This window comes from Salvelinus alpinus, chromosome 26 (genome assembly GCF_045679555.1).
Source record: "Salvelinus alpinus chromosome 26, SLU_Salpinus.1, whole genome shotgun sequence".
In the NCBI taxonomy this organism is placed as follows: domain Eukaryota; kingdom Metazoa; phylum Chordata; class Actinopteri; order Salmoniformes; family Salmonidae; genus Salvelinus; species Salvelinus alpinus.
In genome coordinates, this window is record NC_092111.1 from 16,370,404 (window position 1) to 16,431,351 (window position 60,948).

The window sequence follows — 60,948 nt, forward strand, 5'->3', positions numbered from 1 at the left end:
GTTCAGAGAACAAATACAACAATTAGCCATGCACTTCTGTCCTTTCTTTTTGATGGAGTGAAAGGTAGGTTGACACACATGAAACATCCTCTGAATGAATATGAGTGTTAATCGCGCAACTTTTCACAAAAAATACCGTATATAGTACCTTTTGGACTTTTTGATTCATTTGATTGTATACAGTATTGTGTGTGTCAGATTAATGAGCTACTGTGACTGCCAGACACTATCATTTGAATGAGGCTATTATAGAATATCATATAATTACTCGATTTCGTCACCATTTCAGAAGAGCTTGACTGCTTCTCTTCATGAATAGCTGCTCATGAGTTGTGACTATAATATATAATAGGCTACCAAACAACTCAGAATAACATTTTGTACTTATCTTACTCTCTGAATGGTAGGCAACAGATAAGTCACAGTGGCTGTCACACTAAAATCTTAATTTGGACCTAAATCATGAGGCATTACCTCTGCATATAGTGTTCATCTCACTTTGGATTGGCTTCTAGTAGTTGAAACGTGTGCGCAAAGTTAGAATTTCCTAATTCTCACACAACGGACTTCAAAACACGGAGGAAGGTGATACACACTGAAACGTCTGTACAAATTTTTCTTCCCCTGCCTGCTGTAAAAAATATGACCATTATTTTAACCTTTTCGGGCTAAGAGCAGTATTTTCACGTCCGGATGAAAAGCGTGCCCAAAGTAAACTGCCTGCTACTCAGGCCCAGAAGCTAGGATAGGCATATAATTGGTAGATTTAGATAGAAAACATTCTACCGTTTCTAAAACTGTTTGAATAATGTCTGTGAGTATAACAGAACTGATATGACAGGCGAAAACCTGAGAAGAATCCATCCAGGGAAAAAATAATTGAGGTCACTCTCTTTTCAATGAGTTTTCTATGGGGATCTAGATTACTGTGGTACTTGCTTGCAGTTCCTATCGCTTTGACTGGATGTCAACAGTCTTTAGAAATTGGTTGATGTTTTTCCTTTGAGAAATGAAGAAGTAGGGCTGTTCAGAACGAGGGTCGAGTCTAGTGTACTGTTAGGGGCGCGCACGACCTGAAAGCTCGCTCCACTTTGTTTTTATCCGCTATTGAACGCAGTTTATCCCGTCTTAAATTTTATCGATTATTTACGTTCAAAAATACCTAAAGTTGTATTAGGAAAGTTGTTTGAAATGTTTGGAACAAGTTTACAGGTAACTTATTAGATATTTTGTGTTCATGTTGAGCGAGTTGGAACAGGTGTTTTTCTGGATCAAACGCGCCAAATAAATGGACATTTTGGAGATATAACGACGGAATTAATCGAACAAAAGGACCATTTGTGATGTTTATGGGACATATTGGAGTGCTAACAAAAGAAGATCTTCAAAGGTAAGGCATGAATTATATCTTTATTTCTGCGTTTTGTGTCGCGCTTGGCGGGTTGAAATATGAATGTCATGTGTTTGTTTGGTGGGGTGCTATCCTCAGATAATCGCATGTTTTGCTTTCGCCGTAAAGCCTTTTTGAAATCTGACATGTTGGCTGGATTAACAACAAGTGCAGCTTTAATTTAAGGTATTGCATGTGTGATTTCATGAAAGTTAAATATTTATAGTAATTAAATTTTAATTTGGCGCTCTGCCATTTCACCGGATGTTGTCGAGGGGTTCCGCTAGCGGAACGTCTAGCCGTAACAACATAAAAATGTACTTTTGTTTGCTAACCACTCATAACTTGTAGGTTTACCAAAAGCCTTGTAGTTTACGTTTGTCATCTCTCTCGACTATCCAGACCTACTCCACTATCCATTGGTTATTCATGGGTTGTTGAAAGAAATAAAGCGCCACTTTTGCTATGAGGCTATTGGGAAACTCACCTCAGTTCATTTTTGCAGTTCTCCTCCCATGAAATAAGTAGGACTTATTGTAAAGAAGTTCCAGGTTGATGACGGTGGCATGCTTTACATGAGGTGGCATAAAAATTTTACATATAGAAAGCTTTTGCTTAGTTCTCTCCCCTAATATTGTAGTCTGTGATTAAACACCCCAATCTAAATATTTGTGTGACTTTAATATCCCTGATAAGGACAAGCTTAATACATAAACACCCATTGCACTGTCGCTGATGTTCTCTACATCTGGTGCTGTGACAATTTTTTTCAAATCCTTTTGCAAAACCTTTTTTGCCACATCAAGATATTTGCTAATGAAAAGTTCTGAATAATTTATATAGGATTTTAAGGGGCTTTGTGAAGGCTTCCGCTATAGCAAAGTGAAAAATATGTTTATATTGTCATCTTGGAGGGCTTCATGCCTTAAACATAATGTCTCGTTAAGAGTGGTATGCAGTGCTTTGGCTAAAGGAAAGATGAGGCAGGAGAGTGCTGTACTAGCAAATAAAAAAAACGTGGAGAGATGAGGCGCTAATGTTGCTTCCATACCTCCGGCTGCCACAGCCAATAGATGTGCTGCTGCGTCTGCTCCCTACTGCAGCACTGCGGCAGCAGACACACCTCTCCCCTCTCCTCTTTTTGTTTCCTTGAGCAGAGGATGGATAGAGCGGTTAGGCGAGGGACTGAGAGATTCAGAAGATAAAAGACCTATGGAAATGTGAAAACATTTCAAATGTACGATGCCTTCAGAAAGTATTCACACACCTTGACTTTTCCAAATGTTGTTGTGTTACAAAGTGGGATAAAAATGTATTTAATTGTTTGTTTTTTGTCAACGATGTATACAAAATACTCTGTAATGTCAAAGTGGAAGGAAAATTATAACATAAAACATATATATACAGTGACCTTGGAAAGTATTCAGACCGCTTGACTTTTTCCATATTTTGATAGGTTAAAGTCTTATTCTAAAATTCATTGAATAGTTTTTCCCCCTTATCAATCTACACATAATACCCCATAATGACAAAGTAAAAACAGGATTTTAGAATTGTTGCAAATTTTTTTTTTTTTTAAATACTGAAATATCACATTTACATAAGTATTTAGAGTTCCTATAACAGCTGGTTGCGATGTCTAATATTAAAGAAGTCTCGAGGTAATGCTCGCCTGAGGTAGAGTTCCTTTTTGATAAGCTGTAGACCACACTATCTACCAGGCCCTTTACTCAGTACTTTGTTGAAGCACATTTGTCAGCGATTACAGCTTAGAGTTTTCTTGGGAATGACGCTTGGCACACCTGTATTTGGGGAGTTTCTCCTATTCTTCCCTGCAGATCCTCTCAAGCTCTGTCTCTCCGGAAAGATGGCGCCGAAGAACATGGCTGACGTTTTACATTCTCCCAACCAATTGTGCTATTACGTTAGTTTTTTTGCATTTTGTGTAACTTATTTTTTTACTTATTGTGTACATAATGTTGCTGCTACCGTCTCTTATGACCGAAAATAATCAGAACAGCGATTACTCACCTCATACTGGAATAAATGTACGTACAGTAGGTAGGGGTAAAGTGACTATGCATATATAATAAACAGCGAGTAGCAGCAGTAAAATCAAGAGGGGGGGGGGGTCAATATAAATAGTCCAGGTGGCCATTTGATTAATTGTTCAGTGGTCTTATGGCTTGGGGGTAGAAGCTGTTAAGGAGTGTTTTGGACCTAGTCTTGGCACTCCGGTACCACTTGCTGTGCAGTAGCAGAGAGAACAGTCTATGACTTGGGTTACTGGACTCTGACAATTTTTGGGGCCTTCCTCTGACACCGCCTAGTATATAGGTCCTGGATGGTAGAAACCTTGGCCCTGGTGATGTACTGGGCTGTACGCACTATCAATCAATCAAAGGTATTCATAAAGCCCTTCTTACATCAGCTGATGTCACAAAGTGAAGTACAGAAACCCAGCCTAAAACCCCAAACAGCAAGCAATGCAGGTGTAGAAGCACCCTCTGTAGCGCCTTATTGTCGGATGCCGAGCAGTTGCCATACCAGGCAGTGATGCAACCGGTCAGCATGCTCTCGCTGGTGCAGTTGTAGAACGTTTTGGGGACCCATGACAAATCCTTTCAGTCTCCTGAGGGGGGAAATGTGTTCTCGTGCCCTTTTCAGGACTGTCTTGGTGTGTTTGGACCATTCTAGTTTGCTGGTGATGTGGACACCAAGGAACTTGAAACTTTCGATCCATTCCACTACAGCCCCGTCGATGTTAATTGGTGCCTGTTCGGCCCTCCTCTTCCTATAGTCCACGATCAGCTCCTTTGTCTTCCTCACATAAAGGGGGAGGTTGTTGTCCTGGCACCACACTGCCAGGTCTCTGACCTCCTCCGTGTAGGCTGTCTCGTCATTGCCGGTGACACTATTGTGTCATCAGCAAACTTAATGATGGTGTTGGAGTCATGTCTGGCCACGCAGTCTTGGGTGAACAGGGAGTACAGACGTTGACTGAGCATGCACCCCTGAGTGTCCCCAGTGTTGAGGATCAGCGTGGCAGTGTGGAGTGCGATTGAGATGGCGTCATCTGTGGATCTGTTGGGGCGGTTTGCGAATTGGAGTGGGTCTAGGTTTTCCAGAATGATGGTGTTGATGTGAGTCATGACCAGCCTTTCAAAGCACTTCATGGCTACCGATGTGAGTGCTATTGGGCGGTGGTCATTTAGGCAGGTTACCTTCACTTTCTTGGTTACAGAGACTATGGAGGTCTGCTTGAAACATGTAGGTATTACAGACTCGGTCAGGGAGAGGTTGAAAATGTCAGTGAAGACACTTGCCAGTTGGTCCGCGAATGCTCTGAGTACACGTCTTGGTAATCCGTCTGGCCCCGCGACCTTGTGAATGTTGACCTGTTTAAGGTCTTGCTCACATCGGCTATGGAGAGCTTGATCACACAGTGATCCAGAACAGCTGGTGCTCTCAGGCATGCTTCAGTGTTGCTTGCCTCGAAGAGAGCATTAAAGGCATTTAGCTCGTAATGTGTTGTATTGGATTTTCCCAAAACATTCAGTATTACTTTAATGCCTGGTTGCAAACAGGATGCATGTTTTGGAATACTTTCATTCTGTACAGGCTTCATTCTTATCACTCTGTTAATTATGTTAGGTTTGTTGAATAACTACATTCTTGTTGATCCATCTTCAGTTCTCCTATCACAGCCATTAAACTCCGTAAATGTAAAGTCACTTTAAAATCACCATTGATCTCATGGTGAAGTTTCGGAGCGGTTTCCTTCCTCTCTGGCAACTGAGTTAGGAAGTATGCATGTATCTTTGTATTGACGGCGTGTATTGATACACCATCCAAAGTGTAATTAATAAGTTCACTATGCTCAAAGGGATATTCAATGTCTGCTTTTTAATAATTATCCATCGACCAATAGGCGCCCTTCTTTGCGAGGCATTGGAAAACTTCCCCAGTCTTTGTGGTTGAATCTGTGTTCGAAATTCACTGCTTGACTGAGGGACCTTACAGATAATTGTATGTGTGAGGTACAGAGATGAAGTAGTCATTCAAAAATCATGTTAAAAACTCTAAGAAGAGTCTTATTACTTATTATGTGACATGTTAAGCAATTTTTTACTCCTGAACTTATTTAGGCTTGCCATAACAAAGAGGTTGAAAACGTATTGACTCAAGACATTTTAGCTTTGTGAGAAAAAAAAGAAGAAAAAAAACATAATTCCACTTTGACATTATGTGGTATTGTGTGTAGGCCAGTGACAAAAATCTAAATGTAATCAATTTTAAATTCAGACCGTAACACAACAAAATGTGGAAAAAGACAAGGAGGGTGAATACTTTCTGAAGGCACTGTACCATGAATGAACTGGCATCAGATTGATGCTATTCTCAAGGGCAGGAGACATGAAATGGACATCAATGTGCACAGATAAACTACTTTCACTCACAATGATGTCATTCATGACCCGTTTCTCCTTGAACTCTTGGACAGACAAACTCCTGAGTGCTGTAAGAGGGAACTGTCAACACTAACAAATCTGCAGGGATTCTCAGAAATTGTTTCGCAGAAATTGTAGTCAGCATTTTGTTGGTTTTATGACACTGTAGGCACTCAAAGCGCTATGACGCAAAGTGCAGAGAGCTAGAGTAATAGCTTGGACTTGGTAGTTTGTAGATGGCCCGTTTTCTCCTGTCCTTGCTGGAGACTTCATGTTATCCCACTCCTCTGTGCTTGAGACTTCTTCCACATAGTCCAGTGGATTCCACCTCCGGTCACAGTGGGAGACACAGTGGGAGACAACTACTCTTTCAAAAACATTTCTCCATGCTGCAGACAGCTGTATCCGTCTGCTAATACAGGAGTAATAAAGGCCCAGTGCACTACTTTTGTCATACATACAATACAAGTCAATCGTTTGGACACACCCACTCATTCAAGGGTTTTTCTTTATTTTTTTATATATTTTTCTACATTTTAGAATAATAATAAAGACATCAAAACTATGAAATAACACATATGGAATCATGTTTTAACCAAAAAAGTGTTAAACAAAACCAAATATAATTTAGATTTTAGATTCTTCAAACATTCTCTCATCCAGCTTCACTTGGAATACTTTTCCAACAGTCTTGAAGGAGTTCCCACATATGCTGAGCACTTGTTGGCTGCTTTTCCTTCACTCTACGGTCCAACTCATCCCAAACCATCTCAATTGGGTTGAGGTCGGGTGATTGTTGAGGCCAGGTCATCTGATGCAGCACTCCATCACCCTCATTCTTGGTCAAATAGCCCTTACACAGCCTGGAGGTGTGTTGAGTCATTGTCCTGTAGAAAAACAAATGTATAGTCACACTAAGCGCGAACCAGATGGGATGGCATATCGCTGCATAATGCTGTGATAGACATGCTGGTTAAGTGTGCCTTGAATTCCAAATAAATCATTGACAGTGTCACCAGCAAAGCACCCCCACACCATCACACCTCCTCATCCATGCTTCACGGTGGGGACCACACATGCGGAGATCATCCGTTCACCTACTCTGCTTCTCACAAATAAACAGCAGTTGGAACCAAAAATCTCACATTTTTGGTTCCAAAAAGGACAGATTTCCACCGGTCTAATGTCCATTGCTCGTGTTTCTTTGCCCAAGCAAGTCTCTTCTTATTATTGGTGTCCTTTAGTAGTGGTTTCTTTTTAGCAATTGAACCATTAAGTCCTGATTCACGCAGTCTTCTCTGAACAGTTGATGTTGAGATGTGTCTGTTACTTTAACTCTGTGAAGAATTTATTTGGGCTGCAATTTCTGATGCTGGTAACTCTCATGAACTTATCCTCTGCAGCAGAGGTAACTCAGGGTCTTCCTTTCCTGTGGTGGTCCTCATGAGAGCCAGGTTCATCATAGCTCTTGATAGTTTTGCGACTGCACTTGAAGAAACTTTCAAAGCTCTTGAAATTTTTTGCATTGACTAACCTTCATGTCTTAACCTCTCTGGGATATGTGGGATGCTAGCTTCCCAACTGGCCAACTTCCAGTGAAAATGCAGAGCGCCAAATTCAAATAAATTACTAGAAAAATTCACCTTTGATGAAATCACACATTCAAAATACCAAATTAAAGCTACACTTGTTGTGAATCCAGCCAACGTGTCAGATTTAAAAAATGCTTTACGGCGAAAGAAAAACGATGCTATTATCTGAGGATAGCACCCAAGCAAACAAACACAGACCATCATATTTCAACCCTCCAGGCGCGACACAAAACGCAGAAATACAGATATAATTCATGCCTTACCTTTGACGAGCTTCTTCTGTTGGCACTCCAATATGTCCCATAAACATCACAAATGGTCCTTTTGTTCGATTAATTCCTTCGATATATATCCAAAATGTCAATTTATTTGGCACGTTTGATCCAGAAAAACACTGGTTCCAACTCGCGCAACGTGACTACAAAATATCTCAAAAGTTACCTGTAAGCTTTGTCCAAACATTTCAAACTACTTTTGTAATACAACTTTAGGTATTTTTGAACGTAAATAATCGATAAAATTGAAGACGGGATGATCTGTGTTCAATACCGGAGGAAAACAAAGTGTAATTAGCTTTCAGGTCATGCGCCTCTAACAAAGAGTACACTTCCCTCTACCCTCATTCTGAACAGTGTTACCTCTTCATTTCTCAAAGGAAAAACCTCAACCAATTTCTAAAGACTGTTGACATCCAGTGGAAGTGATAGGAACTGCAAGAAGGTCCCTTAGAAATCTGGATTCCCAATGAAATTGAATTGAAAAGAGAGTGACCTCAATTTATTTTTATCTTAATGGTTTGTCCTCGGGGTTTCACCTGCCAAATAAGTTCTGTTATACTCACAGACATGATTCAAACAGTTTTAGAAACGTCAGAGTGTTTTCTATCCAAATCTACTAATACTATGCATATATTAGCTTCTGGGCCTTTGTAGCAGGCAGTTTACTTTGGACACGCTTTTCATCAGAACGTGAAAATACTGCCACCTATCCCAGAGTAGTTAAAGTAATGATAGACTGTCGTTTCTCTTTGAGCTGTTCTTGCCATAATATGAACTTAGTATTTTACCAAATAGGGCTATCTTCTGTATACCTTGTCACAACACAACTGATTGACTCAAATGCATTAAGAAGGAAAGATATTCCACAAATTAACTTTTAACAAGGCACACCTGTTAATGCATTCCAGGTGGATAGGTCATGAATCTGGTTGAGAGAATGCCAAGAGTATGCAAAGCTCTCATCAAGGCAAATGGTAGCTACTTTAAAGTATCTCAAATATAAAATATATTTAGATTTGTTTAACACTTTTTTGGTTACTACATGATTCCGTATGTGTTATTTTATAGTTTTAATGTCTTCACTATTATTCCACAATGTAGAAAATAGTTTTAAAATATATAAAAGAAACTGGAATGAGTAGGTGTGTCCAAACTTTTGACTGGTACCGTATTTGTTTTGCAGGCGGTGCGGCAGAATAGCACCCCTACTTCCCGTGGCTATGCCTACTGATCTGCAGTGAATGAGGAACCAGGGTGAGAGGCACGGAGCTTCATATAGTAATCACTATGAGCCCTTTGTCCTGAGCAGTCCCTCAGCGCCGATTAAGTGGCCCGTATTAATAACGAACGGTAAGGAGGCGCGCAAACCACCCACCGCTTCCCGGTATATTACTCGCTAAAGTTCAGTCTCTGGATAATAAAGTTGACGAGCTGAGGTCGAAGATTTCCTTCCAGAGAGACATCAGGGATTGTAACATACTCTGTTTCACAGAAACATGGCTCTCTCAGGATATACTGTCTGAGCCAGTTGGGTTCTCAGTTCATCCCGCAGACAGGAATAGATATCTCTCCGGAAAGAAGAAGAGCGGGTGTGATTGTTGTAACATACAGGAACTCAAGTACTCTTGTTCACCCAACCTAAAATACCTCATAATCAAATGCAGACCGTATTACCTTATAGTCACAGCTGTGTATATTCCCCCTCAAGCCGATACCACGACGGCCCTCAAAGAACTTCACCTTACAAGCATTTCGCTACACCCGCAATAACATCTGCTAAACACTTGTATGTGACTAATAAAATTTGATTTGATATGATTTGAACTATCAGCTGTGAACTGAACGTAAATCAGGGGCCAACCATTCCAACCGGTGGAGAGTGGCTGTATAGGTGTCACTGGCAGAAAGTAAACTTACCTTTCTTGTCTCACACAGATTTTTACCAGGAAAGGAAATGAAACTTCTACTGCTTATAGACATGAATAAAGATGTCTAAATCAAACAGGTGTCACTTTGCATTTAACACATAATTGACCAACTTTCATGGCAAGTTCATGGTTTGCAAATCACAATATTGGCGTGGATGTGTGCGTATGCTAAATGTACAATTTACGATCAAGTCTAAAAACGTTTAGAAATGATGTCCCTGGAGCCACAGCCCATGGGCCATGCACTTAGAGGGATGCAGGGAATGGATGGAAATAAACCAAGCATGACTGGTGGCCCAATGAAACTACATCCTCAGCTCACCGCAGCACCAATCCATCAAACGTACTGCTCTCGCACTGCTCGCTGTCTGTGATCATTCACAATGTTAATTTGCACTTTATACAGTCTAAATTTTAATAATCTCAAAGGAATGCATAGAATACAGAAGGTAGATGTTTTCAAGTGTAATGAAAATAAATTGTCATGAGAATTTTCAATCCCAATGATGATAACAATCACTTTAGCTTTGACCAATTCCACCTAGGTTGTAAAGCTAAGATAAGAATTAGGCAAAGTCCCAGATTTCTGCAAAAGGTTGGTTCTTTATTCAGAGAACGTTCTGAAGTCAAAAATGCCAACTCAGTCATTTTATAACCCCCACCCCCACCCCCACCTACTCACACACACACACACACACACACACACACACACACACACACACACACACACACACACACACACACACACACACACACACACACACACACACACACACACACACACACACACACACACACACACACACACACACACACACACACACACTTTTATCACTTTTCTACCAGCCTTGGCAGTTTCTCGCCGTTCCTCTCCTCCCTAGATTAGAGAGGTCTTGGAAGGGCCCTCTGTCCTGTTGTCAGTTTTCAGAGCCATAACCAGGTCATCTGTAGTCTACCAGCATTTTTTTTCTTCTCAACCATACATATCTCCCTCTAACTTGTCCCACACACACATTATTGCATTATAGTCTTATAATTCTAATACATTTCACATAGTCTTATAATTCTAATACATTTTACATAATCTTATAATTCTAATACATTTCACACCGTTAAATACGTTTCAGGGTGGAATTCTTTAGTCATTACTTTAAACATATAAATTCCCTTATCATAAATGTACACAGCCCCAGAAGATTAAATATGACTGAGAGATAAGAAGTGTTGGGTATTAGTCATTGACAGCAAATGCAGCCTTTTACTGACATGATGTTTAATAACATTTAGGGCTAGGCGTCCCGCTTGCCGGACAACTTCCGGTGAAACTGGAGGGCGCGCAATTCAAATAAATAATCATAAAAATTATGGATATTAAACATTTAGGTACATATAAGTATTTTATATCGGTTGAAAGCTTAAATTCTTGTTACTCTAACTGCACTGTCCGATTTACAGTAGCTTTTACAGCGACAACATACCATGCAATTGTTTGAGGATGGCGCCCCACATCAAAATATTTTTTCACCGGCACAGGTTTCATAAATTCACAAATAGTGATTAAACATTCACTTACTTTTTGAAAATCTTCCTCTGATTTGTCATCCAAAGGGTCCCAGCTATAACATGTAGTGTCGTTTTGTTAGATAAAATCCTTCTTTATATCCCAAAAAGTCTGTTTAGTTGGCGCCATCAATTTGAGTAATCCACTCGTTCAACATGCAAAGAAAGGAATCCAAAAATCTACCCCTAAACTTTGTTTCAACAAGTCAAAATACATTTCTATTTACTCCTCAGATACCCTAAAATGTAATCAAACTATAATATTTATTTCGGAAAGAAGTATGTTCAATAGGAAACCAATTTAAGCAGGTGCATCCTGTCTTCATGGTGCGCGCAAACACGAATTTCCAAGACTGTGTCCCTGTACTAAAACTGATATTTCTTATTCGTTTTTGAAGTTACCAGCTTGAAACCTTGAACATAGACTGCTGACACGCTGTGTAAGCCATAGGACATGCATCCAGAGAGCTAATTTTCAGTATTACCTTATAGTTGCCATTCTAAGAGGATGGTCTCTCAAAAATAAAAAAATTCTGATAGTTTTTTCTTTGAATTTTCTCCGACCATATTTATTGTGTTATAGTCTCCTACATTATTTTAACATTTCTACAAACTTCAAAATGTTTTAATTACAATTATATGCATATCCTGGCTTCAGTGCCTGAGCAACAGGCAGTTTACTTTGGGCACGTCATTCAGGCGGAAATTAAGAAAAAAGGGGCCTAGCCCTAAGAAGTTTTTTTTAAATGCATCATCATTTGATAACATCTTAACCTCCTTGCAAACATGCCCCTACTCAAATAAGCTTGATAGTGACTCACTATCTATCTACGCCTGTCTAGCTTTGTCTGGTGATATGCACTATATGACTATATTACCATGTCAGACGCTATAACACAAAGGCAGGATTCTGATCTATAAGGACAAATATGATCAAGTGAGCCGAGGAAATTAAATATTTTATCATTCCCAATAAATGAGAGGCAGTGGAATGTGCTAGGCAATGAGTTCTCCGCAATGTTTCTCTTGGGCACATAACACAATTCCTCATGCAATTAGGAGCTACGCTACTAATGTGTCAGTAAAATGTTTCACATGAATCATAGGCTACCACTTTATTTTACACTTTATTATTGAGATGTCTTAGGCTATTTATAAAATACCACTGTAAAATGTGTGGCTTGATGTTTCAACAAATTTGTATTTAAAAGCACTCAGCAAATAGGCATAATTGAAATGATATAATAATTAAAAAGCTGATACAATGGGCCTACGGGATACATAGGAGATTGTGTTGGTTTTGTCGTCGTCTCTCCAGTGTGCTGATGGTGCATTCATGTTAATCCTTTTTGATTTGGCAGTGGGCCTGCGTGGTCTCAGTTTCCGACCGAGAATAACAACGTCCAACCTTCTGCCAGGTATGAGTAGGCCTACGTCATCCACATCCAGGGCTTAGCTCATGCAAGTGATTTATTTGGGTGCTATAAATGTGTCAGGTGCATTAAGCAAACTTTATTTCCGATTGGCTGATCAAAGAGATCAACAGCAACACTTTTACTTCGGGATTGAAAAAGGATAGACATTTCAAATTTGGAAAAGCATTTGCACATCTGAGTCGGGCTGTTTCAGGTGCGTGGGAATAATGGATATCAAAATGAAAACTAGAACACTGCTCTTAGTAGGTATCACTTGCGTTTATTCAGTTTACTTATTGGCCTACTGGCCTTTGTCATTTTTAAGTAAAAATAGATGAGCAAATTAAGTTCTAAGTTTGTGCAGTACTGTTGTTACTTATTATGTAGCTTAATTAGTAGCAAAGTATGATTCGGCTAACTTGAAAGTAATTTCAAAGCTTTAACAGTTTGACGAGACACAACATTCATGCTCTCCATCTGTCACTCTTGAGAAAAAAAGGCAATGAACTTATAAACAAATGAAAACAGCTTTGGTGTTGTTTTTCCTAAGGTGTGAGCACTATGTTTTTTTGAGTACATTTAATGAATATTAACAATCAAATGCACCATGACCAGCAGGCCATCTGGGTGGTTTCTCCCATTTAAATAGGCTACTAATCAAATCAATCATATGGAAAAGCTTGGCTGTAAGTCTGTAAGTACCAAATGCTTGAAACTTGAAAATTGGAACATAATTGTGTTGATATGGTGGGGTTAAAATGGTACATTTCTTGTATTAGCCCAGGGATGGGTAACTGGTGGACCATGCGCCGCGCCACCCTTTTGAAGGCCCTCAGTCGGGGTCTCAACTTACTGTTGCAAGTTAGAATAGTAGAATACACAAGGTGCAATTTCTAAATTTGGTTGTGCATCAGCCGTTTGTCTCTTGTTATGTCAGTCATTGATAGCCAGTCAATTAGCCCATGTTAGCTAACATTTTTTAGATCGCTAAGTTAGTTTAGCAGCCAGCTATCTAAACTTGTTATCATGGTCAAATTACCAGCTGTGGGGCCCCCCCATTGATTTTGTTAGTCAGTCTCACTCAGATATATTAAAAACAAACATTTCTCTCCACCCTACGGCAAAATGTGTGGAATTGCTGGATTTTTTTTTTTACAAATATCACATTTTCCTCTCTTCCCCATTGCAAAATAAGTAGCATTGCATGAAATGAGTTGTAAAATTGCTAAATCTTCTCTCCGGCCCATGGCAAAATGTGTAGAATTGCAGCCACACGAAAAAGACAAAGAAAATGACTGAACAAGTTAGTCTCTAATTAAATGTCTTTGTTTAATTTGGTTTAGGCGCATTGGAATCTGAGCATGGAAGAAGAGAGCAGAAAGTGAAGTTAGACATTTTAAAAGCCTTTAAAACAAATACATCAACATATGTAGAGACCAAGCTGTATTATCCCCTGTGATAATTCTAAAGGTTGGTATATAAATGTATGAGTTTAATGTTGAGAAAAGAGGATCTCATAAGTAGCAACGGGTAGCAAGATTTCAGTTCAGTTGTAACCTACCAGGGGGAAGAGGAAAAATAGCTGCGTTCAGCAGTCTTAGCATGAATGAGCAATGAAGACTATGTCTCTTAAAATTGATCAGGCCTGTGGCAATGGAGCTCCTGGAACACTGTCTTTTGTTTATCCACTATGGATGACCAGAATGCCAATGAGGGTAAAGCAGGCACTGTCAGATCTCTCTCTGAGTGAGTAGTCTGTGAAACTTGTGTATGGGTTTTCTCTAGAGTGTTATGTGTTAAATAGTCTCAAGAAAACATTGTGTCACCAAGATGTCCGACTTGTTCTATGTTACAAGGTAACAAGATAATGGGCCAGACAGCTCAATCAATTCAACTTCTGTGTGAATAGGGTGACAGAAGCACGGCATACTTCAGTTCATATATGTAATTCTGTGTCTTGAAATAATTAAATAAATACATCTGTAATATAGTAACATTTTTGTAACACGCTGCCTGCCTGTGAAATGATCAATACAAACACAAAGAAAATCAGACAGCTTGGTCTCCATCTATAGCTACAGCAACACATTATGTCAGTCTCATTTACTTCATTTCTTTATTTCTTTCTTTTATGGCCCTGAGACAAGAACACATCCTCGTCTCTAAACAGTTTAAAGCTTTAGGGTTTTCAGTTTCATATTATATACTCACCAGGGTTTCAGAAAGCAAAAAAAAACAAAGATTAAAGCATTTTTTTCTCATTGGTTCTAGCAATCAGTTTCTAGTTCTCTACATTTGTTTTCAAATTTTACTATCTGATGGGCCTTGTGGGGAGATGGGTATCACTTTGTAAGGCTTTGATGCCAGGAAAAGCTTGAATATTATTTAATGCTCTGTTTGGGTACAATTTATCATTAAAGTGTCTTCTCAACAAAATCCCACCTTCTTGCCCAAGACCCAACACGTGTCCATGTTTTTCTCTAATTTCTAATAAACATTTGCACATCCTTATATTTCTACAAACAAACACATTTGGAAATAAGGGGTAAGGGTAAAATAAAACAGCAATAATATTAATATTATTAATAACAATAACATTTTGAAAAATTCACATAAAGTCTCAGTTTTGGCAACTTTTTCTGTCCACAGCTGTAAGAATAAAATGTTGAGACCAAAAAAAGGAAGAGTAGAAATTAAGTTCTAAAAAAAGAACCAGCAGTTTGTATTTAAAAAATGATACATCTAGCTTTACCACTACACGACTTCACACAAAAAAATCTCCCATATCACAACACTTTTTTTCTTTTGGTATCACATTCGTTTCACCCCTTTCATTTATAAAATAAGAAACGAGGACGGGAGTAAAAGTCTTTGTCAGACTTTTTACTGCAGTGTTTCTGCGTAAACATTTAACACTCATTAGGGGTTTGACATGAACCTTGAGGACTGTAGAGCTTAAGAAACCACCTATTTTGGTCCTTTTTCCTTGGAATATGGGAGCCACTGTGGGCCTATTCAACTGTTTTTATTTTGTACAAAGATACCCTGGTAAAGACTTTAATAACATTTCAGTTACATGTTTAATACAACCAAGTGTGAGCCCTAAAATAGTTATGTTCTTTGGTTAATCCGACCATCTTCTGTTAACAATTTAAAGCTGTTTTAGATGGTTTGTGTTGGCATCTTTTGCCCTCAAGGTTCACAAACTGTCACAGAGAACACACATATACATACATGGATGATCCTGTGCTTTGGTCATGAGTAAGTGTCATAAAAAGTCAAAGGTATTTGATCACAATAGTATTTTCCATAAGACAGCTAATTATTTGGCCATTTCAACGCTACTATTAGAAAGAGAAAACAAATACTCCTTTTTGCATCAACATAGAACATCTCCTCGAAAATATATCCCATTTTCATTTGGTTACTCTTTAAAAGTTTAAAGTTATATTCGACAAAATGTGACAGTTCCATGTCAAAAGGGGCAAGCCAAGAAAGCCATACAAAAGGACTTAAACAATGCTAATTCACATATCCTATAATGGCAATTAAATCAAAAAGAATGTTTTTGGCTTAGGTTCAGTTAAAGCTCTTCATACTGGCTACCCCTTAAAACAGGAACAACGAAAATCTGAAAACAATGGCGTAGTTTATCTCTTAAAAGAAGGTTATGAAGGAAAAAACGATAACCATTACAAATTGTACATCTTTGGATATCATTCAGCTTGGTTTTCATGTAAAAACTTTTTGGGATAGGCTGACAAGGTGTTTTACAGTGGAAACTAGTGCCGTGTCCGTGCGTTCCAGGTCAGTATCTCCATTAATCTCTCTGGAAACAATATTTTCAGCCATCAACTCACAGCACCCGCAAGTTCCCATGGCAACTGATTTGGCATCTGGAGAGCCAACCAATCAGCATGCCCTAGAACAATCACCTGTTTGGCTTTGGGGAATTCCATCTCGTTTGTGTGGACAAAACAAGCAAGTGACTTTAATCTTTTCTAAGGATGACCAGTTCTTGTTTTTTTTTTGAGGACTCTATGAAAAAGGCCTGAGCATATCTCATTTCCTTTCTAAACGGGGCAAAGGATCATAGATACATTCTTTCAGGTCCATGTTTTCCATAAGGTACCATCCAATCACAAATACATCATTGGAGATGGACATTTGTGCAACATAGGAGGAGTTGTCGCATGTATGATCACCAAACACTTAAAAAGTCATCCCTGCATCTTGAAGGAAAATCACCAAACCTGCTGGACCACTTCAGGCTTCGAACCAGAGAGTTCTGTCTCAGGAGGTCCCTGGTAAGGACAAAGGCTTGTGCTTGTGACAAAGAACGAAGGAGATTTGGCTAAGGCAAGTGCAGGGTGGACAGGAGATGGGGGACGGTGACGCTCAGATACTACCACGGTTTGGCTTCCCATGGCAGTCATCCAGGTGGGTACCCTGACGTGGGGCAGTGGCAGTGGCTGGCACGGGACACTGGCATTGGCACAAAGAGTGAGGGGGTGAGGGGGTATTAAGGGTACAGGATTTATTATTGGGTTCTGAGGTAGGCTTGCTCAAGCAGCATCCAGCAGGCTAACGTTAACCTCAACTATGACTCGGACAATCACATCAGACTGAGGTAGCTATCTTTGGAGGCAGAATTTGGTTTGAGTGGTTTGTTAAAGAGGGGGGGTTGCCTTTTATGGTTCCTCTGGACCTCAACCTGTCTCAAGGCTAGTACGGTGATAAAGACAATCAACTCAATGAGACTCATACCTCCATAAGGCTATTAACAAGGCCGCTTTGTAATTTGTGTCTGTTATGTATTGCAGAGCTAAGGCTAATCAAAGGCAAACAAAAATGTACTGTTCCCTCTAACAGGAAGTTTTCAGGACTTCTCAGTGGGGTTTAGTACACTTAGTTCAAACATTTCCTAATTGGACTGGAACGTATATAGAGATCCTAGAGATAAGCACAGTGCAAGTGCATGTACTGTTACCAAGGGGACGCCATTGAAAGAGAACATTTTGGTTATAGATGCTCCCCTCGGTAACATAAGAAAGCCCGACATAATAGGATGGAATCTGTCGGTGGGGGCATTTCTCAAGGCTAGCATTCTGCATTCACATGTACACCGAACATAAAGGCGTTAGACTTTGGTTTAAGAGAAGGGAGGGAAGGCGAGAGAGTTCAGTGGAAACATGGAGCATTATGTCACTCAGCTACTTTGAGATTTTGTTCGTTAGCAGCAGAAAGGTTTTCGGGGACTGATAGAACAATGGCGGACTCCTGGCATCGCAGGACACTAGGGTGGCAGGGGGGGGGGGGGGGGCTTTGGTCGGGCAGGCGGGGTGGAGGAACCATCAAGAGGCAAACTGTTGGGGTGGAGGGTGGGTAAGGGTTGGTAAAGAGGGGTTTAGGGGGTTATTGGCCAGTGTTAGCCAGTGCCCGTCCCAGGCAGACCAGACAAGTGCTGCTCGATGAGGACCTGGCATTGGGCTGGACGCACCAGAGCCCCTCCCTGAGTTGTGGAGTCACGACTCTGGAAAAGAAAGAGAGACAAAAGACGGAGTGTCAGAGTCTATAATTTAGCAACTTCGATCTTATCTCTCCTTTTGTCCACTGATGATTACTTCTGCGTTGTTGTTGACCAATCATCTTGTTCATCATTTCTACCCCTGGACATAGTAACATCGATGTTGTTCTACACAGCTCTGACAATCCAATTCAATAAAATAAAAAAAAATAAAGTGCCACATTAGCCCTTTAGAAAAACACACCCTAGTCTCTCGAACACTTTGAAGTAAAATCCTTTTTGCTTGACGTGGTAAAAATGTTTCGTTCAGTGGTAACAAATCCAGGTTTGATTGACTAGAGTCCTGAGGCTTGTAACCTACAGTATCATGGGGTCAGAAATCACAGACGGATGAGATATAGATCTCAGATCGAATAGTTGGATGAGCTTGTGACAATAGAGAGATGGGATTGTGAGCATGATAGATCACTTCATCCTGAGATATTGGCGACTCGAGATGTCCTGAAGGTGTCAACTTTGTTTTTAGAAACTAAGTTATCCCTGGAGGGCAAACTACTGTGACGTCAATGCGTGTGTCCTGGCAACCCATATCATGCAGCTCTAATGTCATCTATGATTCAATTATAAGACCGGGACATCTATTCAGTCACCTCCTGTCTGTTACAGGGATGAAAATAGCCGATGGAGCCATGGATGAACAAAACTAATGGCCACATTATGTGAGAGGTTAGCTTAGTGTTTTCAGTTTAGTGAATGAGTCAGGTTGCACCGGTCCTCCTACCTGAGGCACTAACTTGAGGGCGACTTCTGCCGGACGAGTGACCCCCTCTTTGGGGATCCCATTTTGTTCCAGGTGTCCCCGGTCCTCCCCCCTTGGCACAGACCAGCTGTCCTGAGTACCTTTACTGCAGAACAGACTGGGGACATTAATACATGTTTCAATATTACACGCACACAAGTCCACTCTAAAAACAACAGACAACTTTATGAATACAACTAACATGTAATATACCAAAGTTAACATTAATAATCTCACTCTGCCAAGATAAATCCTGGGTGATCAGGATATATCTAAAGTTTACCTGACCTTAAAAATCCAATCTGAAAGTACAGTACTAGAAGCAAAGCAACACCTAGTGAGTCCCATCAGGTAGGGCCCCTACTTACCTGCGACGGTATCCAAACATGAGGAAGAGCACACAGAAGATGATGCAGGCCATGCTAATATGAATGCCAACCACGATACCGCCCATCGAGCCCTCGCCATCCTGTATACAGTTACACTGGTTCTCCCCACCTGTAACCAAGAAACACATGATGTGCACATCCATACACTCATTAGCCAGTACAAATACACAGTTAGTAACATACAGAAAGACATATTAGATCATAAGGCAATGCCAAAAAAAGCGAACTAATAGATTCACTGAAAAATGCACTTGAAGGAAAAAGGATAGAAGATCACCAAATAACTAATACTTGTCTAGAAAATATTGTTTATTATTCAATACTGACTTGACTCTAATATTTATTGGACACTCACCACTGGTTTTGGCGCTGGTGCCCTCTTCTGTCAGTGACACCAGCCTCTTGGAGCAACCGCTCTCGCCGTTCCCGTTATAGGCCACTAGATTGACTTCATACACCGCGCCGGTTTCTGCAAGAACAAGTCATAAGGTGACAGTATCACATTATAAATTCCCTTTGACAACTTTGAAGGTCATATTTAGATGGAGAGATATTGACCGAGTTTTGCTCGGTAAAAGCAAAGCAATTGATTGGGCGATTGAAAGAGATTGAAATTGGGGAGCATGTCATTTTTCACTTATCTTGCCTGGACTGTTCCTTTCCCCTACTCCCTCCCTCCCTCCCTAACCCACTTACAACTGTCTTTCCTCTCAACTCTCTCACTCTGTCATCTCTAACTCGATACCTCCAACATCCTCCCATGTCTCCCTCTTTTAATCTCTCAATATAGATTTAGTTATTGCTACAGTATGAGAAAACTTAAGCTCTAAAAGCAATGACACCAACCCATCCAGTAATTATCCACTAGGTGGCTTTACATTTAACTTTATTTCTTTTTTACAAATACAGCAAAACATGTAAGGAAAAAAAACTTTTAAGAGCTCCCTTTCACATGTCTGTGCTACAGAGGGATATTACGTTTCTCTTCCATGTTCATGGTGATTAACTTGATGTCACATAATCATTCAAATATGGGGTAATTGTTATTCTCTGCACCACTGCAACCTTTTCAAGCCAGCGCTGGCCTAAAGCTAGCCTTATTGGAAAATCAATGTCACATTTCGTACATCACATCTTTTTCAGAATTTTCTGCAATTCAGTTATAAGACAACAACATATATATTATTTTTTTCACCTTTATTTAACCAGGTAGGCCAGTTGAGAACAAGTTCTCATTTACAACTGCGACCTGGCCAAGATAAAGCAAAGCAGTGCGACAAAAACAACAACACAGAGTTACACACGGGACAAACAAACATACAGTCAATAACACAATAGAGAAAAAGTCTATATACAGTGTGTGCAAATGTAGTAAGATTAGGGCGGTAAGGCAATAAATAGGCCATAGTGGCAAAATAATTACAATTTAGCATTAACACTGCAGTGATAGATGTGCAGATGATGATGTGCAAGTAGAAATACTGGTGTGCAAAGGAGCAGAGAAACAAATATGGGGACGAGGTATGTAGTTGGATGGGCTATTTACAGATGGCCTGTGTACAGCTGCAGCGATCGGTAAGCTGCTCTGACAGCTGATGCTTAAAGTTAGTGAGGGAGATATAAGTCTCCAACTTCAGTGATTTTTGCAATTCGTTCCAGTCATTGGCAGCAGAGAACTGGAAGGAAAAGCGGCCAAAGGGTGTGTTGGCTTTGGGGATAACCAGCGAGATATACCTGCTGGAGCGCGTGCTACGGTTGGGTGTTGCTATGGTGACCAGTGAGCTGAGATAAGGCGGAGCTTTACCTTGCAAAGACTTATAGATGACCTGGAGCCAGTGGGTTTAGCGACGAATATGTAGCAAGGACCAGCCAACAAGAGCATACAGGTCGCAGTGGTGGGTAGTATATGGGGCTTTGGTGACAAAACTAATGGCACTGTGATAACCTGCATCCAATTTGCTGAGTAGAGTGTTGGAGGCTATTTTGTAAATGACATCGCCGAAGTCAATTATTGGTAGGATAGTCAGTTTTACGAGGGTATGTTTGGCAGCATGAGTGAAGGAGGCTTTTGTCATGACGTGGCCCTTTCTAGGTATAGATCGTGGCATCCTCTCTCTCTCTCTCTCTCTCCTACACCCAGGTTCTGTTATCTCAGGTAGTAAATTCCTGGAGGAGACTCTCTCCCCCTGGCCATGCAGAAAGAGACACATAGAGAGAACAAAGTATTTCACATGGTGAACTCCTAAATCCCCAAAATGGGGATTTGATACAAAATGTCCACTTGTGAGAAGGTGGAAATGGTCCGTGGACACTTAAGGGACAGGTATGACAAGTGTGTTTAATTTGGTGACCTCAGAGAGGACAGGAAACACACATAATTTTATCTCTGAATATGTACATTTCTCAATTATAGGATTTGCATCTAATTCTTGTATAAAATGAATGAGTAAAGATGAAATTATTTGTGAAATGATGTAAGGTGATGTTAAACCTTTAATGAAAGAGAATTGTATTCCCTTTAAAGTTTAACTAAGTCATTGGCCCGCCCCCGTGAGCACAGACATGATCTGGCGTCTATTGTTAAGAATAAAACCCCCTCCTGAGGAAATCCTCTTCAGACCATGCATACCTCGGTCAGCTGAGGGGGCAAAGGTTTGAGTAGAGACTAAGCAAACCCACAGTGTGAGCTGTGATTGCCAATAGTTATTGAATTCCTAACCATACCATGTGGAGCATTGGCTACATGACTGGAAATGGTTAAACTCTGAGACTATCGATCCCTACAGAATAAGAGCAAATCTTAGATAATAATTACTAGTCTGCAGCTAGAAATTATGTCAACCTGGGATGCGAAGACCGACAACCGCCGAAACATCTATTCTATGAGAACATTTCTGAATGGTACTCTGAAGTATCCATTCTAACCACGAAATACTTTGATCTTCAGGGAAGCAGAAAGAGAGACTCGGATGAACTCTCCAACAGAAGGACTGACGATTCCAACAGAGATCACGATGACACACTGGGCGTAAATATATATTGAATGCAATTATCCCCGAATGAGTGAGCATTCATGTGCAAAGGATTAGCATTTAAATTAATAGAATTATCAACTGTGTAAGGACTCCTTTTGTCTTTCCCGCCCTTTTCAGTCCACACCCACTTCCCTTTGTCCAACAAGCCGTCATATCGGCTTAGCCCACTAGGGAACCTCCCCTATCATTTCCTTGTAACCATAACTGTTTGTTTATGCATTTCTGTGATTATTTAGTTAGTAAATAAATTATTAAGACAATTGGTGTATTGATGATTCATAGTAAAGACTGGGTTCGTGCAGATAACCAGCAATTTACGACATTTGGAATGAGACTAACGTGAGGTAAAGAATAATTAATTAATAAGAATTGATCAGATATTAAAATATCTGAAGAGTTATATTAGGAAAATTTGAACTTTGTAATCTGAAGATTTTCCTTGGTGCCCAGACTTCCTAGATAAATACATTTACATGATTAGTTTAATCACCTAATAATAACTACAGAGAATTGATTTGATAAAATAAGTCTTCACTTTATTGATGCCAAAGACACGACACTTTGCTGCGAAATAGGAAGCTGATTCTAGATTTAATTTTGGATTGGAGATGCTAATATGAGTCTGGAAAGAGAGTTTACAGTCTAGCCAGACACATAAGTATTTATAGTTGTCCACATATTCTAAGTCAGAACCGTCCAGAGTAGTGATGCTAGTCGGGCGGGCGGGTGCGGGCAGCGATCGGTTGAAGAGCATGCATTTAGTTTTACTAGCATTTAAGAGCAGTTGGAGGCCACGGAAGGAGAGTTGTATGGCATTGAAACTTGTTTGGAAGTTTGTTTACATAGTGTCCAAATGCTGTGGGGGGGTGAGGAGCTGTTGGCCGAGGCTGGGGTAGCCAGTTGGAAAGCATGGCCAGCCGTAGAGAAATGCTTATTGAAATTCTCGATTTATCTGAGATTTATCGGTGGTGATAGTGTTTCCTAGCCTCAGTGCAGTGGGCAGCTAGGAGGAGGTGCTCTTGTTCTCCATGGACTTCAGTGTCCCAAAACTTTTTGGAATTAGTGTTGCAAGATGCAAATTTCTGTTTGAAAAAGCTAGCCTTTGCTTTCCTAACTGACTGTGTATATTGGTTCCTGACTTCCCTGAAAAGTTGCATATCGCGGGGACTATTCAATGCTAGTGCAGTACGCCACAGGATGTTTTTGTGCTGGTCAAGGGCAGTCAGGTCTGGAGTGAACTAAGGGCTATATTTGTTCTTAGTTCAATTTTTTTTGAAAGGGGCATGCTTATTTAAGATGGTGAGGAAAGCACAACCAGGCATTCTCGACTGACAGAATGAGGTTAATATCCTTCCAGGATACCCGGGCCAGGTTGATTAGAAAGACCTGCTTGCAGAAGTGTTTTAGGGAGCGTTTGACAGTGATGAGAGATGGTCGTTTGACCATAACAGACGCAGGTAATGAGGCAGTGATCGCTGAGATCCTGGTTGAAAACAGCAAAGGTGTATTTAGAGGGCAGGTTGGTCAGGATGATATCTATGAGGGTGCCCATGTTTACGGATTTAGGGTTGTACCTGGTAGGTTCCTTGATAATTTGTGTGAGATTGAGGACATCTAGTTTAGATTGTAGGACGGCCTGGGTGTTAAGCATATCCCAGTTTAGGTCACCTAACAGTACGAACTCTGAAAATAGATGGGGGGCAATCAATTCACATGTGGTAGCAGTGCAGGAGTATAGGACTGATTCATGGTCCACACATAAAAGCTTGGACCCCAAGTGGGTGGATAAAAGACAGCTATCAGGGGGAAGCAATTACAATATCTGTATTATTTGAATTATAACTGGCAAAGTCTTTAAAAATCATTTCAAATTATATATTTTTTTATCATGTATTATATTATTTTATAACATAAAATATAATAAATGTAATCTTAATATGAATATAATATTATAATAACTTTATATCAACAACAAAAAATTGGAACACCAATATCAAGTGGATTTTAAAGCCCTTGTCATGCTCATGTAATAAAGACTTTCAAACCCTCTAATTATTTGCATGTTTTTTTCTACGTTATTGCTTTTTCTAATGGCATAGGAGAGAGTACATATTTACCCCAGGTGTGTTTATGTAACGATTTGGGGATTTGACCAAAACGCAGCGTTGTGAAATGACATAATATTTATTCAAACAAGACGAAACACGAACTATACTTGATAATAAACAAAATAACAAAACGATGTAGACAGACCTGGACGTAAGAACTTACATACAACGAAGAACGCACGAACAGGAAAAATGACTACACAAAAACCGAACGAACGAACAAACAAACAAACCGAAACAGTCCCGTGTGGCGCAACATACACAGACACAGGAGACAATCACCCACAAACTAACAGTGTAAAACAGCCTACCTATATATGATTCTCAATCAGAGGAAATGAATAACACCTGTCCCTGATTGAGAACCATATAAGGCTAATTAACAATCACACTCCCACATAGAACAAACAACACAGACTGCCCATCCCAACTCACGCCCTGACCAACTAAACACAAACAAAAACAAGAGAAAACAGGTCAGGAACGTGACAGTTTATTTGTTTTTCATTCCAGGATAAGACATTCTGCTAAATGACTCAAATGTAAATGGTTTCCTGTATTTCTTTCCTCACTCTCTTATTATTTCAGCCTTACATCATTATTATTACATTGACTAATGTGGTAGGAACAGTGCACAAAATATTATAAAGGTAATTACATTACTATGTTAACTGATTCCTTCCCTTGTCTAAGAGACAAATAAAAACAAACTAATAATTCATAGTCTCTGTTGCTGGAGGTGATATGATTCTGTTCTTGCATAATTCATGCATACACATTCTTACTCTCTCTCTCTCTCTCTCTCTCTCTCTCTCTCTCTCTCTCTCTCTCTCTCTCACTCACTCACCAAGACGGGAGATGGTGTAGGCATTGACGTGGCAGGGGAACTGAACTGGCCCTTGGAAGTCGGTGTGCGGGACCCTGCGGTAGGTGAGCCTGAAGCCCTCTGCCTTGCCAGGCTTGCTGGGGAGCTCCCATAGCACCTGGACCGCAGTGGAGTTCACCACCTTGGTGAAGAAGGTAGGGGGAGTGGGCACTACAGGAGTAGAGATGGAAATTAGGACATTGGATGTAAAGAAAAACCTATAAATTAATCAATGATTGGAAAGGACAGCAGAAAGATAGAAATAGTGTAGAGATGGTTAGAGAGGCAGTATAAAAGAGAGGGTGTATGAATTGAATACAATTGGAGAGAGAGTAAAAGAGGGGCGAGGATGAAATTATGATAAAGCTCAAAGAGGTAGTAAAACCGGGAGGATTAAACAAGGGAGTGTTTATCAGTGACGGAAGAAGAGTGAAATAGTATATGAGGATTGACATAAGTGCCCAGACATGGAGAGAACAGATGAGAAAAGGGGGATGCGAGATGTAAAAATGATGAAATTATATCAAAAGAGGGAAGAGGAGATAAACACCTTCATTCGATCACAGGTTGTAAATAACCAGGCAGGCTATCAGGCCGTAGAATCATAAAAAAAGCTACATCTTACACAGGACATATTCCCAATCTTACACTAGTCTAGCTACATAACTCTGCTGTCCTCTTTGTGCAGTATACTGTACATGGAGCTACTGTATGTGGGGTAGAGTGAAGTAGCCACTAGACACTGATCCTAGGTCAGCTTTACATTTTCCCCCATAATATAATATAATCATTTTATTTGGTTATATTTAATTATAACTCTTATAAATAAGACGTTATTTATGCTTATAAATGTTTAGGAATGCTTATAAATGTGAGTAAATGTTTATAAATGTTAAATTCAAAAACACAAATGTATTAATAGCATATGTACACTATAAGTATAATAGTACACTATTCATACAGTTTATAAATGGCTTTTGTTGAAAGTAATTATAAAGTGTAAACCTTTATGTTGCACACAGGGAAATAGTTATAGTTAGGCTTTGGGGAAGGTAACATGCTGACCAGACCTCTCGCGCACATGCATGTTGATTTTGTCCACCCACACCAGACGCGATCAGAACACGCAGGTTGAAATATCAAAACAAACTCTGAACCAACTATATTAATTTGGGGACAGGTTGAAAAGCATTAAACATCTATGGCATTTTAGCTAGCTAGCTTGCTGTTGCTAGCTAATTTGTCCTGGGATGTAAACATGGATTGTTATTTTACCTGAATATCACGTTTTAGGTATGACCCAGGTGCAGACATTGTTGAAGAAACTAAAGTGTATTGTTTAAACGGGCAGGCAAACGACAGGTCAAGGCAGGCAGGGGTCAATGATCCAGAGAGGGTGTAAGGCAACGGAACAGCAGGCGGGCTCAGGGTCAGGTCAGGCAGAGGTCGATAATCCAGAGTAGAGGCAAAGGTACAGGACGGCAGGCAGGCTCAGGGCAGGCAGTAAAGGTCAAAACTGGGAACTAGAAAACAGGGACTATAGCAAAGACAGGAGCAAAGAAAAAACGCTGGTAGGGATGAACGAACAAAATGAACTGGCACAGACAGACGGGTGGGCGACACCTGGAGATGGGCAGATGGGCGACACCTGGAGAGGTGTGGAGACAAGCACAATGACAGGTGAAACAGATCAGGGCGTGACACCTAAAATGCACAAGGTCCTCTACTCCGACAATTAATCCACAGATAAAAGGGTAAACCGAGTTCGTTTTTTGTAATCTCTCCTCCTTCAGGCTTCTTCTTCTTTGGAATTGATATGGCGGAAGGCAACCAACTTTAAGGTGCATTACCACTACCAACTGGAGTGGAGTGTGGACCTCAGTTCATCTTTCAATCACCCACGTGGGTATATGCTCCTAAAAACCAATGAGGAGATGGGTAAGGCAGGACTTGCAGCGCGTCGAGCTTCATAAATAGAACCAAGTTCTATTTTAGCGCCTGGCTACGCAAACGCATTTTGACGCGCGCGAGCAGTGTGGGTGCAATGATTGGATAACATGTACATTTATTTTGCAACGCAAGCAGCGGGGTCAGCATGTAAGCTGATCATAGCATTAACATGTTCCTGGTGACATACCGCCCCCTAGTGTTGTGGCCACCACAGTGCTGGACTGCTGGCTGGCGCCCAGTGGGGAGTAGGCCTTGAGGTATATGGAGTAGGTGGTGGCTGGCTCCAGGTTGATAAAGTTGTGCTGGAAGGTGGTTTTACTGACTGCCTCCTGCAGCTCTCTGCTGTCCGGCTCTGGGGGGAACAACAAGCAGTATTATCATTAGTTGTGGTGGCAGAAGAAATATAAATTAGGGTTAAGTTCCATTACAGCAGGCACACTCAGTCAAGTGCAACTAAAGTATTTGAAAGAAAACAAAATGCTATCTCAATTGCTTAAAAATCAGTCCTTAGTAAACTCATCATTAGGCTGGCTTTCACCTGGCCAGTTCTTTTAGATCAGCACAATGAAGGACAGGAGGCTAGGAGAGGACAGATTTTTTTAGGCAATTAAGAAAGAGCTTTCTCCTAGCTCTGCTTTGAACGCTGATAGGTTATCACACAGACTCTCACTCACCTCCGATCTTGCGGCTGTGGAGCACATAGCCGATGATGCCGTTGGTGATCTCGGCTGGCGATTGGATCCAGGCGAGCTGCAGGGCGCTGGGGGAGAGGGCTGTGGCCGTGAGGCCCTGGGGGGAGTCGGGCAGATCCTTGGCCAAGGACACAGCCAGGCGGGCGCTAGCCTGGTTGGTGCCTGCCATGTTCTCAGCGATGCACTGGTAGATGGCCTCATCCTCCGTGGTGATGCGCGTCATGGCCAGGGTACTGGATAATGGAGATAAAAGATTAGATCTGTTTGATTGTTTATTTGAGTTAGGACAGATTAAAACATTGATATATTGGGTAAACAACATAAAATGGGTTGGTTGTATGTATTCAAACAAATATTCAGATAAACAATGGAATTCTTTGTGATTAAAAACATAATCATTGATTCCCATCCTCTCTTGTTCAGTGTAAATACAGAGCTTCAGCCTACTCAACAGAGGGAGATTTCAGCCACTATCCAAAAATGCCACCTTGTGGTGAAATATATGAACTGCTCTTCTGTATGTCCACTTGGAAAATAATCTAGGGGAAGTGCTGATTTAGCAGATTTAGCGTATATTTCGACGAACATTTTACCTGCATTTTGGTATGTTTGTTTTACCTACTTAAGTTGAATGCACTGACTATAGGCCTAAGTCGCTATAGATAAGACTTAGTGTCTGCTTAAATGTAAACCCAGCTGTGTATTCATTACCGTTTAAGAACCAAACGGAAGCAAAGAGAGCAAAACAAGAGTTTCTATTGGACAAATTCTGGTAGGTCCCTCCCCGTTTCATTCCGGTTAAGACATGTTTTGCAACCGAATCGGCGGAATGAATACACCCCTGGTGTACAGTACCTGTTGTTGTTGGTGAGCTTGACGTTGTCGCTGGGCATCAGGATCTTGCCATTCTTCAGCCAGATGAGGTGAGGCTCGGGGACCCCCTGGGCCACACAGGTGAATACAGCACTGCCCCCCGCTGGTTTCGAGACAGACTGCGGCCACTGCATGAACTCAGGGGGAGCTGGTGGGGAGAGAATTATGAACTTGTTGTAAGTGTATTGTGTATATAAGTGATTAATCCTTGTATCACTGTGGGGGAAATTCAATCTACAATTGCATTCGCTTGTGATACTATATAACTGCATGAAAGTAAAATATAGGCCTAGCACTTTCAAAAAGTCAAGAGGGGAAGTGGCGGAGATGAGGAGAATGGAAGGAGGACAATATGAGAGGAGAGGAGAAGAGAGGAAAGTAAGCAGGCTACTGATAAGTGGAGGGATAAAAAGGTTGTTTAGAGAAAAAAATTGAAAGATGGCAGAATAGAATGACAAGGCCTTTTTGGGGGGAGCATTGAATTCTACGTGCTGTCATTCTTATAATGAACTATAGAGGTTAGCTATGCTATCGCATAAAGGTGGTTATGACCATTGCAGTCCTAATATTAAGGACCTTGAGAAGTGAATTTGATTTGACCATAGAGTTTTATACAGTTTCCTCTGATCTGATAGAAACATAGGTCTCAAATCTAAATGCACAGTAGGACCCTGAGTTTGTCCTGACCATGTGACCTGACCAGGAAACACGTTGTCTCTAGTTACAAATTACATATACCTCAATCTTAACAATTGCAGGTGTATCAATACATACAAACATCCCTACATCTACCCCAACAGATCTATACAAATATTCCTCTCCTCTTCCTGGAGCTTGAACTTAACATACGGAGAGACTTCCAGAGAACAGCCTAATATAACCCTAACCCCCACTTCTCTATCCCCTTCTGACCCTTCCTGGCTCTCCCGTGTCCCCAGGACAGATGCGGGGTTCACTGTCCCGCCTGACACCAAGTTCAATAGCACACAATGGGACATGCATATATGTAGAGACCCCCAGCCCCAGCCCCAGCCCCAGCCCCAGCCCCTCTTGCCCCCTAAGCATCTCATTGATTTATTGACACTGACACCCCCGGAGCCCCTGCTCTCTCCCCTCCCTGGCTGAGGCCCAGAGAGACTGGGCCTGGGAAGAGAGATAAACAGGGTCTAAGGGAGAGGTAGTGTGAGAGCAGAGAGAGTGAGAGAGAGAGCAAGAGAGAGTGCGAGAGAGAGCGTGAGAGAGATAGAGAGAGAGAAATAGAGATGGAGAAAGATCGAGGGATGGAGAGATGGGGTTGTGAGTACTGGAGACCATTAATCAGTGGAGGAGGCATGGATTTTATATTCCCCAAGGTGCTTTCTCTCCATTGGACCCCAATTTCTTAAAACAGACACCAATACAGATCGCCAGGATCAAAACAAGACTTGAAGGTGTTGTTGTTAAGCAATGGCCGTCAAAGTGTCTTTGGTCTTTTGCTTGTTTGTTTAATCGGTAAGAGGAATGTTGAAGAAGATGTGAGGACATAGAGACATTGAGAGAGATTGAATAGCAAGAAAAATCTAATCAAAGTTTATGTGTCACGTGCGCCGAATACAACAGGTGTAGACTTTACAGTGAAATGCTTGCATACCGGCTCTAACCAATAGTGCAAAAAATGTATTAGGTGAACAATAAGTAAGTTAAGAAATAAAAACAACATACAGACACCAGTTAGTCAAGCTGATTGAGGTAGTATGTACATGTAGATATTATTAAAGAGACTATGCATAAATGATGAACAGAGAGTAGCAGTAGAGTAAAAGAGGGGTTGGTGGGTGGTGGGTCGCAGGTGGCAGGACACAATGCAGATAGCCCGGTTAGCCAATGTGCGGGAGCACTGGTTGGTCGGGCCAATTGAGGTAGTATTTACATGAATGTATAGTTAAAGTTACTATATATTTATGATAAACAGAGAGTTGCAGCAGCGTAAAAGAGGGGTTGGGGGGGGGGGGGGGGGGGGGCACACAATGCAAATAGTCCGGGTAGCCATTTGATTACCTGTTCAGGAGTCTTATGGCTTGGGGGTAAAAACTGTTGAGAAGCCTTTTTGTCCTAGACTTGGTGTAACAGTATAACTTTAGACCGTCCCCTCGCCCCGACACGGGCGCGAACCAGGGACCCTCTGCACACATCAACAACAGTCACCCACGAAGCGTCGTTACCCATCGCTCCACAAAAGCCGCGGCCCTTGCAGAGCAAGGGGCAACACTACTAATAGGTTTCAGAGCAAGTGACGTAACTGATTGAAACGCTACTAGCGCGTACCCGCTAACTAGCTAGCCATTTCACATCCGTTACATTGGCACTCCGGTACCACTTGCCATGCGGTAGTAGAGAGACCGGTCTGTGGCTGGGGTCTTTGACAATTTTTTGGGCCTTCCTCTGACACCGCCTGGTGTAGAGGTCCTGGATGGCAGGCAGCTTAGCCCCAGTGATGTACTGGGCCGTACGCACTACCCTCTGTAGTGCCTTGCGGTCGGAGGCCAAGCAATTGCCGTGCCAGGCAGTGATGCAACCAGTCAGGATGCTCTCGATGTTGCAGCTGTAGAACCTTTTGAGGATCTCAGGACCCATGCCAAATCTTTTTAGTTTCCTGAGGGGGAATAGGCTTTGTCGTGCCCTCTTCATGACCGTCTTGGTGTGTTTGGACCATTCTAGTTTGTTGTTGATGTGGACACTAAGGAACTTGAAGCTCTCAACCTGCTCCACTATAGCCCCGTCAATGAGAATGGGGGCATGCTCGGTCCTCCTTTTCCTGTAGTCCACAATCATCTCCTTAGTCTTGGTTACGTTGAGGGATAGGTTGTTATTCTGGCACCACCCGGCCAGGTCTCTGACCTCCTCCCTATAGGCTGTCTTGTCGTTGTCGGTGATCAGGCCTACCACTGTTGTGTCGTCTACAAACTTAATGATGGTGTTGGGGTCGTGTCTGGCCATGCAGTCATTGGTGAACAGGGAATACAGGAGGGGACCGAGCACACACCCCTGGGGGGCTCCAGTGTTGAGGATCAGCGTGGCAGATGTGTTGCTACCTACCCTCACCATCTGGGGGCGGCCCGTCTCGAAGTCCAGGATCCAGTTGCAGAGGGAGGTGTTTAGTCCCAGGATCCTTAACTTAGTGATGAGCTTTGAGGGTACTATGGTGTTGAACGCTGAGCTGTAGTCAATGAATAGCATTCTCACATAAGCGTTCCTTTTGTCCAGGTGGGAAAGGACAGTGTGGAGTGCAATAGAGATTGCATCATCTGTGGATCTGTTTGGAAAGGTATGCAAATTGGAGTGGGTCTAGGGTTTCTGGGATAATGGTGTTGATGTGAGCCATTACCCACCAGCCTTTCAAAGCACTTCATGGCTATGGACGTGAGTGCTACGGGTCAGTAGTCATTTAGGCAGGTTGCCTTTGTGTTCTTGGGCACAGGGACTATGGTGGTCTGCTTGAAACATGTTGGCATTACAGACTCAATCAGGGAGATGTTGAAAATGTCAGTGAAGACACCTGCCAGTTGGTCAGCACATGCCCGGAGAAAACTGATTAAAGTTCATCTGAATTTCACTTCAGCCAGTCTGTAACTGCTTGGTTTAGTATGTCATTAAATCTAAGGCATTGCCAGCTATAGCATTGAGCATTGTAGCTTTTAGGTTAATGGCCTTCAAATATGTCTACACTATGTTTTTGCCATTGTATTTCTCACCAATTTCTCACGGAGCCCTAATGGATGATGTAGAACAACTTGACATTGAGAGTGGCTAGATCATATCACTAGCCTGATGACCTATAATTGAATAATTGTTGTTGATAGCATGCACTGCTTTCATACGAGACCATATCATCGGGTTGGAGCGAGCGGTCGCATTTGCGCTTTGGTCCGCAGGTAGTATAACTTTTCATTACATTTCATTACATTCAATTATAGTACAACGGTTTGATTTGTCTAATCTTAGCAATTTCTTCTTAGCTAGCTACATAGCCGTCTTTGTATCAAAAATAATTGCGTAATTATTGTATTACGTCGTCCTAACGCAGTCTACACTGCTATCTGCCCAGCAGCTAGCCAGCTAGCAAACGTCCACCGTCTACCGAATAGCAGCACTGTAGCAACTATTACACTCAACTGAACGACTTGATTAGTGTAGTGTTAGCTAGCTACATAGTTGTCTTTGCTGTCTTCGTATCCAAGATAATTGTGTAGTTTAGAGTGTGTAGTTTTAGAGTGATTATCTTAATTTACCGAGGTTAGCTAGCCAGCTATTTGTCGTCCTTAACATAGGAGACACTGCTAGCTAGCCAACAGCTAGCCAACGTCTACCGAATAGAACTTCTGCACTCAACAACCCGGTCGCATTCCGCTTCGCTCCACAGGTAGTATCACATTTTCATTTCATTTCATTACAGTACAACGGTTGGATTTGTTTGATCGTAGCTAGCTACACAGCTAGCTACATAGCCGTCTTTGTATCAAAGATAATTGTGTAGTCTAGAGCGATTTTCTAGGTTAGCTAGCCAGCTACTGTCGTTCTTTTAACGCAACGTAACGTAATCAACACTGCTAGCTAGCCAGCTAGCCCCCGAATAGCAGCACTGTAGAAACTATTACACTCAACGGAACGACTTGATTAGTGTAGTGTCAACAACGCAGCCACTGCCAGCTAGCCTACAAAGTCAACAACGCAGCCACTGCCAGCTAGCCTACTTCAGCAGTACTGTATCATCTTAATCATTCTAGTCAATAAGATTCTTGCTACGTAAGCTTAACTTTCTGAACATTCGAGACGCGTAGTCCACTTGTCATTCCAATCTCCTTTGCATTAGCTTAGTCTCTTCTGTAGCCTGTCAACTATGTGTCTGTCTATCCCTCTCTGCACAGACCATACAAACGCTCCACACCGCGTGGCCGCGGCCACCCTAATCTGGTGGTCCCAGCACGCACGACCCACGTGGAGTTCCAGGTCTCCGGTAGCCTCTGGAACTGCCGATCTGCGGCCAACAAGGCAGAGTTCATCTCAGCCTATGCCTCCCTCCAGTCCCTCGACTTCTTGGCACTGACGGAAACATGGATCACCACAGATAACACTGCTACTCCTACTGCTCTCTCTTCGTCCGCCCACGTGTTCTCGCACACCCCGAGAGCTTCTGGTCAGCGGGGTGGTGGCACCGGGATCCTCATCTCTCCCAAGTGGTCATTCTCTCTTTCTCCCCTTACCCATCTGTCTATCGCCTCCTTTGAATTCCATGCTGTCACAGTTACCAGCCCTTTCAAGCTTAACATCCTTATCATTTATCGCCCTCCAGGTTCCCTCGGAGAGTTCATCAATGAGCTTGATGCCTTGATAAGCTCCTTTCCTGAGGACGGCTCACCTCTCACAGTTCTGGGCGACTTTAACCTCCCCACGTCTACCTTTGACTCATTCCTCTCTGCCTCCTTCTTTCCACTCCTCTCCTCTTTTGACCTCACCCTCTCACCTTCCCCCCCTACTCACAAGGCAGGCAATACGCTCGACCTCATCTTTACTAGATGCTGTTCTTCCACTAACCTCATTGCAACTCCCCTCCAAGTCTCTGACCACTACCTTGTATCCTTTTCCCTCTCGCTCTCATCCAACACTTCCCACACTGCCCCTACTCGGATGGTATCGCGCCGTCCCAACCTTCGCTCTCTCTCCCCCGCTACCCTCTCCTCTTCCATCCTATCATCTCTTCCCTCTGCTCAAACCTTCTCCAACCTATCTCCTGATTCTGCCTCCTCAACCCTCCTCTCCTCCCTTTCTGCATCCTTTGATTCTCTATGTCCCCTATCCTCCAGGCCGGCTCGGTCCTCCCCTCCCGCTCCGTGGCTCGACGACTCATTGCGAGCTCACAGAACAGGGCTCCGGGCAGCCGAGCGGAAATGGAGGAAAACTCGCCTCCCTGCGGACCTGGCATCCTTTCACTCCCTCCTCTCTACATTTTCCTCTTCTGTCTCTACTGCTAAAGCCACTTTCTACCACTCTAAATTCCAAGCATCTGCCTCTAACCCTAGGAAGCTCTTTGCCACCTTCTCCTCCCTCCTGAATCCTCCTCCCCCTCCCCCCCCCTCCTCCCTCTCTGCAGATGACTTCGTCAACCATTTTGAAAAGAAGGTCGACGACATCCGATCCTCGTTTGCTAAGTCAAACGACACCGCTGGTTCTGCTCACACTGCCCTACCCTGTGCTCTGACCTCTTTCTCCCCTCTCTCTCCAGATGAAATCTCGCGTCTTGTGACGGCCGGCCGCCCAACAACCTGCCCGCTTGACCCTATCCCCTCCTCTCTTCTCCAGACCATTTCCGGAGACCTTCTCCCTTACCTCACCTCGCTCATCAACTCATCCCTGACCGCTGGCTACGTCCCTTCCGTCTTCAAGAGAGCGAGAGTTGCACCCCTTCTGAAAAAACCTACACTCGATCCCTCCGATGTCAACAACTACAGACCAGTATCCCTTCTTTCTTTTCTCTCCAAAACTCTTGAACGTGCCGTCCTTGGCCAGCTCTCCCGCTATCTCTCTCAGAATGACCTTCTTGATCCAAATCAGTCAGGTTTCAAGACTAGTCATTCAACTGAGACTGCTCTTCTCTGTATCACGGAGGCGCTCCGCACTGCTAAAGCTAACTCTCTCTCCTCTGCTCTCATCCTTCTAGACCTATCGGCTGCCTTCGATACTGTGAACCATCAGATCCTCCTCTCCACCCTCTCCGAGTTGGGCATCTCCGGCGCGGCCCACGCTTGGATTGCGTCCTACCTGACAGGTCGCTCCTACCAGGTGGCGTGGCGAGAATCTGTCTCCTCACCACGTGCTCTCACCACTGGTGTCCCCCAGGGCTCTGTTCTAGGCCCTCTCCTATTCTCGCTATACACCAAGTCACTTGGCTCTGTCATAACCTCACATGGTCTCTCCTATCATTGCTATGCAGACGACACACAACTAATCTTCTCCTTTCCCCCTTCTGATGACCAGGTGGCGAATCGCATCTCTGCATGTCTGGCAGACATATCAGTGTGGATGACGGATCACCACCTCAAGCTGAACCTCGGCAAGACGGAGCTGCTCTTCCTCCCGGGGAAGGACTGCCCGTTCCATGATCTCGCCATCACGGTTGACAACTCCATTGTGTCCTCCTCCCAGAGCGCTAAGAACCTTGGCGTGATCCTGGACAACACCCTGTCGTTCTCAACTAACATCAAGGCGGTGGCCCGTTCCTGTAGGTTCATGCTCTACAACATCCGCAGAGTACGACCCTGCCTCACACAGGAAGCGGCGCAGGTCCTAATCCAGGCACTTGTCATCTCCCGTCTGGATTACTGCAACTCGCTGTTGGCTGGGGTCCCTGCCTGTGCCATTAAACCCCTACAACTCATCCAGAACGCCGCAGCCCGTCTGGTGTTCAACCTTCCCAAGTTCTCTCACGTCACCCCGCTCCTCCGCTCTCTCCACTGGCTTCCAGTTGAAGCTCGCATCCGCTACAAGACCATGGTGCTTGCCTACGGAGCTGTGAGGGGAACGGCACCTCAGTACCTCCAGGCTCTGATCAGGCCCTACACCCAAACAAGGGCACTGCGTTCATCCACCTCTGGCCTGCTCGCCTCCCTACCACTGAGGAAGTACAGTTCCCGCTCAGCCCAGTCAAAACTGTTCGCTGCTCTGGCCCCCCAATGGTGGAACAAACTCCCTCACGACGCCAGGACAGCGGAGTCAATCACCACCTTCCGGAGACACCTGAAACCCCACCTCTTTAAGGAATACCTAGGATAGGATAAAGTAATCCTTCTCACCCCCCCCCCCCCCCCCTTAAAAGATTTAGATGCACTATTGTAAAGTGGCTGTTCCACTGGATGTCATAAGGTGAATGCACCAATTTGTAAGTCGCTCTGGATAAGAGCGTCTGCTAAATGACTTAAATGTAAATGTAAATACACCCAGACTGTTGTTGTTCTGCGAATAAGTTGCATTTGTGTTTAGGGTTAGGATAGATGATGACGACAGGGGTGGACTGTTGAGGGATAACTATTGGGCCGACTGTTGGACTGAATGGAAGGGGCGACTGGAATGGACGTCTGAAGCACAAGGGGGGTGTTTTGTGTGTTTGTGTTTTGTGTGTTTTATTACATGCTCGCTTCAACCATGGAGGTGGAGCCAAGCAGAGCCGAACAAAAATGCATCAGTCTGCCCAATTATAATGACCCCGGTCAAGGTTGAGTGGATATCCTATGTTCAGGATATATCTCTTTTGGGTCTAGGGTTCCTGAGCCCTCACTTTGCTCCGTCGCCACAGAATCAAACAGTGTTCATGAAATCAATCACATTTATCTGTGATGTGTCTACACTGAACGCAGAGCTCATAACCTTGGATACCAGTCAGTGGTCAGGACTAGTTCAAACACTGAGTCATATCGAACTAAGTGCATACATACAGTACATCTACCTAATTTACTTATATATCCTACACCCAGACTGTTGTTTGTGTTCAGTAGTTATTACTGTAATTTGGTCAATAGTTATTGCTGTAATTTGGTCAGTAGTTGTTACTGTAATTTGGTCAGTAGTTATTACTGTAATTTGGTCAGTAGTTATTACTGTAATTTGGTCAATGGTTATTTCTGTAATTTGGTCAGTAGTTATATCCCACTTGTAAGGGCAAGAATGAGGAGAATGAGTGTTAAGAGACAAACCACATTACATTTATAGCAACATATTGCATTATGCAATTACGCACAGCTAGAAGATACACTACAAACACTAAACATCCTTCCAGTTTGGTTCAGTCTATTTCAGAGTCTATTTTAACCTAATTTCAGGGCTCCAGGCTGTCGCTAAGGCAACACAGGTACATAACCAAATCAAAGAGGGGGGGGGGGGGGGCTTTATGTCTTTTGTGGTAGGACTACATTTTGAAACGTATATCACTTATGTTACGTTGTTCCTAGATATAGTTTCAGAGATCGTGTGACTAAGAGCTATATAGATATCCATATATGGCTTGGATATGACCCTCATCTGTGTAGTATATGTATCAAAAGGTAACACAATTGATTTTGTAAATGGAGTTTGTTTCATACTGAAACAGGAAAGAGCCTTCCCCAAACTGTTGCCACAAAGTTGGAAGCAGAGAATAGTCTAGAATGTCATGTATGTTTTAGCGTTAAGATTTCCCTTCACTGGAACTGAGGGGCCTAGCCGGAACCATGAAAAACAGCCCCAGACCATTATTCCTCCTCCTCCAAACTTTACAGTTGCCATTATGCATTGTGGCAGGTAGCATTCTCCTGGCATCCGCCAAATCCAGAACATCCGTCGGACTGACCGATGGTGAAGCATGATTCATCACTCCAGAGAACACGTTTCCACTGCTCCAGAGTCCAATGGCAGCGAGCTTTACACCACTCCAGCTGACGCTTTGCATTGCACATGGTGATCTTAGACTTGTGTGCTGCTCGGCCATGGAAACCTATTTCATGAAGCTCCAGATGAACAGTTCTTGTGCTGACATTGCTTCCAGAGATAGTTTGGAACTCAGTAGTGAGTGTTGCAACCGAGGACAAATGATTTTTTACACGCTACGCGCTTCAGCACTCCGCAGTCCCGTTCTGTGAGCTTGTGTGGCCTTCCACTTTGCGGATGAGCCGTTGTAGCTCCTAGACGTTTCCACTTCACAATAACAGCATTTACAGTTGACTGGTGGGAAGCTCTAGCAGGGCAGAAATTTGATGAACTGACTTGTTGGAAAGGTGGCATCCTATGACGGTGCCACATTGAAAGTCAATGAGCTCTTCAGTAAGGCCATTCTCCTGTCAATGTTTGTCTATGGAGATTGCATGGCGGTGTGCTCAATTTTATACACCTGCCAGCAACGGGTGTGGCTGAAATAGCCGAATCCGCTAATTTGAAGGGGTGTCCACATACTTTTGTGTATATATAGTGTATGTTCTACTTTCTGACATATATGCTGTTTGATTCTGACACTCATATCTAATGTGAAAAAGACCCTCTCAGTAAGCCGGCAGCTGTGGGATCTGCATTTTAAAGCCTTTCAACGATTCCAACCTTCTCCACATTTTTAAAATGAAAATGTTCTACCCCAAAGAAGGCAGTGGATGAGGGGGATGATTTAACCGGCCCTCCATTCAGAGAAAGCAGTCATCACACAATGCCCTGCACCATTTGTGTCCCCCCTCTCTCGGTGTCCCCTGAACTCTGCCCCCACCGCCTGACATCCAGCTGTGACGAGAACAACTGTCCCCCCTCCCCACTCACCCAAAAACCGTAGTAACGAATGGCAGGGTATGGGGACTGGTCACCCTCCTCTCTCTTTGGGACACACATCAATCTTACCCTCCTCCACACCAAAACCCACCCCCTTCTCTCTCTCCTTCCATATCTGTCCTGCCCGGTACGGTGTTCCGCCCTCTCTCTATTCCCCGACTTTGACCATTTTCCTAGGACGGGGTCAGGGGTAAGGGGTCACAGTTTAAAGGTGAGAGGTGATCCCTCACTCCCCCTTCCCCACACACAATGACCGTCTGCACATCCTGCCCCTTATTTTTTCTCACCTCTCTCCCATTGTCCAAATCTCTGGCCTTGCATCTGTCCTGTCCTATCCTGGCTGTCCCCCTGTCCCGTCATATCATGACCATGACCGGAATGTTTAAGAGCAGAAGGGACAGGGAAACGGACTGTCTGTCAAGAGGACAGAGTGTGTGAAATAACAGACCTCTATGGCCTCCAATAACCTCCTTTACACAGTGCATATATCTAAGGGTCTCCAACTGCAAAGTAGGACTTTAAACTTGAGTGGTGTCTCACATATTAATAGCATCATATCTCATAGTATTTCATATTATTCTATATGATCAGACTTGCCTTATTGGCAGGAATAGGGAACATGTGAGAGCTAAAAATAGGTGAAGTAATTAGTCTCATGGCCATTGCTATTCTATATGATTTGTGCCTAACCAATACCTTTGTATTGTTACTATTGGATGCAACATGGCAAATTTAAGTCCATACTATGGTGGTGGATTGTAGCCACTTTTTGAGAACAGTATCATAAACACCTTTTGAGAACAGTATCAAGTATCAGCAAATATTAAGCGGACATTCTAGCTGAATATACCTCCAGTATCACATTTTAAAAGGGAATTGGGGGATTTTAGGTCACTTTGAGCCTGTATTTGACATTGACAATGTCCATGAACCAATAATTTCACCCATTTCATGTGATCGCCATCCTAAAAAGCTCTTTGTTCTTTTTTCTTTAACAAATAGAGAGAAATCAATCAATAAATGTATGAATACATTAAAGACCACATCCTCCATGGCCAATCCACTTGTGAAAGACTGATAGGGAGAACTATTGATTGACCAGGTCAAAGAGGCTGACACAACATGGATGGGGAGAGCCTTAACAGCTGGGTGCAAAGTAGAGTAATTTAAATGGATTATAGGGGTGAAGGGATGTATGGAGATCTAGTTTACTTTATAGGTCATATTATTCTAGCTAGGTATTAGGTAACATTTTGTTGCTATAGGCTACATTTTGTTTTGGTATTAGGTAACATGTTGGTAGCTAGGTATTGTAACAGTTTGCTAGCCGCTAGCTATTGTAACTAAGTAAGCAAAACTTGTACAAACCAGAACGCCCATAGGGGCAGGAGCTTGAGGCAGCTTTATGTACAAGTACACCCACTGGACAGGACGCTAATCTATCGCAGGTATTGTAACTAGGTTTTGTAATAAGTACTTAAAAAGAGCTATATTTGGCTAGTTCATTAAGGAAAAGCTAAGGATATTTCAATATATTGATTGACTTTGAAAGTGCAAATGCAATGTTAGATAAATTACATCAACATCAATATATTGCACATATCAGTTACATATTCAGTGCCGATTATCGCTTCCAGAGAGGCAGGAGAGGAAACACATGATTACATTCTAATATAAACTTATCAGAGGGGTTGGGTTAAATGCGGAAGACACATTTCAGTTGAATGCATTCAGTTGTACAACTGACTAGGTATCCCCCTTTCCCTTTCCTTTCCATAGTTGTTTACGGTAGGGCAATTTTTTTCCTATTATGCTGTTGGTCTCTCACATTAACCAGAGGTGCTGTGACCCTTGTGTGGTCCTTAGTATAATGAGAAACACTTAGGATAGCCAATTAAAATGGGGGTAATGACAGTTAGAAATATGAGGAGGGTGAACGTATGGACAGTTGCTGGGTGATGGATGGGCCTTGTCACTGAGGTAGTGGCAGCAGTGGACACACACACAAAGTCCAGCTGGAGACTAGCGTCAATGCTTAATTACAAGTGGGAGCCCGGGGTCTCTATCACGCCAATAGTGTCACAAAAAAATAAATAATAATCCCATTCCCACCTCACCCCCTTCAAAGCTCTAAGGGGGACAAAGGTGAGGTGAGAGGGTGGAGCTTGAGTATCAACTCCTCTCTCAGAAACACACCCCTTTTCCTTCCCTTCCCTGGCAGAAGTCATGGCCAAATTCAAAACAGGTTAATGTGATGAGGTCAGCCAGTCCCAAAAGCCCAAAGCCTACACCCACACACCCCCACCCCACCCCACCTTCCGGACATGAACCCCCCTCCCCCATCCTGCGATCTTGTGTATCCGTCAGTGTCCTGGTCAGTTGTCATGATCATTGGCAAAGGCTCACTGTGATATGGAAAGGCATTCTTGGAGGATATCACTTACTGTTTAATAAATTCCTAATGAGTTATTGAAACTTTACTGTGATTCAGCCTTCAGGCTCTGCCTTTTAGTGAGGTGAGGCAGGTACAGTATTACCATTTTCAGACTCTTGTGTTGGCCTAAACCGTACTCTGATGGCTCAGATATTTTATTTTCACATCACTGTACCAGCAACATTGGTGGATGCTAAACCAGGCCAGCTCAGTACAGCTTGGCTCGCATTACTTCTGCACAGTAGTCGGAAAAGGGTATAAGTGTTTGGAGGAAGCTCACCTTGAACCACCAGTCTTCCCAGCGCGGTACGCCTCATCCTGGTCCCGGGGCGGTTGGCGGCGCACACGTACACCCCCGAGTGCTCCAGCGACACGTCCGAGATCATCAGGTTTCCAGTGCCCAACACCTGGATGCCCTCCACCCCGATGGAGCGCCCATCTGGAGAGAGCACACAAATGTACACACACACACACAAAGGAATAAGACATAGACCAACATAATACAAAAAACACAGGGTTCATACAATTAAAATCAAGTTTGTTTAGCAACAAAATCGACACATGCACAACTATGTGGCAAAACGGGTTTGGCTTAGATTGTTGACAAGAACTATACTATATTCCGTCTCCAATGTTTATTGAAAACATAAATACATTGTTACAGTGGTTGGTTAGCTTGCTAGCCATTTTTTGTCATGTTAGCATAGGCGTGACATCAGTCAAAACACCTTAAAACAAGGCATGGTATCAAGAACAAGAAAAAACGAACTGAAACAAGCCATTACGATTCCACACATGACAGCTGCTTGTCATTGTTGTTAGCTATCTGGCCATACAGATTCGCAAAAAACAAAGGCCTTCTGCTCCATTGAAGCATGTGCATCGTTTTCATGACGTTCTCAGCTAACCCGTCTATAGAGCAACATAGTGCATAATACGCAGAATAGCTGATTCAGAGATCAAATCATTGTTTAGCTGCTAGCATTAACTCATCTGAGTATGGTAGAAATTAAGGCCATTGTACGCTATTCTGATTGCATGAGAACAGTCGTTACCCAGCCTGCTCCAGGAGACGATGGGCCGGGGATTCCCTGTGGCGATGCACTCCAAAATGGCTGTCTGGTGGACAGTGATGGTCAGGTTCTGGGGCCCAGAGAGGATAACTGGCTCCTTGTAGATCCTGGAAGCCCCACCTATAGAGAAAGGAAAAGGACACAAACACACACACAAAGAGAGATAAGACACTACCGTAAGACCGTTTCTTCAGCTGAGTAAGACCATGTTCATACTTTGGCTTAAACCTATAGGACTTTTAACACGATTTGTGTGATTAGCATAGACATGGTCAGTTTAGTATTATTTAGAGAGTGTCCCAAACAACTAAAATTATAGATAAAAAAGCAACATGAACAATCCCATTGGAACACTATAGCCAGGTCCCTCTAATTATATGATCTATATTGTAAGGGCTGGTTTCCCAGACACAGATTAAGCCTAGTCCTGGAATAAGATGCGCTATCAATGGAGAGTCGCCATTGAGCAGTGGGATCATTCCCACTCACCGGTCACATTGAGCACAGCCTCGTGGCTGAAGCGTGTGTTGGCGATGTTGGAGGCCACACAACGGTACCCCCCGGCGTCGAGCCGCCTCACACCAGTCACCTGGAGGATACCCATGGGCAGGAGAGTGTACCTAGACAAGCGAGGGGGAGGAGTTGAAAGAGGTGTTAGTGCCCACATACAGTAGATGTGACATAGTTGATCTGAGAATTTAAACGTTAGCTACTTTTTCAAAATGCCTATCTGCAGCAAGGTAGTTACATCGCTAATATGGCAAACTCTCTTGCATGGTGACGGCAAGCTCCAAGTTAATTTGCAATCATCCAACAATAACCCATTTCTTTAGATGTGTGCGTGAGTGTATAGACCTATATATTAGTATGATGATACCTGTTGTCGGTGGTACTGAGTGGGGTTCTGTCCCTCTCCCAGGTGATGTTGGCCTCAGGCACACTGTTGACCTGGCACTTGAAGCGAGCCACACCGCCATCGTCCACTGACATGGACTCTGGGTGGGTATGGAACTTAGGGAGAACTAAGGAAGAAAGAACAACAAAACATATATCCCCATTTAACATTCATTGACCCAGGTTAGTCTCATTGAGATAAAAGCTATATTTTGCAAGAGGAGACCTGGTCCAAGATATGCAGCAGAGTCAACAATATTATACAAAAATATAAACATTAAGAACACCTTCCCCCCACTTTTGCTCTGAGAACTGCCTCAATTTGTCAGGGCATGGATACTACAAAGTGTCAAAAGATTTCCACAGGCTCCAATGCTTCCCACAGTTGTGTCAAGTTGGATTGATGTCCTTTTGGTGGTGGACCATTCTTGATACACACGGGAAACTGTTAAGCGTGAAAAACCCAGCAGCGTTGCAATGTGTTTATCTTAAATCTTGTCTGAACACTATATGTTTTGTGTGTGTGTGTGTTTTGTGTATGTCCACGTGTCAGTACACTTAGTGGGGTGTACCATTCATCACCCACAGTGACTCAAATAAACAAAAGAGATGAAAGAGTCTGAGGTGGTCTCAAGTTGCCAGGTATGCAACTAAGGTGTTCTCAACATGGAGCATCATTTATAACAGAGTCTATAGAGTCCGAGGGGGTCTTGGGTTGCCAGGTATGCGACAAAGTTGTTTGCAGTATGGAGCATCATTAAGAACAGACTCTTACCTGTTTTGACAGAGGGGACTACATTTAGTGATATCCTATCGACAGGACAGAAGACATGCTTTGACCTCTCCACAGTTTTTATGACTTTTGTAGACTTACCCTGGAACATTCGCTGCTGGTTCTCTCTAAATCACATTCAGAAGGGAATATTATTGACTAATCATGTGTTTGTGTAGCCAGGCTACACATTGAACATATTACTAATTGTAAAGCCTCATTCACATTACCCATAAGCACTCCGTTACGTTGCGCCGGATGTCATGCATTTCAATGGGGACGTCCACAACAGAGTGGGATTGCAAAGTAACTAAACAAAACATGTATTATTTCCTGAAACTATATATTTATCCTGCCTTGAATGAAAAGGTAATATTTTGCAATCTCCCAAAATAAATCTCTAACGAGAGGGCTCTCCACCATCTTGCGCTACACTTGTTCGTTCAGTAGCGGGGCAAGACTCCGTCAAGATGAAGTATGGAGTAATGAAATACGACACAATGTGTACAGGGCATAAGAGTGTTGGCAAACCACACTCAAACATATGTGATTATTCAAGGCTACTCTAAAACTATAATGTAGATGTATTATGTAACTCTTATATTTTCCCCTTGACTGAAAATGAAAGCATAGTTTTGTTAATTGTAAAATGGCGCCTCGGCCATAAGTCAAGATGTGTAATCTTTGTATTGATATAGTCTTTAAAATTAGTTATTTAGCTACTGTATTAGCACCAGTAGTGATTGGCAGGTGGAGAACAACAATCTCAGCAAGTGCAAATTAACAATTTCCCTTTATACTCAATACTATGCTATCTTGTGTTGTGTATAGATAGATAGGTGAAGTGTTTTCTGTGTATTGTATGTGCGTTGAGTGTTGGACATCCCCTCTACATAAGTGACTGTTGTGTAGGCGACTGGTACATACTGTAGGTCACCATTACATAAATGACACTAGGTAAAACAGTATGTAAGGGAGGGAAACTCACATGCAAGCTGAACCCGGGCCTTGCGGCTGACCAGCATGCCAAAGCGGTTCTGGGCGGCACAGTCGTACTCTCCAACGTCCGTCTCACTTCCGCCTCTCTCTAGTCGTTTCTGGAAGCTCTGAATGAAGAGGGTCCCATTGGGCAGCACCTGTACCCGCTCCTCCACAACCACGGGCACCCCGTTCCTGCGCCACGTGATCGAGATGGTACCCTCGCCCTCCACCCGGCAGTCCAGCATCAGCGGCCGATCCCGCACAGCGATGACGTCACTGGGCTCCAATAGGAATGCCAGCTCCTTGGCACCACCTACATCTAGAAAAGGGGGGAAGAAGATCATTGGCAATTAGGGTTGAGAACATCAGTGTTGGTTCATTTTGTAGACCAGTACAGCAGGGAGAAATGATGTCATGTAGTCCAGGATGAGGAGGATAATACTGTGTTTATTATTGTGAACACTGGTGATGCAATTGCATGTGTTTATCTAATCACCCACTATAAGTCAATTCCCAAAAGAACTCAATGTTGGCTATGTAGTTTACCCATAAAGTACCTTTCAACCCAATCACTATAAGATGAGGTAAGGGGGACAGACCAGTAAGGGAGCTTGATAATCGGACCTTATGGGACAATCTAGTAAACGAAAAAATTCAAACTGAACTTGTAAACTACACCTCACAGCACTTTGTACTGACTGGGGCACTGAGCATGTCATGGCTGGAGCCTTGCCTGTCTCTAATCCATTCATACACCAAGTTTCCCGTCCTATGCCCTCTGTATCTGTGTTACCAAGCAAAGACGTAGACACAACAACACAGAAGGGGACCAGAATAGAGACGGACAGCCACGTTCGCCCCAGGGGCGAACTCTTCCAATCCCAAAAACTGCATTTGACACTCTACACCGGCCAACTGATTGATGGCTGTGTTAGTTCTGCATCCACAAGACTTTTACCGAAACCGGCCACAATAATAGTACCAAATGCCGTGGAGTCATTGAGCCAAGGAGGGTAGGAACAATGGCCGAGATGGAGGCAGAAGACTAGCAAGGGTTAGTGGGGTCAAGTTAGGAGAACTTCTATTAAACCAAGCACAGACCGATCCCTAAGAGGTTTTAAACAAAGCGCAGACCGGCGACAATGGCGTAGTGACGACACTCATACTTGTTCTTACCCCACCTCCTAACAACCCCTAGAAATTCTCATCACCATAAACCAACACACCCCTCTATGGGGGCCATCTGCCCCTCTAATTCCCCCCCGCATCCCTGCATCCTTTTCACCAAGGCTCCGGGGTGACTTTCCCATGCCACTGAATCACCCCATTCCCCTCTCGAAGTTGACCCCGCCGACACGGCAAGTCTTCTCCATTTTCTTCATCTTTTTGGGGGCAAACAGACTCAAAAACCCCTGCCCCACCTTGACCCCTCGAGATGGCCGCTCCCTTTCTCCCAGCTGTTGAGGTGGGGAGGAAAAAAGGAGTGAGAAAGTGACACACCCTCAAAGCCCCATGCTCTTGAACTTGCATGATGAGATGCACCATCAAGTTAATGGAGAACTTTTGCATCCATTTATCAAAACTATAGCGAACTCCCCCCCTTTCTTCTCATCTACAGAGCCGTCCCCTCCTCCCTCTGACCGCCACCACAATCACATCACACCTTCACACCCTTCCATCCAGCACCTGGCAAAGCTGTGGTCTCACATCCATGACTTTTGCCCTTGACTTTAATTGTAACAACAATGTTCTCAAAAATCCTCTCTTCATCCTCTTCTTTCCGGTGACCACTCCACTTGATTAGTGTCCTCTGTGCAAACTTAATTTTACAATTTCATATAAATTGTATTATTTAGCCAATTTTCCTTAAGAACCATGGACTTCTATAGTTTAACAACGGGGTATTCTCTCATCCTAACATCCACATTAAGCCGAAACTTCAACTACCATTTCAAACCCTAAAACAACCAAAACTGGTTCATCTCTATTGAAGGCTATGCTATGGCTTTTAAATGTGCCTGTATCAATGTTCTATTCCAGGGGTATTCAACTCTTACTCTACAAGGTCTGCAGCCTGCTGGTTTTATGTTCTACCTGATAATTAATTGCGCCCACCTGGTGTCTCAGGTCAAAATCAATCTTTGATTAGAGGGGAACAATGAAAAAACACAGTGGAACTGGATTCAAGGTCCAGAGTTGAGTTTGAGCACTCTATCAAATGGCATGTGTGCCCCATCTAAATACGTAAATAGTGCAAGTCAATCGTTTTTTACGATATACTTACTTACTTACTTTATTGTCCCCATGGGTAAATTGTGTTGCAGTGTCATATACACGTTTAAAGTGGCATTTAAATAGAAAACAAAATTGACAATAAAACTTTCATAACAGTTACATACCAATAAAACATTTTTTTTTAAAGACTAGCCTGCTGGCCTTACTGAGTCGAAAGGAACATTAGCCGGAGCTATTTAAGAGGGATATCACACCTGGCACAAATGATTGTCTAGTTCTGTTAACATATATACATCGTATACCACACTATTGAGCAGAGAATATGTTACGGAGTCTGTTGACGCATCTCTTGATTGCAGCAGGACAAATACTACAAGATATCTCATAACCTTCAGGACTGATTTTGACTTTATTCATAACATATACAGATAGATCTACTGATTCTGATCCTACAGTAAAATTACAATCTGTTCCTTGTGATCATGTTTGCAAGTATAGAAAATTGTTATTGTGCAGGGTTGATCACAAGTGATCTGCTGGTTGAACAAGGTTGTGAAACAACCAATCAAATCAGAGCATATTCAAATTAAATCCTCTCCAACATAGCCCAGTCAACCAACTGACAACCATGACCAAACTTCATCCATAAATGCATCGCAGAGCCATAAGCCATTCCCACAGCCTGAGATGACAGCAGTCCTTTTCTCCAACACACCCTGATAAAGGTTTCAGCTTGTCCCTGTGACATTGTGACATCCACCTGGTAAATAATTGCACCCACCTGGTGTCTCAAGGCCATCCACATCGTTGGGACAGCAGTGGAGAAGGTGGATAGTTTTAAGTTCCTCATCGTCCACATCACGGACAAACTGAAATGGTCCACCCACACAGACATTGTGGTGAAATTTGGCTTGTCACCTAAAACCCTCACAAACTTTTACAGATGCACATTTGAGAGCATCCTGTCGGGCTGTATGACTGCAAGGTACGGCAACTGCACCGCCCACAACCACAGGGCTCTCCAGAGGGTGGTGCGGTCTGCACAATGCATCACCGGGGGCAAACTACCTGCCCTCCAGGACACCTACAGCACCCGATGTCACAGGAAGGGCAAAAAGATCTTGAAGGACAACACCCACCCAAGCCACTGCCTGTTCACCCCACTACCATCCAGAAGGCGTGGTCAGTACAGGTGCATCAAAGCTGGGACCGAGAGACTGAAAAATAGCTTCTATCTCAAGGCCATCAGACTGTTAAACAGCCATCACTAACATAGAGTGGCTGCTGCCTACATACAGACTTGAAATCATTGGCTACTCTAACAAATGGATCACTAGTCACTTTATTAATGCCACTTTAATAATGATGTTTACATATCTTGCATTACTCATCCCATATGTATATACTGTATTTTATACCATCTATTGCATCTTGCCTATGCCGGTCGGTCATTGCTCATCCATATATTTATATGTACATATTCTTATTCCATCCCTTTACTTAGATTTGTGTGTATTGGGTAGTTGTTGTGGAATTGTTAGATTACTTGTTAGATATTGCTGCACTGTCGGAACTAGAAGCACAAGCATTTCGCTGCACTCGCAATAACATCTGCTAACCATGTGTATGTGACCAATACAATTTGATTTGATTTGATCAGAGAGTCCCTGCATCTGCACCCATTATAATGAGTTAAGTCACACCCAGCAGATGTAGCAAGGGGTAGGGTGGGGTGTGGGTGTTCTCTAGCTCAGCTGGCTACAGCCCCGCACCCACCTCTACTACCAGCTCCCCCTCCCTTATAGGGGTTTTAATGAAATTCAGGGGGAATAAATAAGAATTTGTTCTTAACTGACTTGGCTAGTTAAATAAAGCTTAAATAAAACGTTTAAAAAATGGGGGACTTGCGTCACATTCTGTGGCCAAAGTTATCGAACACATGGTGTTGCAAGACATTAGAGGCCAATGTCAATCTTGACAATATAGGGGTGTGGGGGAAGGGGTAATATGATATGGGGTTGTGAACGACAGGGTAAGTGATGTATAAGATACAGGTGGCTATTTTATGTTATTGGTGTCTGTGATATTGATAAACATTTGTATCGATCAAGTGTGGGTTCTTCTTTTATTTCTGAACCACAAGGTCAATATCAGTAATGATGTCTTCCATTGCAAAAAAATTAACTGATGTACTGTTAGGAGACAGCCCTGGCCAAAGAGTATATAAAAAGGAACAAATCCCACAAACTGGAGAATGAAGACATTACTTTTACTTTGGACAGAAGGACACCTCTATTCTAAATGTGACTTGCCAAGCCTTAAAGGAAAACTTCACTCCAAAACGATATATATATATTTTTCCGTTAGTCCACTGTTGATAGAGTCACAAAATATTTGTCAGCTGTCAAGTCTTTCATCTTGCATCCTCATGATGATGTGGCCGGTGACACTTTGCTTCTTGAAAGTCCAATATCTTGAAAACTTGACTGCTGACATGCAAAACATTTTGAGAATGTTTCAACAGTGGACTAATGAGAAAAATACCAAAAGATAGATTTTGAGTGGATTTTCCCTATAAGCTTCTATAGGTCCAAAATGGCAAAGTCAGGTTCCAAGTTTAGCTCAGACCAATATATCACATACAACAGACAGTACCTTACATTACCAAAATTATGTGGACACCTGCTCGTCGAACATCTCATTCCAAAATCATGGGCATTAATATGGAGTTGGACCTCCCTTTGCTGCTATTACAACCTCCACTCTTCTGGGAAGGCTTTCCACTAGATGTCAGAACATTACTGCGGGAACTTGCTTCCATTCAGCCACAAGAGTATTAGTGAGGTCGGGCACTGATATTTGGCGATTAGGCCTGGCTCGCAGTTATCCCAAAGGTGTTCGATGGGTTTGAGGTCAGGGCTCTGTGCAGGCCAGTCAGGTTCTTCCACACCGACCTCGACAAACCTTTTCTGTATGGACCTCGCTTTGTGCACGGGGGCACTGTCATGCTGAAACAGGAAAGGGCCTTCCCCAAACTGTTGCCACATAGTTGGAAGCACATTAGAATCGTCTAGAATGTCATTGTATGCTGTAGCGTTAAGATTTCCCTTCAATGGAACTAAGGGGCCTAGCCAGAACCATGAAAAACAGCCCCAAACCATTATTGCTCCTCCACCAAACTTTACTGTTGGCACTATGCATTCGGGCATCGTAGCGTTCTCCTGGCATCCGTCAAACCCCAATTCCTCCGTCAAACTGCCAGATGGTGAAGCTTGATTAATCATTTCAGAAAACGCATTTCCACTGCTCCACTGAGTCCAATGGCGGCGAGCTTTACACCAATCCAGCCAATGCTTGGCATTGCACATGGTGATCTTAGGCTTGTGTGTGGCTGCTCGGCCATGGAAACCCATTTCATGAAGCTCCCGACGAACGGTTCTTGTGCTGACAGAGGCAGATTGGTACTCGGTAGTGAGTGTTGCAACCAGACGACAGACGATTTTTACATGCTATGCGCTTCAGCACTCAGCGGTTCAGTTTTGTGAGCTTGTGTGGCCTACCACTTCATGGCTGAGCCGTTGTTGCTCCTAAACGTTTTCACTTCACAATAACCACACTTGACGAACTGACTTGTTGGAAAGGTGGCATCCTATGACGGTGCCACATTGAAAGTCACTGAGCTCTTCAGTAAGGCCATTCTATTGCCAATATTTGTTTGTGGAGATTGCATGGCTGTGTGCTCGATTTTATACACCTGTCAGCAACGTGTGTGGCTAAAAAAGCGAATCCCCTAATTTTCCACATACTTTTGTATATATAGTGTATACAGTGCCTTCAGAAAGTATTCACACCCCTTGACTTTTTCCACATTTTGCTGTGTTACGGCCTGAATTTGGTATCACTGGCCTAAACACAATACCCCTTAATATCAAAGTGAAATGTTTATTTTTACAAATTAATAAAAAATGAAAAGCTAAAAGTATTGAACCCCTTTGTTACGGACTAAATAAGTTCAGGAGTAAAAATATGCGTAGAAGATACATAAAGTTGCACAGACTCACTCTGTGTAGAATAACAGTGTACCTTATCTTTATACCCCACACATACAATTATCTGTAAGGTCCCTCAGTATAGAGCATTGAATTTCAAACACAGGTTCAACTACAAAGAAAAGGGTGGTTTTTCAATGCCTCGCAAAGAAGGGCACCTATTGGTTGATGGGTAAATATATTTTTTAAACCACACATTGAATATCCCTTTGAGCATGGTGATGTTTTTAATTACACTTTGAATGGTGTATCCATGCACCCAGTCACTAAAAAGATACAGGCATCATTCCTAACTCAGTTGCCGGAGAGGAAGGAAACCGCTCAGGGATTTCACACTGGTGACTTTAAAACAGTTACAGAGTTTAATGGCTGTGATAAGAGAGAACTGAGGATGGATCAACAACATTGTAGTTACTCAACAATACTAACCTAAATGACAGAGGGAAAAGAAGGAAGGCTGTACAGAATAAAAATATTACAAAAGGTTGCCGGAAGGTTGCTGGATTGAAATCCCGAGACGACAAGGTAAAAATCTGTTGTTCTGCACTGGAGCAAGGCAGTTAACCTCCAAAAACTGCAACCTGGGCACTGATGAAGTCAAATAAAGCATCCCCCTGTACCTCTCTGATTCAAAGGGGTTGGGTTAATGCAGAAAATACATTCAGTTGTGCAACTGACTATGTATCCCCTTTCCCAATAAGGCACTTTACTTTATGTCCTGAATACAAAGCGTTATGTTTGGGGAAAATCTAACACAGCACTTCACTGTGTACCACTCATCATATTTTCAACCATGGTGGTGGCTGCATCATGTTAAAGGAGTTTTTTTTTATAAAAAGAAACGGAATAGAGGTAGGCACAGGCATATCCTAGAGGAAAACTGGTTCAGTCTGCTTTCCAACAGACACCTTTCAGCAGGACAATAACCTAAACCCTAAGGCCAAATATACACTGAAGTTGCTTACCAAGGCAACATTGAATGTTCCTGAGTGGCCTAGTTACAGTTTTGACTTAAATCGTCTTGAAAATCTTTTAAGAGTAATGTGTATTGACTCAGGGGTGTGAATACTTATGTAAATGCGATGTTTCTGTATTTATTTCTCAATACATTTGCTAAAATGTCTAAAGACATGTTTTCATTTTGTCATTATGCGGTATTGTCTGTAGATGGGTGAGAAAATGTATTATTGAATACATTTTCAATTTAAGCAAACACAACAAAATGTGGAATAAGTCAAGAGGTATGAATACTTTCAGAAGGCACTATATCAGTATAATAGAGCAAAATATTTGAGATATATGGCTCTCTAAGATGTGTTCAAATGGCTAGGCCTCAACCCAACTTTGCACTGAATAGCCACGATAATAATATGCATCTCTATAGCCTTTCTGCATTAGACATTGCTTCTTGATGCATCAACAAAGAGATCGATCAGGGGTCCCCTTCTTTTGTATGCCAATAAACACATACACATGGCCCTAATCTGGGTGATATGATGCCTTCAAGGCAGCAATGTAATCACTATGGCCTTGGCTGCTACATATTGCTAGCTAGTGACAAGGCAATAGGGTGCTAGATTAAGGCCTTTGAAGTTTGCCCACATGTGCTCTCTCTCTGTAAGATTACCAAATGTTGATCCAACTATGCTAATCATCCACTATAACCTATGTGATATGTTCTTATATTGATGTGGGATGGAGTGCTCAAATTAGAGGATTAATCCAATTTCAGAGGTGGAGGGTCCGAAATTAGTTTTTTCTTCTTCTGAGCAGCAGGGGATCCCCCACCCAGTCCCCATCCTGGAGGATGCGACCCTAACCCTTCAGGGGCCATGAGAGAGTTGGAGGAGAGTTGATGGAAGGGGGGAGTGGGGGATGGAGGGGACAGCTTGCTTCCGGCCACCAGGTCTGCCCCGAACCCCCACTCACTTGGGAAACCATTGTCTCCTAGGCCATTGGCCCTGAACTTTACAGGCTATTGTAATGGAGGCCAGGGATCATCTTAGCCAGCCACCCACCCCTCAAAAAGAGAGGGAGAGTGAGTGAAAGGGGGTCCTGAGCGCCTGAGCACCCGGGATAAGGCAAAACCTACGCAAATCCCCTCATTGATTGCGTTACGCCTTCCTCTCACATAGCCTTACCCCGCTCTCTCTTTATCTATGTTTGAGTGGCAGCCAGCTACAGCTGCACTGTGACTGAAGAACCAGTATATTAAAACTGAGCCTTGGACCAAACGTACATACAAAGTGCTATAGGCTTTAATAAGGCAATAAACAATCTATTGAATGGACTTGGATGGAGGGGTTGCCTGAGAAACTCATACTTTACAGGGCTGTTAAAGAGCAATGAAGTGTTGGGGCAAGGAGAGAAGATTTGGTCTCACATTAGTAATCAGGTGGCATATTCGAGGCATCTACTGACACTATTGGCCTATGTTTTATAATCAATAGCGCATCAACATGTAGGCTGCACTTGTGCTGAAAATGTCTAAAAATAAAATAAATTAAAAGTTTGGTAGTGCTTGACTTAAAGCCTGCAGGCATAATGCTTTATAACTTGATATAACTTGTTATGAGCTTTTATAATGTCTGATAATAAGTCTTGCAATATCTTATGGTAAAAAAATGCAAATTTAAGAAAAGTGCATTGTGACTTTCTTTGGCTACTTGGTTCACAACTGATTATAATTTCAATTTCTGTGGCCAAAAAATGATTAAAAAACGTAAGAAAAGCTATTGAAACTCCATCCTTCCTATCTAAAAAGTAAACCACGGCTTTTTGTGTGGGATTACAAATGTATGCTATGCACCTCTCCCCTCTTCTCCCCCATTAGATCCATTAAAGCAGTGAGGGATCCGGAGTAAACAATGGCTGAATGCGGAGCTAGGGAGCTATGGAGCTTGTGGGAGGAATCCTGAAGGAACAGGGTCTGGAAAATGGGAATCGCTGGGAGGCGTGAGACTCAGTGCCCTGCAGCTCGCCCCTTTGTCTCGCTAATGGGAGTTAAACTCTCTCCCTCGCTCCGAGTCCGCCGCCTCCTTTTAGTGGTTATGCAAACATGCTATTGTAGCGGGCTACGAGCTTGCGAGGGGGGGGGGGACACACCCAAGTCGCCCAAGTCTTTTGTTTAAGGATTGATCGTCATTAGCTGGCATATGCCAAGTTCAAAGTGGAGTAAACACGACATCACTGTTTCTGATGTTGAGGAGGAAGCTAAGCATGTGCCACCCATGTTTGAACTCCTCCCTTATAAATGGCAATGGGGGGCAATTAACTAACACTGCATGCAAATTGCTGCACTGCTTTTGATTGTAATGGACACACCATATTATCCATTCATCCAGTTCATTGGGAGAAAAAAACAATGAATCAGCTATTTTTGAGCTTGGCTTTCTTAGTTGTGGGATTGTTTTCATACCTGGAGACCTTAACAGATTTAACTGGCAGCCTTACATTTGATGCTATTTGTGTGTTTGGATCAACTACAAAATCCAGGCTCAATTTAAAACACCTCCACTCCACCTCAACACAAAGAGCCATGAATTTTTTATTATTTTTTATTATTGATCCTCTCAGTTCTGATTGATATCACCGGAGAAGGTCACCAGAGGTCAAAAAGCATTTGTAGATCTGCATTTGTAGATTGGATTGTTTCTGATGGGGATGGACAAATACACAGGTCTTAAAAGGACCTGAACAAATTTCTGCCAACTCTAGACCCCTCTTAGGATCAATAAGAAATCATCTCCAATGCAATGGGGAGGAGACCTTACTGCATGCCCTCTTGTTTTTAATCACTGGGATGTGGGCAAGCAGAAGGCGACACAGCCAACAAGGAAATCTCATTAAACAAAGAAAGGCATTGTGGGCCATGGTGGGTCCTCCTAGGACATAACACAATAATCTACAAAAAGGGCCCTATCTTGTAAGGTCCTACCACACTGGGCCTAAAGGCTTTCGACAAATCAATCTACTGGTATACCTGCAGTATCTGGGTGGTGATCAGCAGGGCACACTGTAGAAAAACGCTTTGCAACGGAAAACAAAAACAAGCTTTTCTTATTGGATGAGTTCAGATAGTTCCTGAAAGTTCGGCCCAGAGTTTGAAAACTATTGTCTGATCATTGACAGGGTCACTAATACTTCTATTCGCCTTCTCCATGTCTGAATGTCTGTTTGAATTGGACACTGGCTAAAGTATTTAGAGCCTCTATGGTAATTTTGAGTATAATGTCCTCGTTTTTGGGTTTGATACCACAGTCATGACCACTGGATATGGTTTCAGAAAATTGCACCAAGCAAGGTACACTGTTGGTACCACTACAATTGTCATTGATATGTCTGTACTTTATTTACCGACACGATGGGTTGGGACTTAATGAAAATCTACAATGATGCAGCCTTTTAATTAAAAACACCAGCTCCTCTGTAAAGGTTACCTCACACTCGGTAATCACCAGAGGGTGTTTTAATTAAAATAACAAATGTGTGTAGTATACACTGGCGCTCGGGTTAAACAACGAGCGTTAATACAAGAGAGGATTAACTGACCAGGTGTTCGATCAGGCCACTATTTGTCTGGCGGTCTATTGATAAACACCCATGCCAAGAGCGATATCCAATGTCCCAGGTGCCCTTGATGATAAACACACGTAAGCCTTACTGAAACCATTGGAGTGTGTCAGACAGTGTTCTATGTTTGCACCAACTTCAAATGACTGTCTGCATCTCATATGCTGTATAGCAAGCCTGTTTTGTCCCACTAATAGCCCACAAATAGCAAATGGTACAGTATATAACTCTCTGCAGATAACGGTTTGGATGACAAAGCTGTAAGAATACAATAGCATGTCCCAATGGTGCTTACTGCTTGTGCTTACTGCTTGTGTAATTAGAAATGTCAGTAGCATCAATTAGCAGATCATGACAGGGACTCCTCTGTCCCCATCATCCCATTAGTGAGTGTCAGTGACGGGGAAGACTATAGAAGGAAAAGGGGATACCTAGTCAGTTGTACAACTGAATGCCTTCAACTGAAATGTGTCTGAATCAGAGAGGTGTGGGGGGCTGCCTTAATCAACATCCAAGTCTTCGGCGCCCAGGGAACAGTGGGTTAACTGCCTTGCTCAGGGGCAGAATGACAGATATTTACCTTGTCAGCTCGGGGATTCAATCCAGCAACCTTCTGGTTACTGGCCCAACTCTCTAACCACTAGGCTACCTGCCACCGCTCATGCAGCAGCCAATCAAATGGGAGCTGCTCTGCCACACAGGAAGAGTAGATTGAACCTCTGTTAAGGCCAGGTAACTCTTTAGTAGCCTAGGTGAACTCACACTATTAAACACTTACACTATTTAAGCACCTACAGATGTAGGATCTTAATTTGACCCTTGTAGTGTATTTGAGGTTTAAAAAGGCTTCTGATGTTTATAATTTTCACTTTGAAATGTCAGACTCAATTTCCCTAATGTATCAACACCTATAATAATAACATTTCCTGTTGCTCCAGGATTATTTTCCTGCTGTAGCAAATTGGCTCAAATTAAGATCCTACATCTGTAGGGATTGTGATATGCTAATATCATCCAATACCATTCCGAATGTATCTGAAAAATCACACTAGGTTATGTTTTGAGGGTTCTGGGGTTGGATTAGGTTCTGATCCAACCCCATGGATTCTGGGGTTGGATTAGCTCCCTCAGACTCATGCTGCGATATGCCTGTCACATTGGCCCCCATAATTGTACCTTCAGCAGAGAAGATCTGCTGTATTACTATGTATTACTATAAGCCCTAGGAGGATAGAGATGTTGCCCTCCTTTAATGCTGTATGGAGGGATGGAGCAGTGGCCCAGCACAGGGCTATTGTCCACGTGTGGATTAAACCAATGGGGTGTCTTGTTGGACTTGGAGGGGTCCTATGGTGTTATCCCTATATCTAGCTACCTCTGGACAGTGTGTGTGTGTGTGCGTGTGTGTGTGTGTGTGTGTGTGTGTGTGTGTGTGTGTGTGTGTGTGTGTGTGTGTGTGTGTGTGTGTGTGTGTGTGTGTGTGTGTGTGTGTGTGTGTGTGTGTGTGTGTGTGTGTGTGTATGTGTGGAGATGTGATGTGGACATGGTCACGGGCAACTGTGGGAGGATTACCCTTGACGGACACACACACAGCCTTTTTAATAAGGTCTCAATCTGCGCCAGATTCACAGAGAGGGAGCGGGGGCCAGTGTTATGGAGATGAGGGTGTGTGAAGGTCAGATCACAACTGGGGCGGGGTGAGGCGCCTAGCCATTGTCTCCTGGGCTTTTCTTGTCCCCCCATCACCAATCACTCCATTGACCAGGAGGGGGACCCCAAGGGTTAAGTTCCCCACCCTAACCCACCCCCCTAGGTCACAACAGCCCCCTCTTTCTCCCAGAAAGGTCATAGGTCCCTCCCTCGACCCCTTTCTCCAGTCCAACTATCCCAGAACACCAGTTCTGCTCCTTCAATGAGTTGTTGTTTGGATGGGATACTATATGAGGCCTGATTTGATTACAATACAAAGGACCGCAACACACTGGACCCTGAAAATTGGGCCTAGAGCTTATTTTAAGTTAGGCCTTAACTTTTTAAAGCATATGAAATGTTACATCTTAGTTTCTTGATATTCACTTTTTATATTAGTTGTTAGGCTTATTAATTTCTTAGTTTGTTACAAGAGGGGGTGATTTTTTTGGTACTGTTCTGAAAGGAGCTGAAATTAACTTGACTTTGATTTGGAGAGGTGATCATCACATTCTAGGGTTGAAGAGAGTTGTTCCTATCTGTAAATCCAATGTGGTGTATGTGTTAGGCAAATTATGTATAGGCCTAATCAAACTACCCCTGGCCTCTTCAACTCATTTGATATCGCCAGATTTGGTCTTGATATTTATCATTGACTTGAAAAAAGGTAAAACAAAATAGCCACTTCTTTTTAAGTTTGAGTTGGAAGATGAACTCTACATCAGCAATGGATGGAAGGGGAAGGGGTCAACATAAATAAATAAATAAATAACAATTTGCATGACGATGCGCAAGTGAAGGAGATCCTCATTTCAAACAAGTGCATTAGTTGGCACATTTCCCCACCTTATAAAGGTTGTATCCAAACAGATTCCCATATAATCACATAGGCATACCCTAACTCCAATATAAGGCACACACACGTGTGTGTTCAATGTTCTCTGAAAAGGAACAAATTGAACGTTATCCTGAAAAGAGCAAAATTGTTGTAAAATGATTAACAATACATTAATAGATAATAGACAATACATACGTGTAATAGAACCAGTTTATGAGAAAGTTAAGTAAAACTCTTCTGACGTGTATTTCTCAACAATCTTATATCATTGATAGGCCTACTCATCATCCAATTAACAAGCTGACAAGGGTCCCGACCAGAACAGCTGTGTAAACTGGGCTCACACAACACTCCACTCATGTTTATGCACGCGCGCTAACAGCCTCATTAATTAAGCCTAATCAACCACGTCGTTTCCCAGGGGGTGGCCTTCGGGATACAAATGTAGGGCTACTGTTTTCAATTGTAATTAACCGAGTAATACGAAATAAGGCCCCCCCTCGATTCAATATCCTCAAATCAATACTGTTCGCATTGTTTTTATTAAAGGGGGGGGGAATGCACACTGCTTAACACTGGTACTGATTAGGCCTAATAGGTGTGCTGATGAATATCTGAGTCCTATTTCAGGTCATTCTCAGCCATCCATTGTCATTGTGGATTCACTGATATACATAGCTATAAATTATTTCGATGTACATTTTATTATTTATCACTTTCCTGATCAGATATGTTTGATTTGGGTTTTACTATCAGTGTCAATAAGCGTTCTACTCAATGAAAAACGCAACATCCAAATTTCCACTTGAACTTGACGTCTTCGGTCAACACTTTATTTCAAGTTCCAAAAACGTATTGCACCTATATGATGGATATTGTTGATATAATTCAAAGCCATAAAATTTACAACATCATAGCAGTTAAAATCGATCACATATGTCCAATTATCTTGATTAAATCCGAATGGAATGGAATGGACCATTCGTTCGTGCTAATTATATTTAGCAGGTGCTAAATATTAGTTTGCTGTGCATCAGATGAAAACAAGTTGGTATGTCTTCTTCCTAATACACAACCATCAATATCTGTAGATATCGTAAAAGCTGGTGGTACACATCCCATAAATGTGAAAATACACATCCCTTTGACTCGTCATATAAAACTTTAATTGCAGCTGACCAAATCCATCTTTAACTAGGCCTACCACTATCAATTCAAATCAAGAGAGAAAATACTGTGTAACAAAACGTAGAGCCGACATAAAGAAAATACATATAGTCTTACACACGGCCATTGAAACAGAATAACCAGATTTTGTTCAATTATACAAACTAAATAATGAACAAAAACGTTCAATTAGAAACCATGCAGTTTCTATGAATTATAGGCCAACTGTTACACACTAACTTCGTAAACACAGACAGAAGAATGAACCGCTGAACCATTGTCGCCTGTCAATAGGTCCCCAGTCCCCCACTACAAAGTTGTAGTGCAAAAACAACAAACCCATATAACCACATAAATAATATAATAAAAGGCATACTTACTCAAACAGATGAACGCCGCCAAACAGGCGAGCAGCATACTTGGCCGGTTCATTTTTTACTAATAAAGAAAATAGTATTTTGGCTTTGCTGAAATGTCTTCTGCCCCCCCCCCCCAATTTTTTTTTACAAATATATATTCCAATTGCTGAGACGAGTCTTTGGAAAGCTTTTGCTGAGATGTCTTCTTTGGAGAGCTTACAATAAACGTGATTCACTTTTATTAAAACATTTCTACTCTTCTTTAGAATCCCTTGTCCAGCGTATTGGCCGGAGCTGGCAACTGGTCACGTCCAAAGCTACTTTCAGAATACTGTTTTGCCTATTCAGGACCAACGGAAGGGACAGCGGACATTAGGTATGCAGCGTCATTGTTGTCCCTGCTGACACCCGCGGTCAGTGAATGGACATTGACACAACAGCTTTCACCGGCGCTGGCAGGTTGGTCCCGCCCAATGAACCAATCACATAACGCGGGGCTTCGGAGGCGGAGGTGCGTTGTGCCTCAGAGGCATGATTGATTTTCATTTGAATGGAGCCCCGGCCACTTCTCCGCTCCGCTGCTCTGGCTTGATGTCACATACACATACCATAATCACTACGGACAGCTGTGGTCACCCCGGAGAGCAGTGATGTCGCATGCGCTCTGTTTTCTTCAGGATATAGTTGTGGCACTATGAAGGCAAGGCAGGTCTTGGTTT

General features: G+C 42.7%; 1 protein-coding gene across 2 annotated transcripts; it reads right to left on the bottom strand.

The window, feature by feature from the left end:
* Positions 1-17,920: 17,920 nt before the first annotated feature.
* On the bottom strand, positions 17,921-60,674 carry LOC139554833 (immunoglobulin superfamily DCC subclass member 3-like). Of its 2 annotated transcripts, none has more exons than XM_071367999.1 (14): positions 60,251-60,674; positions 45,328-45,639; positions 43,551-43,695; positions 43,163-43,293; positions 42,656-42,793; positions 41,881-42,039; positions 28,835-29,000; positions 27,962-28,212; positions 27,475-27,639; positions 25,320-25,508; positions 19,685-19,798; positions 19,309-19,438; positions 18,923-19,046; positions 17,921-18,147 (listed from the first exon to the last, which is right to left on the bottom strand). In XM_071367999.1, the coding sequence occupies exons 1-14, from the start codon at positions 60,300-60,302 to the stop codon at positions 18,043-18,045; spliced, it is 2,181 nt and encodes a 726-aa protein (XP_071224100.1). In that variant the 5' UTR covers positions 60,303-60,674; the 3' UTR covers positions 17,921-18,042. The 2 variants fall into 2 exon arrangements, with proteins under 2 accessions (XP_071224100.1, XP_071224099.1); XM_071367998.1 differs by having other exon boundaries at positions 18,923-19,058.
* Positions 60,675-60,948: the final 274 nt, after the last annotated feature.

Excerpts from the sequence above, each read along its gene's own strand:
- LOC139554833 (XM_071367998.1), bottom strand. The coding sequence starts at position 60,302 with ATGAACCGGCCAAGTATGCTGCTCGCCTGTTTGGCGGCGTTCATCTGT. Across the intron at positions 43,696-45,327 it reads GGCCCGGGTTCAGCTTGCAT|TTCTCCCTAAGTTCCATACC; the intron begins GTGAGTTTCCCT and ends TTTCTTCCTTAG. Across the intron at positions 18,148-18,922 it reads CCCTCAAGTTAGTGCCTCAG|AGTCGTGACTCCACAACTCA; the intron begins GTAGGAGGACCG and ends TTTCTTTTCCAG.